Here is a 72,089-nt window from a genome sequence, read left to right on the forward strand (position 1 = left end):
TGAATTTGAAATTTATACCAATATGCATGTATCTATCTATTAGGTAATTTTTACATCAACCTGTTTGTTAAAGATTCTCTAATTTTAAAGATTTCTTCGATATGTTGAATATTTATATTAATATGCATGTGTTCTATCTATTAGGTAACAACACATAGTGAAAAAAATATGAAGGTTGAAACCTAGAACAAAAGATTTACCACACGAAAAATATTCATGGTACAATGATACAAAAAGAAAATATTTGAGAAAACACACATATATATATATATAATGGATAACATACGTACCTTATTGATAGATTCAAAAGATTGAAAAAAATGACGAATGATACAAGTACATAACAACCTTTGTGTTCTCTCGTACGATCTATAAAAACTGGAGTATTGTTTGTATTCTGAAACTCTCATATGAGCTATATAAAGAATTTTTTCTCAAAAAAAAATTGAAATCAAATCTTTCAGCAATTTAAAATAGTGAAAAATCAATGATAGGATTGAATTAAACATGTACAATAAATAAATGCTACAATTAAGGAAACTAAAATGATCAAAAGGGAAAACTAGGGTTGTAGAAAAAAAATTTGGGTTTAGATTGAAAAAACATTTAGGTGTGAGTTTAATTTAAAGGAGGTGCTCTAATATTGGGTATATCTTTAATTTTCTCATTTAAAATTCTCACCGTGTGAGAATTTTAAGAGCAATCCAAACCAACATAGATCGACATAAGTACCATATCTCATCTTTTCGGAGGAAAATCTCAGATTTTAAATCTTAAATTCATACAAGTCTCAAATTGGAGCTAGCATCTAGAAGGGGTGGCTAGATAATCATATTTTTGTCCTATTTTAATTAATCTGAGCGTGCAAATCACGCGGTGTAGCCTCGACTCTCAAATTAACGAAACAGTGAAGGGACTAGCTGAAAGCAAAGGGCTAAGTAAGCTAGGGCAGGGATTACTTTTTGGGCGGGAGGATGTTCACTTCCAAGTTCCACCTCAGGTATTTAGAGAGGGAAAGGTCAATTCAAGATCACCACTACCAAAAAAATCCTTTCTATTGATTACAAATCTAGCGCCATATTATAATCGTAATCGTCATCATCATACATCAATTAATTTCTTTAACACACTCTCTTCAATAGATTTAATCCTTTGTTCTTCATTGTCTTTTTAGATATTAAAGAGAGAAAACCCAACCCGATCTCATCATCATCTCCATCTCACCGTCCAATATTTCTCATTCGCTCTCAGAGAGACAAAAGCCTCATTAAGAAGCTGAAGCCTTTTCTTCTAGTCTCCATCAGTAGCTGGTGGGTGGCTGTGGAGGTTATACACTTCTTCTCTCTCCTCCCTTCCTTCCTTCCTTCTCTCTCAGTGAGCCATTTGAGCGCCTCCCTTTTTCTAAGCGCGAAGCTTTTGCAGCAATCAAACCCGCTGAAAAGATAAAGGAGAGAGAAACAAACTAATGGAATCGATCAGTATATATGAGAGGGATGGATTATAATTAGGGCATGTGTTTTGTTTTCTTCTGCTGTCTTCTTGTTGTGCTGTGTTTGCTTGTTATTTAACTCAACCTCCTCTATTTTGCCATTAATTCTTAGCTTTCCTTTTTTCTTTTCCGATTTCACTTTCCTTTCCGGTCCTCGGGATCTGATCTCTATCTCTATGTTGTGACAAGACAGTTCTTAAAACAGAGTGCATCAATTGAAGAGGAGATCAGCTCAATTCCCGAGGTCGATCTTCTGTTGGCCTTATTGTTTGCTTGTTTGTTTCTGTTTCTCTCTTTCTTCCTGTGCTTCTTATTCCTTGTTTGCTTGCCCGATCAGTGGGATTTCAACACCTGAAATTAAGAGTGTCGAAAGCTCAGCACGTACACCTAGCTCCTTCATGTTTTGATCTTATATCTCTAAGCTGATTGGAGGAAACGAGATTTTGGTTCAATCAGATCTGTACTGCAGCAAATTTTGCCAAGCTAAGGTTGTTAACTTGTTATCATATCTTCTTCTGCTTCTTCGTCTTCATTATCATTAATTATCATCATGATCGTCTTCTTCTTCTTCTTTTGTTCTCTCTTTTGGGTTTGCTTTGTTTTCTTTGTTAGTTTCAATTCTCGATCCGTAATGTGGCCTCACAAGATATGGATAGTGCATAAATTGTAAAATTCTATGAAGCTGGGGTCTTTAATTTCTTGTTCTAATATCGTTTTTTTTTTCTTTGTAATTATTTTTTATGATTTCATGTGCTAAACACGCACGTACGGTTGTTCTTATAAATTAATTCATCTTCTGCATTTTTTTCTTTGGATTCAGTTTGATTTTCCATGAAATTTAGTTCTATCAAATTTGGCTTACTCAAGTGATAAGAAAGCATTTTTCCTTCCCCCCCCCCCCCCAACTTGATGAATTTTCTTTTTCATAAATCAAAATTCAGTACTACACTCACCAAACCATTTCCTTTCTTACACACATGGATCTTGATAGTTATACTAGTGCTTTATATATCTCCAACAAGTATATAATGTCATCCTTTTCACACACATCTAATAATGTAATTTAGATGAGTCCTACAAGCATAATCATTTTGTTTTTGGTAATGTTATAACCTCCTGCATTGTCTTTGATTTTTCTTGAGTACTAGCTATGAGCAAATGAAGATGTATGCTTGGTGTTCATTCACATTTAGAAGAATCTGAAATCTGTGAAAATGATACTTGCACAAATTGAATGTCTACAAAAATATTAAGATGTACGTACGTGAGTACATTCATCAAGTCAAAAAATCATTCGTAGGTAAGCAGGTAATATTATATGTTCCTCAATCCTAATTTCTTAAGGAGGTTTCTTTGTCATGGTGCTCATAATCAAATATGAGCATTTATCTTATAGGGCAGTTAAGTTTCCTAATTGTAGTAAAATCTAGTAAATAATCTAAGGAAATATGGCAGGTATAAGAAAATAAGTTTTATAAATTGATTGTGATGTCCCGTTTCACTTTTGTTAACTATATTGTATCATTAGATTTATGTGGATTCCTATTTCTTTTAGATTTCTTCATGCCCTATAGGGTTTCTCCTCACTTACTCATGGAGTAATTGAAAAGCTATAAACTGTCGTAGCTGCTCCATTACTTTTGACATAAGTTTGCAGTACAAAATATTTTATGTTCTCACACAAAGAAAAAAGTATTGCTTAACACACAAGGTATTGTATTAATCGTTCTTGGCATGCATATGTTGTAGTGTCTAGGTATTGAAGTATTTGTGAACTTGTGATTTTCATGCATGCATCTGTTCTTCTCACAACCTTCAGTCTGAATTCTAATCTTTGTACATACAATTTTATTTCATAATCTCCATTCTACTGTTTCTACATATTCTAGCTCAAATTCCCCATCAAACAAGCGTGGCACCTGGTGCAAAGGATATATATATATATATATATATATATATATATATATATATATATATATATATATATATATATATATGGAACGCGAAAACATATTGTTGTTGATTACTATTAGCTGAAAATATATGCAGGTTTGGCGAACATGAATACCTTTTCACATGTACCCCCGGGCTTTAGATTCCACCCAACAGATGAAGAACTTGTTGATTATTATCTTAGAAAGAAGATGGCTTCAAAGAAGATTGACCTTGATGTCATCAGAGATGTTGATCTTTATAAGATTGAGCCATGGGATCTTCAAGGTAAAATTTCATCAAACTTAAGCTTGTTAATGAAGTAATTGATTAAATTGATCAAAAAAAGACTTTGATCGATTGATATCTTCTAAGTGCGCGCTGAAAGTTGTTCAATTTGACAGAATTGTGCAAAATAGGGAGTGAAGATCAGAATGAATGGTATTTTTTCAGCCACAAAGATAAAAAGTACCCTACAGGAACTCGCACAAATAGGGCAACAAAAGCTGGGTTTTGGAAAGCTACTGGAAGAGATAAAGCTATTTACATTAGGCACAACCTAGTTGGCATGAGAAAGACTCTGGTGTTTTACAAAGGACGTGCTCCGAATGGACAGAAGTCAGATTGGATCATGCATGAGTATCGACTTGAAACTAATGAAAATGGACCTCCTCAGGCAAGTAATTTCAAACCTCTCCTCAGTCTACAAAAATTTCTTTACGCTCTAGCTTTTCGATCAGCTGTAGATTTTCTGCTAAATTGGACCAAGTTTCTAAATTAGGCATATACATATGGCGTGATTGAACCTCTCTGCATTTACAGCCTGTTTAGTTCAACGATATATGTACCACATTGAGTTCATCAAAACATAAGATACATACCAGCTGACTACCAGAACCGTGTGAAATACTTCTAAGCATTATTGCGGTTAAACACATTTGGTTAGAAGACTAGTTTTTGAGCCGTTTTGTGAGATTGCAAACCTAGGTCTGGACTCGATGTACATCAAAAGTTATCAAAACTGAGGTTTAAGCCTTCTTCAGGCAGCTTGTTACATTTGAACGTAGTCCTTTCTGTGCATTGCATCATACTTAATAGTTAATATTGAGTTTAACAAACCATTGGTTTGGATTATCGAGTTTGAAGAAATATAAAATACCGTACCACCGGACACCCTAATATACATGTTTTATTCACCTACAGTTATGGCCCTTTGCTAGGACAATAAGTGAAGTTAATTTTAAAGTGAAATGTTGCTGTAAATTATTAATTAACTATATCTGGTCTATATATAAATGCAGGAAGAAGGATGGGTTGTGTGTAGAGTGTTCAAGAAACGATTGGCAACAGTAAGGAGAATGGGTGATTATGAGTCACCATGTTGGTATGACCAAGGCTCCTCATTCATACCGGAACTTGATTCTCCAAGGACTAGTATGAATATTCCTCACTCTGCTTATACAGCGTCCTCATCATCATATCATCACCAGCTTTACTCCAACTGCAAACAAGAACTTGATAATCATTTGCAGTACAATACTATGCCTGCGGTGCCTCCTCATCCTGATTCTTTTCTCCAACTCCCTCAATTAGAAAGCCCCAAGGTTGCGCAATATGGCACTTATGATCATCGTAGGAACAATGGATGCCATGTCATTCCATCTTCCACATTCAGGCCAGAGGGGCAATTGCAGCAGATGAATCAACAGAATCTCATGATCAATTCATCACCATTAATTTATAATGACCAAAGTCTTGATGATCAACTTACAGATTGGCGAGTTCTTGACAAATTTGTTGCATCACAGCTCAGCCATGGCCAGCAAGAAGCTTCCAAAGAAACAACAACAAATTACTCAAATGAAGCAGTATTTGATCCTGTGGGTGATGAAGTACATATGAACATGGGAGACAACGAATCCAAGAGGCCAGAAAATATTTTCAGACAGGACTATACCGCCTCAACATCCACCTCAAGTTGCCAAGTTGATCTGTGGAAATGAAACTAAGCATTAAGAACATATATTACATCACTAAGTAGTCCATACAAGATACTAATTACCTATTATAATCATAGGAGGAGGTACAGTACTTTGAAGAGATCGAATATATTGAGTCGCTGTACATAGGGTAAACAGAATGGTATCACTTTATTACCTATTCGACTTTTGTGCCCTTTTTTATATTAATCATCAATTATCTATATATATATATATATGTACACTACTAGCTAAAGCAGTTTGTTGGTACAAACTTATATGCTTAAGTACAAAATAACGTAATTGATCAAGATCGAGTCATACGTGAACTGACGTAGCCCAGAAATTTTGGTTGTATTATCTTGGAAAACTAGTTGATCAATGAAATTTGCTTTATTTTGGTTGGCTAATTGTATCTGTTTCACTTTCATGCAAAGGTTGATGAAGTATTTTGTAAAATAGACATGTTTATTTATGGTGTGAATCTCTTCCCTACTTTGAGAGATGTGCGTTCTGCATATGAAGTATAATTGCAATTCCAATACGTATGCATGATGATGCATAATACAGTAAATTATCAGTTTCACAACTGATGAGAGTATATGCAGTTGAGGACTCTTCTTATACATTATAATCAGCTTATTCGTGGCATGTTTGAGAATTGGAAGGCCTGAAGTTTGCATCCATATGTATGGAGCTGCCAGTAGTTTGCAAATGTACGAGAATCGATGATACAAGTTCGTAAGAAAAGCAGGCCGGTTGACAAGGCCATTAATTAATTAATTAGCTCTTTTAAGATATGAAATTAATTATATCTCAAATATATGTACCCAAACGTTGTTGGAATCTATTCTTGGGGTTGTATGGAATTATATAGTTACATTTCATTTGCGACACAACAAATGATCTGAGAAGGAAAACATCTGCCGCAATTCGCTCTTACTAGTTTGTGATGCATGCACTACATTATACACAACAACCAATTTGAGCGATTGCAGCTGAATCTTAACTAAAAATCTGTCTGTATATGCACGTCTATCGCTTACCTGTATTAGGTCATCGTTTATACGTTGCCTGGCCAGGTGTACGTAAACATGTGAACGAGAAATTAGATTTCAGGTTAATCGAGAAAAAAAATTCATGTTGAGGATTCCTACACTATATATATGTAGAGCTAGCGCTCGCAAATTTTGTTTATTATGGGTATTAAATATCATATGAGTAGACCAGTCATGATGTGCTACTGTACGTTTCACTAGCTCAAGTATGGTTTCATCTGCTGTGTGGTATAAAATTGGTGTCATAACATGCACGCGGCGTGTGTGTTATAATGTGTGAAGGAAAAAGCGACTACATAGCATGCTGCAGCGTATAGACTAGAATTTTCCCTCAAGTACATGGTGTACCGTATACAACTCTCAATATGTTATCGATCCGGCCAGTCATCTCAGTACACGTCAATTCAGTAACTACACAAACACAAACACACACGGTACTTAGTTAACGAGACTGAGTCCTGTATTGAAAGACTAATTTTTTTAATATTGATCGAAAACAGTGAATTTATCTCTAAATTGGAGACTTCATTTCCGCCAGTATATATGCAATTGCAAAAAGTTTTGTCAGGAGTGTGTGTTTTATATATTCATGGTCCTGGGCAGACAATTCCTAGTTAGGATGCAAATATGAGTAAATCTATCCAAGATAGATAGAATGCATATATCTACAATATATACCAGGGACTGCGTGGTGTGTTGTGGTGTATACTACACATGCAGATAAGATATTTGCGGATTTATAGGAAAAAATGCGAGCTCTTTGTTTTGCAGCAATTGATAACTTTCTGAATATGCATATTCTAATAAATTAAAGCTCTTTGTTTTGCAGCAATTGATAACTTTCTGAATATGCATATTCTAATAAATTAAAGATTTCCAAGTTCATACTTGACATACCTGTGCAAGAAGCAGATGATACCTGTACTGATCGATCAACAAGTTTCATTGTTATCTTCACAATATTGTTGTACTCGTTATAGTATTGTTAATTGCTTGTATGTCCCATGGGAAAGTGGGAAACCAGATTTATAGATGGAACTGGCTGGGAAGCTCCAAGCCATGCAACAGGTCTCATATATGATAAATATACAGGAGTATGCAAATGCTTTGCGAAAACTATATGGAATACGGAAAACTTTGCTTTAGATATGTGAATCACCCACCTCGATCAGCTTTCTCAGCATGCCGACCGGTTAAGCTAGGCTTGAAGATATAGAGCAAGCAAGACGGTAGTTTTGCATGTTTGGATTTCACGGACCCGCTTGAAGTACTTCGTTGAAAATTTAGTGGCAGCTGGGTTCAACTTCTTGTCGACAGAACCAAGTTTTAGAGTCTTATAATGAGTAGCTAGAGGAATAAATAATACAAGTTCGGTCGTTATCGAAAATTGACCTAAGAGCGAGCATCTTCGTACTTGAGTTGAAGTCAAGCATGAGAATCCCTTTTAAGCAATGAGACTTTCTGAATGGAGATCATCATTGAGCGTGCCCTCATCGACTCATAGTTCTGCATCAACTGGTCGATGGACCATCTAAGTGTAGAGAGAGAGAGAGAGAGAGAGAGAGAGAGAGAGAGGGTTGCTTGGGAAATGAACTAGTTATGGAAGAGAAAGAGAAGCCGAGAAAGCAGATGAAAGTGAGTGCGGTTCTTTCTGACCTAAGGGTTCACGTGCTAGATCGCTTTTAGGGTTTAGTTGTTTGGTAAATTCGTAAATATGTTTTGCGTTTCCCTTGCGTCACTTGGGATAAAAGAAACAAAGAGCGGCACATATATATTCTCTTTCGATCAGGTGGCATACTTAATACATATGAGAGAAAGGACGGCCTGCATGCATCTGCAAAATTCAGAAGAATCATAAGCTCGCAGAGTAGCAGGCAATGTTCATCATCGATGGGCCTTGTGGCCATATAATTAGGGTTTATTAAATAACACTGCATCTGCTTAAGTTTGCAGACTAAGACATATAGATATACATAAATGAACATCATTTACATATTAGAATAATTAGGAAACAATACCATGTGAAGCATCATCATTAATAAGTTTGATTTAGTCTCCTAAATCACAGAACTCCACAGTTCCCGGAGTCCGGACTTGCCTCTAGTGCCATTCTCATCTGTCCTCTCTTTACCCTAATTCTAATTTAATCAAACACTAATCTCATTCCGGTCGGTGCTGGGAGCTAGCTGACATGTTTACTTAATTAATCTCCTGCTTTATATATGGAAAAGGCTAGGGTATGGGGGCTTGACTTTGATCTTTGAAATATTAGCCGTATAAATCTATTATAATTTAATGAGCGATGATGATGAGAATTTGACAAATTGTTCCGCTCCTTACATCCATTTATGTATATATAGGTTTTCTGGCATGGTATACCTATTTCAGCTTTTATATATATATATATATATATATATATATATATATATATATATATATATATATATATATACACACACACACGTACCAGAATGATTGTACATTTGTACCCTGGGTGGAGATTCAGCTAGGTCTCTGCGCGATTCACTATACAGGCTGAAACAAGAATTTGAACTGGTGATGATCCAATTTAACAGATTCAGCTAGGAGCTAGGTCTCTGCACGCTTCACTTTACAGGCTGAAACAAGTGGAGTTTGAAACTGTGTTTGCTCACTATATAGCAGATCGAGTATTGGGTTCACAATTGATCTCTTAGGTAAAAATAAAAAGTTAGATGAACATTAGGGTTGCAAGCTACACTGTGATCGAGCAACCTAGGGTTGAGATCACACGCACATACGTGAGCTTCATGTATATAATCATATTATTTGTTTAAATGTACCAGATCGGTGGCCAGATATCTAGACATATATATAGGCAATTGATATGTTTGTGTGCGACAATAATATACCTAAAAGATGCACGCTAAATTAGTGAATCATTTGGGTATCATAGGATCTATGGTAGAAACACTAGTATGAGTGAAATTTACCTCTACAATATTGGAAACAACGAACATAACAAAAGAGAGTTCAATTATATTCATGAGATGGATGGCGTGCAACACACATGGAGAAGAGGATGAGAGCTGACAGGGGAGGAGGGAACATTCCCTGATTGGGTTTACGTCATGATTTTGGTAGTTGTTACAGAACTAGGAAGCAAACCAACAAAGGAAACGACTTAACTCATGATGAATGTTTCACCACCACACCTTTCTTCTTTGGGTGGTCATTTCCTGGATCGATGTTTCTCCACTTTAAGTAAAAGAAAAGTAAAGTCCAAGCAACTAATTAGTCAGTTCTTCTTAAGCATATGGTTTTCAGAGAGCTTATTCCATGCACCTTCGAGCATGACCACCATCACATATTGCTAATATGTTAGTTAGTCAAATTATTAATAAAAAAAATACAAAAATACAGTTGAAAAACATCAATTACTTTTTTACTTTCTCATGCACGCTTCACAGACCACAAGAGAAGTTCCTTTTTATCTTCTTTTTTTCCTTTTAAAAACATATCTAAGTTACTTGCGAGTAATTGCGTCAAAAAAAGATAGTTACTTGCGAGTAATTTATTTAACAATATTGTAAAAAAATGTCAAGCATACTAATGTCAATAGGGAAGATGGACTCATTACATCAACTGAAAAAAATCATAATATATTCACAAAGTCATAGGGTAAACAAAATTGTAATTAAATAATTCTTCAAACTAAATCACAAGAAAATAAATAAATCATATGATGTGATGTTGACTGTATCAAACTGACACCAGCGTGAAAAATGAATTTAGAGAAATTAACCATTGTATATAGGAAGATTATAATTTTTCGAAGTTCTTGTATCAAAGACTATGTTTGTAATGACATCAATCCATGAGGTCAATTATAGTAATCATTCTAACTCTAGTCATACACTACATCATACTGTATTCTCAAAAGATAATCACCGTACAAATAGAAAAAACAAATTGTTGGCTGAAAGGTTAGAATAATTTATGTATATTCTAAAAAAAATAGCCAATATTGTTCTTACTTCATTTACGTACCTGAACAATATCATGAGTTCATGACACTGATACATTGATACAAATTGTAAAAACGTTCGTCATAGTTTCAATTTAGATCACAAATTTTTTACGATTTATAATTTCATAATTTATAAACTAACACTTATAAACCACCAAAATTTATTTTTGTGTTTCCTTTTTTAGGCATATATATATTTTTAATTAAATAAAAAATAAATATGAATTTCAAGTTGGTTGGGTGGTCCGCACTCACATCGCCCAATAGTAATATATATCTTAGCCATTTTCTTTGCATTCGCTCAATTTTATATCAGAATTTGAAATGGTGAGTGGGTATTTTTTTTTCCTCAAACATGCAAATTAGATTGCAAATGTTTCAGTTTTCACCAATTGTATGTGTCACGACCCCAAAATTTCGAGTATGAAACTCAAATTTCGAAGTCATGAAAACTCTAAAACAATCTCAATAAATCGAAATCATTTTAAATGTTACAACGGATCATCACTGAGTTCATTGTTCAACTCAGTCAAAATGATTATCACAAACCAAATTTATAATTCAACATTATATCAAATGGAATTGTAAAAATCCTCACAAATTCTCACCACAAGATAGAAATAAACAACTTCAAGTCTTCAGAAGTATCCGTCGATTTCCGCTAATCCACACCTGCGGAATTATCCCCTACACCATCGAATAGGTGCACCGGGATTGTAAACACAAACCCGGTAAGCTTTGCAGCTCGTATGAGTAAAAACACAATATAACTCGCATAAAAATATATACGAAACTCCACAAAACATCAATCATAAATGCACTCATGACTCATTAGACGGCCCATCTGGTTGTCTAATAAAATGAAAATGTATATGCTCATGAGAAATTGGGCAACCCATCTGTTTGCCCAAATGCATTTATAATACGGGTACTCATGAGCGCTGGTACACCTTTGTTACCCCTCATGTAGTACGCCGCCAAAATTGGACAACCACTTGCTATCCAATATCAAAAATATGGGTACTTATAAGCCGATAACACATCTGTTACCTCTTAATGCAGTACCCCGGCAGACAGACTAGAACTATAACTGTATCGTAACTTTCGCCCAACCAAAGGCTAGGTTCCGACATGCCAACACGTCCGAAGACAAAAATGTTTTAACAAAACTCAATGTTAAAATCACGTACAATAATCATCACATTATATTGTACAAATCGAATCAACATGCTCAATATATAAATCTCAACACCAAAATGAACTTATTCACAACAGAAATCACGACAATATATAATATAACAAACCATATATATGTACCTATTTACCATTTATACACATACACAATCCACCATATCACATACATATCATAGTTCATTATTTAAACTTTAGCATATTCCTGAATCTCCACAAGGATAGGTTCGTCATTGTGAGATTTTACTCACCTTATAATCCTGAGCGAAATTTTCACAATTCCAAATGTGAATCCTTTACTTGAAGTATTTGATCACCTTGAAAAGATAAGATGTGAATTTAGAATCATTATGTAAAATCTTAAATGCCGAAACAGTAATAATATTTTACTGTACAGCAATTTCTGGTTTTTTACGAAATTATTGTTCACGTAGTACTATTCATGTATTTACTATTTACATATTACTGTACAAATACGTATTATTGTACGTGTACATACTGTTTACGTATTTCTGTACGTATGCATACTATTCAATTGTAAATACTATCTCAGTAAATAATAATTACAATTTACCCTTCCGAAATTACTTTTACATTTACTGTACAAAATTTACATTTATAATTACCGTACGTAAAATAAATTCACATTTATCGTACGTAAATCACTTTCACATTTATCGTACGTAATTCACTTTTACATTTACCGTACGTAAAAATAAATTTTTACAAAATTACTTTTTGAATTCACTGTTCACGCGCTGCCGCATGTGGCGGCGCGTGGGGTACACGCGCCACCTACGGTGACCGCGCGTAGCGCTCACGCGCCACTCACTGTGGCAACGCGTGGGGCCCACACGCTGACTCTAACACCGGTGCGTAGCACGCCACCGCCGCCCCAAATCTCTTCATTTCTTCCTCCTCTACCCTCCTACGGTCTCAGGCCGCCTCTAGGCTACCTCACCTCCCCTCACGCGCTGCCTAAGGCGGCGGTATCTTCATCGCCCCCTCCTCCTCTGATTTCCTCTGATCCTCCACAAAACCATACAAATCACACACAATACAACCCATCACACAAACCCTTACCTCGATAGGACTTGAGAACCACCGGAGATCGTTCGAGGTGGAGCTCAACAACGGCGGAGGAAACGCAGAAGCTTGGCGACGTCGTGCGGCTTCACGGCGGCGAGCTCGAGGGTTGCTGAGGAGGTTCGTGCGATGCCCTAGAGCCTAGCGGTGATAGCCACGGCGGCCCAGGGGAGGAGATCGCCGGTGTGAATTTTTCTGAGGGAGAGAGAGAAATCAGGGAGAGAGAGATGGAAGAGGGAGGCGGGTGAGGTGAGAGAGAAAGGGTTTCCGAAAATGGAAACCATACTTTTAAAAATTTCCTTTTATACCCTCTTCCAAAATCAGAAATTAACTTTCGTCGTGAATAACTTTCACGTACGACGTCTGATTAGAACGCGTGACGTCTCCACGAACTCGTATCGAGGAGTTCTACAACTTTTGTGAAGGAAGTTTTCACAAACGAGCGACGGAGTAAAAGTCGATTCTCACGTCGCGGAAATGTAACATTTTTCTAAATAAAAGTTCTGATAACGTTTCCGTTTTCGATTTACAACGTCGCAAGGCAACCAAATGTCGTTTAATGAATTTCACAAATTTTATAAATTTAAAAATAATCCAATAAATTATTCCGAAAAATCGGGTTATTACAGTATGAATCCTTGAAACTAAACTAAACCTAATTACAAGCGATATGCATCATTGTCAGTTTGTCAATTGGACCCAATCACTATCACTACGACTCCTACTTATACTATCTCGGTTTCAACTCAAAATCCAGCTTTACTTGTTCACCTGTTTAACCCGACTAATTCATCATTAACAATAGGACCAATAGAACTCCTCACGGCCGAATTTCGTATCAATTTATAATTATTTAAGTAGCCGATAATTAATAATAAAACTCATTCCCATAAACCCCTCATATATTCGATGTGATTCCGACGCGGTTTAATTTTATATTTCAAATTATGACCTTAGTCACACCCGTCTACTAAATATTACATCCTTAATGACCAATCATATATTTATAATATAGAAAAGTTCTACAAGTGTGTATGTTTGTAAGGAGTTTTTTTATAGTTGAACATGCAAAATGTATTCACTATGCATAAGAAAAAACATAATTAATTTTCATATATGAAAATTATGACAATTCAATTTCAAGGCCTATTTTCAAAATTTATATGATAATCTACTGACTATAGAAATAAAAGTTATTTACTAAAGTAGCCACTCAAGTGGATTAATAATACATGAGGGTTTAGGAAATTGGAGTGGGTTCACAACATGTAATAAAATTAAACATCAAACTTTTTCACTTCAGTATGTTAGAATTTAGAGGCTAACAGCTCCGTCACTGCCGTTAGAATCATGAGTGACTTCGATAACTTAACCTAGTTCTTAGACATTCATAGTGTGCTTTTGTAATAAAATAATTGCTGGTGGAGGAACTCCTTGGAGTATTGAATCCGTGCCGTGGTTTTCAATCTTGACTTGGAATGCGAAGCAATAGCCTAACCTCCACCGATCTTTCTGTAGCTTCCATAACACTAGGCAACTAGCAACACCTCCGGACGTTTTATAGTGGTGCCTCTATGATCGGACAATGGAGTATGAGTAATGAATCATATCACTTTATTAACTGTCAATTGGTTTTAGACATGAACTCCAGATCACTTTATCAATTATGAACTAAATCAACAATTGCATTGAGTTCACTTCTCTATAAACATGATGAAAAAAGATACACACTCAAAAGAAAGAAGTTAAAGCTCTAAAGCCTTCGATCAAAGCATTAGGGCTTGTTGACATCTTCGATCAATTTCTCGATAAGGCGTCCATTATAATAATGAACAACGATACGTCCTCTTCATGCTGAACTCCTAGCTCTCATGGAAGGTATCAAAGTAGCACGTCAATACGCATTCCCTCCTATGGTGGTGGAATCTGATTGTTGGGTACTTGTTAATGCTGTTCTCAAAGGTATCTTAGATAATTTTGAATTCAGTTCTATAGATTGTTGATTTTAAATGGAGTTTAAATCTTCATCTCCGAGCAAGATGTCTCTTTTAGACGTATGGCTATACCGCTACGCATGTTTTAGCTTAGTTAGCTAATCAGAGTAGAGATTGAGTCTTTTCAGTTTACTTCTGCAATCTCTCCGTATGTGGATCAAAGGTTCTCATAGCTTCATATCGTAGTTATCCTTGATTAATGAATCCGATCCATTCTCCTCAAGAAAAAAGAACAAAAACAATGAACAACCACATTAGCTCTTTATCAAAGTTTCTTTTATATAATTGAAAATCATGTCCGGACCTGACGAGCTTGATTGGCTTATTGGCTATGCTCATCTTTCAGACCTCGTGAAGAGAAACATTTTTGTTGTCTTTGTTGTTGTTGTTGTTGTGGTGTGTCGAGCCCAATTGGCAAAAGAATGCCTCTTTTCCTTCACCAAGCGAGTCCGGCCACCCTTGCTTATATAGTCAGGTTTACTATGAAGAGAAGATTCAAAAGGATTGAACTAGCTATACCTACTCATCACTCATAATTGGTGAACGAGCATTGGCATTTTATGGACCTTATAACATAGGTCACATCCCTCACGACGTAAGATTGAGAGATCTGAACTTTCCTCTTCATATCAGAAACTGACACAGCCAAAACATATAAATATCGGCTTACTCGCAATAATGTGTCCGGACAGATATATCTAGTCTTGATTGATTCATACATAGATTTCTTTCCTCTTGAGTCTTGATTGACACATATCTATTCATAAAAGACCGCAAATTAAAGGTCACAGAGGTGTACATGCAAAGGTTTCCTAGGGTTGGAGGGAGATGTGCAAACTGGTTACTAATGGGTGGAGTGAAGAAGTAAAATTGAGAAGAGTCAACAAAAGTTCCCTGTCCACTTGACTGTGGATCAAGCATCCAACGGTGGAGAAGAAACATCCACCATAACGGACCATGCACCCTCACCACACCACACCCACACCATAAACCTCATCTCTCCCCTCTCCCAGCTTACAGAGCCTCCAGAAAAATGGCCGTATCTCTGAGACTACCTTCTCTGAGCTCACTCTTCTCCCCCTCTGTCCTCCGCCGCCGCCACCACCTCCGTCCGCGGCCATTCTCCGCAAGCTTCTCAGCTCCGGCGACCGACGTCGTCGACAGCCCGAAGAGCAGCCAGAAACTCCAGGAAGGTGGCGTCACTCCTCGGTCACAGGACTTCAATGCTTGGTACCTCGATGTCATCGCGAATGCGGAGCTCGCCGATTACGGTCCGGTCCGCGGCACCATGGTGATTCGTCCCTACGGCTACGCTATCTGGGAAGCCATTCAGGTACTGATGATGTCACCAGCTCTGTTGGCCTCAGTTTGCAGTTGAATTCTAGGGTTTTGATTGTGATTTTACTTATCTTGTAGGATTATCTGAATGTGAAATTCAAGGAGACTGGTCACAGTAACATGTATTTCCCTCAGGTAATTAGTCAAGTTTTTGCTGAAATGTGGAATTTGAGATTGAAAATGTGTGGTTTATAAATTATACAGATGTTGAGATTTTTCGAAACTGCGAAATGTATGTGCAGCTTATACCGTACTCGTTTATAGAGAAAGAAGCTAGTCATGTTGAAGGTTTCAGTCCTGAATTAGCTGTCGTGACGATCGGAGGAGGGAAGGAGCTTGAGGAGAAGCTTGTGGTACGTAATGCGGATTCGGTTGTGAAGTACATTGTGTATTTTTGATTATTTAGGGTTTTAGTTATTATGACCTAAGACATGGCTTTGATTGTTGCACTTCTTGAGGCTCTGGCAGGTTCGACCGACGAGTGAAACAATAGTGAATCATATGTTCACTCAGTGGATTCATAGTTATCGTGATCTTCCGCTTATGGTTAACCAGGTATGATGCTTTGTTGCGTTCGTTAACTTGATGTAGAGGAATTTCGCTTTGAACTTTGGTCTTTATCGTGTCTAATTTGATTCAGTGGGCAAATGTCACAAGATGGGAGATGCGGACGAAACCTTTTGTGAGGACTCTTGAGTTTCTTTGGCAGGAAGGACATACTGCTCATGCCACTCCAGAGGAAGCAGAAAAAGAGGTTTGTATGTGGTTTAATGACTGTCCTTAAACTGGTTGTAAAATGAGTGTCTTTCTTGTTTAATGCATTCAGTGCGCTACTAAACTGCAGGCTATACAGATGATTGACGTATATACAAAATTTGCTTATGAGGAAGCTGCAATACCTGTTATTGCAGGACGAAAATCAAAAGTGGAAACATTTGCCGGTGCTGTTAGGACCTACACAATAGAGGCTATGATGGGTGATCGGAAGGCATTGCAGGCTGGAACCAGCCACAATCTCGGGCAGAATTTCTCTCGTGCCTTTGGAACTCTGGTACGTTGGTGTACTATTCTCTCATGCATGCCTTTACTTTGTATGAGCCATCAGCTAGACTGACCAACATATGTACTTTTGTACAGTTTACTGATGAAAGCGGACAGAGGCAACATGTATGGCAGACGTCCTGGGCTGTGAGTACCCGTTTTGTTGGTGGTATTATAATGGCACATGGAGACGACACCGGTTTAATGCTTCCCCCAAAGATTGCTCCAATACAGGTAAAGGCTAAAATTGGAGACCTTAAATCTTTATATTCTGAGGTATTTTCCTATGTCTGACAGAAGCCTGCCCATAGATGGACGACCCCTAATTTCAAACAGAAATTCCCTTTCATACTGTGTGAAATGCATCACTTCAAATTTACAATGTTTTACTCCATTATTTTGGCTAAGTCTATAAAATGGAAAATATGCATTTTTTTAGTTGGATTAATGATGTATATACTTCACATGATCATTATTTAGTTTTCTTAAATTCTTTGTTTTCATATAATGGATACCTTGTTATGCTTAATATTCAAATGGACTGTGTCTGTTTAAATTTGCTGCATGAGCCCAAATGTGAGTGCTATTATTCCTTGTCTGTTTTTAAATAAAAAATAACCATTGGCTGCTTAGGTGGTGATCATACCCATCTGGAAGAAGGAAGATGATAAAGCTGGAGTTCTCAGTGCTGCATCATCCGTAAAGGATGCTCTTCACACTGCCGGTATTAAAGTTAAACTTGATGACACTGATCAAAGAACCCCAGGATGGAAATTCAATTTCTGGGAGATGAAGGTTTGTCTTCTTCATTGTTAAAGATAAATACAGAAATTGATTTATTTGGTGTGCTGCTCGTGGAGATTCAATACACTATTTTCTATGAAAATATTATCTTGTTTTCAGTCACCTCAATAGCCAATTGATTTGTAGGGAGTCCCTTTAAGGATTGAAATTGGTCCTCGTGATGTATCAAGCCAGAGTGTGGTTGTCTGTAGAAGAGATGTACCTGGAAAGAAAGGGAAGGTTTTTGGTATATCCATGGAGCCTTCGATTTTGGAAGCTTACATTAAAGACAAGTTGGATGAGATCCAGTCATCTCTTTTGGGACAAGCAAAATCATTTCGTGATAGGTGCATTTTCAGGCTCTTACGTTAAATACTCTGTATGATTTGAACTCTCAAGATCGACTCTCCTCCATTGTTTTTCATCAATATCATTAGTAAAAAAAATTGATAGTGCGCGATGAATTCCCTGAAGTTAAAAAAACCACACATATTTTCTGTTTCAATTTGAGTTATGGTGATAGTCCATTATGTATGCAATGAATTCATTGTCATTTTCTAAAATGCAGGGTTTATGCCTTGTCTATTCACTATGATGAGATGCCATTCTTTCAACTGTTGCACTCTGCAGGAAAAAATTTAGAGGCCATTGACAGTTAGAATTTTTTTTGTCTTGCAGCAATATTGTGGATGTGAGCTCATATGATGAACTCAAAGTTGCGATTTCCCAGGGCAAATGGGCCCGAGGTCCTTGGTCAGCTAGGTTTGAGTCTTAACTTGAGTTCTTTCAATGGTGGCTTGTTGATTTGATTAATATGAATTGCATTATGTGACTAGTGTAAATTGCTCTTCTGACGCTAATATGAAGCCTTTATTATGTCTTTATTGGTACAGTGACAAAGATGAGCTGAAGGTGAAGGAAGAAACAGGGGCAACCATAAGGTGTTTTCCTTTTGACCAGCCGCATGGGATTAAAACATGTTTGATGACTGGCAATCCTGCAGAAGAAGTGGCCATTTTCGCAAAGTCATACTAAGTTTCCTGGTTTCACTTGGAACGACCAAATGATGTTTACTGCACAGAAACTATATGTGGTATGTTTTGTCAAAACTATATTCTTAGACTTAAGAGTGGATTACAGCAAAAGATGTAACATAACAATTTATATGAAATGTCAAGTGGTTCTTCTGCTAATTTATTTCCTGGATTGTCCGCATACACGATGATTATTTTGGTCTGAGCCTTGGATGATGAAGCCGTTAAGGACTAATAGAACTTATTTCTTGGCATTTTGGAGTTGAATACTTCCACGGAATGTGTTTTTCTGCTAAGCAGGTAAAAATGTGATTGAGCTTTTCCTTGGAGGAAATACAAACTATTTCTCCTCAGAATATGTCCAAAATACATGGAGATTTATAATAATAAAAATTGATGCCTAGCTGTTTCAAATGTGCACGTTTCATATATATGGGTCTGCTTCTGGGTTCACAGGGGTGTTTTTGTTCATTCTGCATTTTCTTTACTGCTGCACACATATGTCGTATGCGATCCGTTCAATGTTGGTAAACCTAATTACCGCGCTTAGCATTGATATCATTTTACATCACAAAGACCAGTTTCCGGATCACAGAATCCGTCCCTGTTGAGTAGTTTCTGTGGTGGAGCACTTAACAAAGGGGATGACGGAGAACCATAAGCATTTCGTCTACTGTTCCCACAACCTAGGCTTGTTCTTGTGCTCACCCCTGTAGTCGGGTTCGTGCCATTCGCATACTTGCAGAGAGCCTATATGATTAAGAACAAACCGCAGAGTTTAACGATAATATGACGTATAAAAGGCTAGGATCTGATCTTGAAGGAACACATATCTGTAACTAACACAAGCAGTAAAAGGCACCTGCTTTTGAGAGAGGTCCAAGACGGCGTCACTGAAATCAGCGCCTTCGATAAGGGCACCACCAAGATCACTTCGAGTGAGGACTGATCTAACAAGCACAGCGTCCTTGAGATTGGCTTCATTGAGGACCTGTGATCATTATAATCGTTGAGTAATGGAATGAACCAAGGCAGTTTTGCAACAAACTCCTTTAGTTATAATGTAAGTATGCCTAAATCAATTCCAAAGACAAATAGTTGCCGAGTTTTTGCTTTGCTTTTTGAGTTATACCATACGATCCATCAATGTGTCGCTCAAATCTGCACCTGTGAATATTAAGATATTAACAATTTAAGAATTGTATGAACATTAACATGTATAAAGTTGTGAAAGATTGTTTATGTTGTGACAATACGCAACAAGAATCCTAATCAAAGATACGGATATAATGGATAAGAAAAGATTCAGCATTTAGGTTATGAGACTTCATGCAGGAACAAATTAACACCAAATAAGTGCAAGTAAGGTAGAATTATTATGAAACCAAGAAAAATGTATTAGCTTATGCTCTGACTCAAATTAGATTTTATATAGATTCAGCTGGTTTCCTCTGGTTAAAGCATAGTAACTCCACTTACAGTACACTGTTCTATATCCTCCAAAACATAATGTGGTAACAAACTCTTTTTGACATGAAGGTGTCTAATGTCTGTAAAAAACACGGATGACTGGATGATGACCTTTTTTCAACAGAGGCAATTTAATGGACTAAATATACAGATCTAGACGATGCCCTTTTTTCTGTAAAATGAGTGATAGGCTGCTGCTAGTTTGTTGAGTATGATTCATCTTACTAGTCCTTTCTATGTTTCTCAGTTTCTTTAATGAGTATGAAAATGAAGTTTCCGAAGTGCAGACAATGCTCCAGATTGGAACCAGTCTGAGCCTTGAATAGCTTTGTATCAAATGGAGGCTGGACACAATAACTATGAATATAGTTCCACTGGCAAGTGCCAAACAAGTTCAAAAGAGACTTCAAAAATGCTTCCAACGTACTAAAATATTTTACAGATTTTAGAACTGAAAGTCCGGCAACTTCACTCTTATAATCAGTTGTTAAGGCAGGTGATTTTTGCTCATACACTACGTTTCACCTGGTTCATATTTGGTTTCTACTGGCAAACTTAGGTGTTCAACAAAAACAAGCTTACCAGAAAAATTAGCCTTATATGCTACAGCTTTCTCAAGGTATGCACCATTGAATGTTGAACCACTGAAATCAGATTCCCTCATATCAGCAGATGTGAAATTGGATCTCCTGATAAAAGTCAAATGGTTTGATTATAAATGTAAGACTACGCAATTAAACAAGTTCCAATAGTAGTAAAGCGCAGTAACACTGAAATCAAACAAACATAAAACGAAACAGAACACTATCCTAACTACAAAATACAAATAGCAGCCATATATACCAATTACAGTGCAGATATTATCAAACGTTCATTTTCTCATCTCTTTGCTACAAACATTGGTCTAAATTTAGAACCGAAATGCGGAAATTACCTGAAATTCTCATTCACATGTACTGCTTTCCTGTAAATAATTGGAATTAAACTTCAAACATTCTACATACATCAGAGAAAAGCTTAAAGTTTTAAAGTAAATAAAAGAATTTAAAAAAAAAGGACAAGTGACCTGAGGTCTGCAGAACCATATTGAGCAGCTGATCCTATTCCAAATTCACCAGGTGTTTCGGCTTCGAACTTATTAAGGTCTGCAATGGCAGGAATGCCAGAGCTGAAGCTAATAACTGCAGCAGTCGCCAATGCTGTTGAAACAATGTTTTTCCAACTCTTGGACACTTCACTAATGGTGATACATTGCTTGTGGGAACCATCTTCCTTTTCATGGAAATTCAATAAGCTACTAACTATAACAGTAACAACTCAAATTTTATTACTTGTACTTAAACTGATCATAGAACCATAGAAGTGATTACCTTGAAGATTGTGTCTTTTAGGGTCTATCTGGCACACCATGGAAAAGGGTCTAGAGAGGGAATGCAGACGGGTTGGATGAGTCTTTGAATTAGAGGAACATGAGGTTAAGGACTGAATAGATAGTGAGGATATAAAAGGGAGTGCCATCAAAAACATTCAGAGTGATTTTGATTTCGGTTTTAAGAATGCAAGAAGTAGAGAAACTAGGATTTGAGGCAGGTATTGAGAGGAAAATGGATTGAGAAGGTTGAATGTGCACCTTTGATGAGGCACGAACTTTCTGGTTGAGATGAATACACATGTCTGTTTGCTCTTTGGTTGGTGGTTTGCCACTTGTTGCCAAGTGAGATATCAACATCAAGGGGGATCCAAGAGTGGATAAACTAGACTGGCCTTTTGGTATGGATAATAATGTTCAGATTTTATTTTAGGCCTTTTAATTAGGTGTTGAATTTGTATCATTTCCAGAATAATCCAAGATCGACTGGAAATTCAATAAGCTACTAACTATAACAGTAACAACTCAAATTTTATTACTTGTACTTAAACTGATCATAGAACCATAGAAGTGATTACCTTGAAGATTGTGTCTTTTAGGGTCTATCTGGCACACCATGGAAAAGGGTCTAGAGAGGGAATGCAGACGGGTTGGATGAGTCTTTGAATTAGAGGAACATGAGGTTAAGGACTGAATAGATAGTGAGGATATAAAAGGGAGTGCCATCAAAAACATTCAGAGTGATTTTGATTTCGGTTTTAAGAATGCAAGAAGTAGAGAAACTAGGATTTGAGGCAGGTATTGAGAGGAAAATGGATTGAGAAGGTTGAATGTGCACCTTTGATGAGGCACGAACTTTCTGGTTGAGATGAATACACATGTCTGTTTGCTCTTTGGTTGGTGGTTTGCCACTTGTTGCCAAGTGAGATATCAACATCAAGGGGGATCCAAGAGTGGATAAACTAGACTGGCCTTTTGGTATGGATAATAATGTTCAGATTTTATTTTAGGCCTTTTAATTAGGTGTTGAATTTGCATCATTTCCAGAATAATCCAAGATCGACTGGAATTGGGTTATGAAAAGTGTAGCCAATGGTATATGAGCAAATTTTGCATATTTCCATGCAAAAACTATATTAGGAAATTCTTGAATTACAATGACTAGTTATGATTGATCAAATATGTTCCGTCCAAAATTCTGTTCATCATAGACAATTTTCTAGCAATAATTGAGGAACGAAATAGGCTACAGATCATACTCCAAATTTCAACTATGAAGTTCTTAACATTACACGAAGATCTCAACTGCTTAAGCATCCACAATCAGAAACCTTAATTGATATAGCTGCAGTTCATCACATTTTGATCATCTGATGTAATGAAAGAGGTAAGAACAACTATTGTATCATGTTTGATTTCTGCCATGAAATTTCAATTTGGAGCACATGAAGAGATCGAGTAGAGGGAGAGAGAGTCGAGCAGGTCGTGTCCAGAGAGAGAGGTTCCCGCCTAGCCCTACTAAGCAGAGTAAGTCCGTCCAGCCATATGAAATTGGTTCTGTCCAACCCGCCTAAACGTACAGACTTGTTCCGCCTAGCCTGTCTAGGCGTACAAACTAACCCGCTTAGGTGCCCGCCTAGCCAGACAAATTGATCCTACATCAATTTTTTTTAAGCATGACATATCTAATAAATTGATATGAGATTCATATTCAAAACCATTTGGCGATTGATGGAGTGATCCAAATCCTTTTAAATCTATAGGTTAGGTCTAAATTTTCAATGTGAGATATATATTCTCAACAAGATTTAAAAAAAAAACATAGTTTAGTTTTACCTTTAGTTCACTGCTTCAGCCGATTGTAAAATTTGTGCCTTTATGTTTTTAAAAAAGCGATCTCCATGGCCCATTTGAAGCATCTTTTTTTTCTTCAATAATTTCTTAAGCATCTTACTATTTACTATCGTTCACTTTTTTGTGTGAGACTGTGAGTCAGTGAGTCATGAGCAATATTAGCCACCTAGGTCGATACTTTCATCCTCAATTATCATTCATTCTTTCTTTTTTTTGACTAAGCAATTGCCTTTCTTTCTTTTCCATATAGTTTCAATGAAAGTTCATGTTTTCTTTGTTATATGAATGATGTAAATGACAACATCTTAACATCTTAAACAATGCTCAATTCCACAAACAATGCACCCTGAATAAGAAATGAAATAGAATAAGATCTTGCTATAGTAATAACTCACTAGTTGAAGAACTTCCAAATGCTCCAGCCATTGCTTCAGTCTACACAACATCTGCTCCAAAGATATTCTTATGAAGCACGACACCAGAACTCAAATATGGGACTAAACTTAATGTTATCTCTCGTGTGTGATCAGGGAATATCTCTTTGTATTTATATCGGCCTAAACTCCACTTTGTGCTCACCCATAGAGAGTCCCAAGTTGATTGAAGTGTTATATGTTAAGAGACATAATTGATATCATAGACTTCATATTAAATAGGTTGTCAATTTGATAAGACTTCTAGATTTACCAAGAGATATACATCTCGATAACAAACTTAATAGGATTACTAATTATATAATTCTTTTATTGAACTTGATTTAATTCAATTGCATTATCTCAAGTGTTTGAGATAATGTCAAGTCCATTTTATTTCCAACAATCTCTCACTTGGACTGACATTGTCTCTACTATATAGACTCATGTCTGAAACAAATAGCAAATGTAATGTGCACTTGAATTATATAAAATCTTGTACTTATCCGTCTGGGTCAAGTTAAAGTAACTAATGCAGGACTCAAAATCAAGTATGTCATGAGCAACAAGTTGATTAAGAACCACTAACAAAAATTACAGTACTCACATAAGCTATTGTGATAGTGAAATATGATGGTTGGTATATCTCCCTGTAAATGCCGGTCTTTCACATCCCTATGTATGACTTTGTCAAAATAAAATCTCCAACAATATAATGAACTTCAATGAACTTGAAATTACTAGACTGAACTAAAGTGCTTAAAAGTATGAATGTTCACATGTAAACACACAATATTTATAAAATGGAATAAATCATATAAAATTTAAGAACTAGAATTAAAAGAATACCTCAATTTTATTGATCACTTGCAAAAGCAAAGTACAAAAATGCTGTAGTAGAGTAAAGAAACGGAAACTAAATGGTTACAGTGAGATAAAAATTCAAAAATTGCTCTGAACTCCCACTGAACTCAAGCATCATCCAACTTGGACAAAACTTCCATATTCTTTACATGTTTCTTGAATATTTCAAAATGTAAGGCCTTAGTAAAAAGATATGCAAGCTGTGACTACGTATTAATATCTAAAACTATAACCTCTCCACTTTTCACTCTTTGTCTAGTATTGTAGTATTTTAGATCAATGTGTTTAGAGTTGTAGAACCTCTTATTGTTCTTGGTGAAGAACACTGCAGCTTCATTATCACAGAATATCTTAAGTGCATCAGAAATTAAAGAATTTAATATTTCAATTTGAACTATAAAATTCCTCATCCATAATCCCGAACACATTCCTTCATAAACTGTTATATATTCTGCTTGCATGGTAGAGGTGGTAATCAATTTTTGTTTCATTGTTTTCCAAGACACGGCCCCTCTAGCAAGCATGAATACATATCCACATGTTGATTTATTTGATTCTGGAAAACGACATGCAAAGTCTGAATTTGTATATCCTACCAACTCTAACTCTTTCTCTTGCTTATACACTAGCATATGAGACTTGGTCCTATGTAAATATTCAATGTTCATGAGTAGGGTTAGATTGAAATCTAGAGAGAATGCCAATTGCAAATGTAATAACCCTAGATTTTGAAACGTGATTTGGAAATTGAATTGAATTCTATAAAGTAATGAAATTCAATTAAAAGGAAATTGATTGTTTGCTAACGTTACGAAATGGAAACGGAAACGTTCCGAGAACGTTTATTAAGAAAACGTTACGTTTCCGTACGAATTTATCGACTTTTATTTAGTCGATCGGTCGCGAAAACTTCCTTCACGAAAGTTGTAGAGCTCGTCGATACGAGTTCGTGAGTATGTGACGCGTTCGAAACGGACATCGTACGTAAAGGTTATTCTCGTCGGAAGTTAGTTTCCGATTTGGAAACTAGTATAAATAGAGCATTTAAGAGATTAGGGTTTCCTTAATTGGAAACCCCTCATTCGGCCGCCTCCCTTCTCTCTCTCTCTCTCTCTTCCCCCTCGTTTTCTCTCCCTCTCACCCGAACTCTCCTCCCTCTCTCGGATTCCACCTTCGATCTCTCTCTCCCCCGAGGGAGGTGTTCCTCACCGCCGGCTCCAAGGTGCTTAGCAGCCCGAGGCGACGTCCCACCGAGCATGGCACGAGCTACAGCGGCATCGTGAAGTACCGTCGAACATCACCGAGCCCAGCAGCGACGGGTTCCAACCCTCCGCCGGTGCGAGCACACGACCCACACCCCTATCCACCCTCTGACGCCACCACGAGTATCTGCAGCCCTAATCAAGCCATCACACGCCTCCCACAAGAAATCGACACGATCGGCGATTCGTTCCTCTCCGACGATTCTCGAAGCCTCCACCGTTCGATCTAGGTATGAGATGATGATTTGATGCTTATGTGTGTTTGTGTGGTGATTTGAATTGATTTGGGGAAGATTGGATGAGGATCGGAGGTAGAGGTGGAGTGTGGAACACCGCCGCCTTAGGCGGCGCGTGTGAGCACGTGCAGTAGCCTAGGGGCGGCGTGAGGCCGCGGGAAGGGCGGAGGAGGGAAGGGGGAGAGTTTTGGGGCGGCGGTGGCGTGATACGCGCCGTGGTTAGCCTCGGCGCGTGGGCCCCACGCGCGGCCGGCCGGAGGTGGCGCGTGTGCCACACGCGCCGCCGTGTGAGGCGGTGTAATTAGTTTTGACTGAAGGGGTATTTTGGTAATTTACTGTGTACGATAAATGTAAATGTACTTTTTATTTACTACGGTAAATGTAATTAAATTTTACCTTCGGTAAATATAAATATAAATTACTTTCAGTAAATGTAAAAAGTAATTTTGTAAAAGGGTAATTTAGTAAATTTTATTTACTGAATTTGTATTTACATTTAAATCGTACGTATACGTACAGAAATACGTATTAATATTTATACGTACAGAAATACGTATTAAATATTTATACGTACAGAAATACATATTAATATTTATACGTACAGAAATACGTATTAAATATTTATACGTACAGAAATACGTATTAATATTTATACGTACAGAAATACGTATTAATATTTATACGTACAGAATTACGTATTATTATTTATACGTACAGAAATATGTATTTAATATTTATACGTACAGAAATACGTACATAATAATTATACGTACAGAAATACGTATATATATTATTTATACGTATAGAAATACGTATATAGTACTTATACGTACAGAAATACGTATATAGTACTTATACGTACAGAAATACGTATATAGTACTTATACGTACAGAAATACGTATATAGTACTTATACGTACAGAAATACGTATTAATTGAGTATTGTACAGTAACCGTGAATAGTGAACAGTGAACAGTAACTTCGTAAAACTGAAAATTGCTGAACAGTAATCGATTATTACTGTTTCGGCATTTAAAGGTTTACGAAACGATCCTAAATTCCTTTCTTATCTTTTCAAGGTGATCTATAAAGCGAGGGAAGGAAATTATCTTCAGAAATTGAGGGATTCACGCTCAAGTCAATAAGGTGAGTAAAATCTCACTGAATTACGAATCTACCCTCGTGGTGATTCAACATTTTTGCAAGTGTGTTTATTAAATGAATTATAACATGTATATAATTTAGTGGACTACATATATACAGTATAATGGTAATAAGTACATATATATATATAGTTCGTTAAATTACATACTGTTATTAATTCATTGAAAATAGTCAATTCGGTGACAGAAAATATGACATGTATAGGATATAGAGAACGATGTATATAGTATAAATGGTAAATAAATACGAATACATATAGTTCGCTATATACTATACTGTTATGATTTTATTGTGAAAGTTTTAAAACGTGCAATATGATGTGTGATTATTGTACGTGATTCTATCACGGAAAATGTGAAATATTGTGATTTGTCTTCGGACGTGATGTGTGGTACAATATGATGTGAGATTATTGTACATGTGAGGCAAGTCGGAACCTAGCCTTTGGCCGGGCGAAAGTTACGATACAGTTAGAGCTCTAGTCTGTCTGCCATAGTACTGCATGAAGGTAACGGGTGGTTATCTGCTCATGGGTACTCAGCTTGTTGTGGATGTTGGGTGGCGGGTGGTTACCCAACATCAGCGGTATACTAAGTGAGGGGTAACAGATGTGTACCAGCGCTCATTAGTTACCATTTTGTGAAAGTATTAGAGTAACCAGATGGGTTGCTAGTTTTCTCATGATTTTCATTATACTGTGTTGATGTGGAGTTGTGTCTTTTATGAGACGAGAGTTATTGTAATATTTTACTCATACGAGCTGTAAAGCTTACCGGGTTTGTGTTGCAATCCCGGTGCACCAATTTCAATGGTGTAGGGGATACTTCCGCAGGTGCTGAGTAGTGGTGATTGAGTGACGACTCCGAAGACTCGAAGTCGATCGCATCCAGTCGTGGTGAGGTTCCAGCGTGGATTGTGTGTGAGATTTGGTGTGATTTTATTTGAGAGGTTGTTGTGAGGATTATACAATTCCATTTGTTATATGTTGAATTATCATTTGGGTTTGTAATAATCGGCTTGACTGAGTTATATTTTAAACTCAGATGTGATCCGCTGCAACATTAAAATGATTTCGATTTCATTGAGATTATTTTGTGTTTAACGATTTTAAGATTTTGAGTTTTTAAGCTCGAAATTTTAGGGTCGTTACAGCAAAAGCCAAGTCAAGTCTTGTGATAGACCTGAGAATGCATGAGACTTCTAATAAGTTTAGCATACAGTGTGCTATCCATATCAGAACCCCCCCCCCCCCCCCCATTTTAGAATTTTATTCTTTGATAATTTATCTCCCTTAGACATAGGAACTTCACCAAATGCACATTTTTCTATCTTAAATCTTTTTAGGACTTTTCGAATGTAGTTGTGTTGAGAAAGTCCTAACAAGCTCTGTGCTCTATCCCTATGAATTTCAATCCCTAAAACATAAGAGGTTTCACCTAAATTCTTCATATCAAACTGATTTGATAAGAATGATTAAGTTTCCATAAGTAACTTTACATTGTTGCTTGCTAAAAGAATGTCATCAACATTAAGTATGAGAAAAGAAAGATATTCCCAACTATTTTCATATAAACACACTCATCAACAATGTTTTCTATAAATCCAAATGAAGAGATTACTAAATCAATCTTTTTATACCATTGTCTAGAAGCTTGTTTCAACCCATAAATGGATTTCTCAAGCTTACAGACAAAATTCTCTTTCCCAGGTTCCACAAAACCTTCAGGTTGTTGCACATATATGACTTCTTCTAATTCTCCATTTAAGAATATTGTTTTAACATCCATTTGATGCAGTTCCATACTATAATGAGCAAGAAGTGTCATTATAATTCTGAATGAATCCTTGGTGGACACATTTTTTGATGCAGTCTCCTCATAGCCTATGCCCATTTTTTTGTGTGAACCCTTTTGCTACTAACCTAGCCTTATACCTCTCTATGTTTCCATTAACATCCCTCTTGGTCTTAAAAACCCATTTTGAACCTATAGCTTTCTGATTTGGGTTAGGTCTTACAAGTTTCCACACTTTGTTTTGACTCATATAAGTAATTTCTGAGATCTCCTAAGCTGAGATTGTTCTACAATTTGTTGTTCAGCCTGAACATGGTCAGGTTCATTTAAATGCTCATTTTGAGCATGGTTAGGAGCATCTTGATCTAAGGCTATTGGTTCCTCTAAGTTTTAATTTTGGACCACTGTAGTTTTGTAGCATTAGTTTCTATTTCATTTTCTGAATTGAATGGTAATTTTTTTTCCACAAGAACATTTTATGTATTTTATGTAATTTCCTCAAAATCTGCAATCAAGTCCTCAAAAATTGTATTACAAATATCTTCATCCATGATCTTAGCTTGATGGGTTTCAAAAGTTCTGGTTGTTCTATTAGGTGTGTAAAATTTATAACCTTTTGATTTTTCACAATATCCAATGAAATGACAACTCATGGTTTCTAATCTAACTTTTGTGCTAATTCTTTAGGTACTTTTGCTTCAACCTTGCATCCCCAAATATGGAAATGATACAGGCTTGGTTGTTTTCCTGACCAAAGTTCAAATAGAGTCTTCTCTACAAATTTACTAGGTGCTCGGTTGCAAATATAATTTGCAGTCTTAAGAGCCTCACCTCATAAAACTTAGACAACGATGTAGTGCACATCATGCTTATCACCATGTTTTTCAAGGTTCTATTTTTCCTTTATGCTACCCCGTTTTGTTGAGAGTTGTAGGGAGTTGTATACTGAGCCTTAATGTCATGCTCTTGCAAGTAAAGTGCAAAAGGTCCTTCTTGTTGGCCTACTTCAGTATGTCTACCATAGTACTCCCCTCCTCTATCAGACCTAACAATTTTAGTTTTCTTCTTTAGCTGCATTTCAACTTCAATTTTGTATATTATGAATGCATGTAAAGCTTGAGATTTTTCTGATAAAAGATAGATGTAGCAGTACCTAGAAAAATCGTCTATAAAAGTAATAAAGTAAACATTTCCACATATGGTTTTGTGTTTAAAAGGGCCACAAATGTCTGTATGGATTAATTCCAATAGTAAATGACTTCTAGATGCATTTAAATTTCTGTCATGTGTCATTTTCCCTTTGCAACACACTATGCAATCAATTAAATTAGAATAGTCTAAAGCTGGTAAAATTTTATTCGTTTCCGATGTTTTAAGTCTTTCTTTAGATATATGGCCTAATCTCTTATGCCAAAGGTTAGTAGACTTGTTATTATATATGGTTCTTTTACTTCATGCAACATGGTTATATGAATTTATGCTTTTTGCATTCTCAATAGCTAGAATCTCCTGTTTAATCACAAAACAATCTAATTTAAGATAATTATTGCATAACAAACCACCACCAATGTATTCAGAACGTCGAAATTTTTTTATTCCATCAAAATCAATAACAAGTCTCAATCTATTACCAACCAAAAGACCTACTGAAATAAGATTCTTTTTTAAAGAAGGAATATAACAAACATTGTCCAAGAAAAGAAAATTTCCTAGTCCTAAATCAATCTTCAAGATTCCAATTGCCTTAACAGCTACCCTCGCTCCATTCCCAACACAAACTTGCTGCTCACTGTTCCTTGGTGCTCTCTTCTTTATGATACCCTGCAATGAGGTGGTAATATAGATGGGTGAGCCCGAGTCCAACCAATATGAATGAGTATCTATATTAACAAAATTAACTTCTAGAGAAAAAACTGAATTAAGGAATGAGTCGCCTTTCTTTATCATCCAAGTTTTGAACCTTGGACAATCTTTCGTTTTGTGACCGACCCTGTAACGACCCCAAAATTTCGAGCTTAAAAACTCAAAATTTCAAAGTCGTTAAACACTAAACAATCTCAACGAATCGAAATCATTTAAAATGCCACAGCGGATCATCTCTGAGTTCAAAATACAACTCAGTTAAACCGATTATTACAACTCAAATTATAATTCAATATTATAACAAATGGAATTGCGTAATCCTCACAACAAACTCACAAGATAGTCATACAAAATCCTCACACCAACTGGAGATAAATAACTTCAAGTCTACCGAGCGGTACGTCAATTCCCACTAATCCACACCTGCGGAGTTATCCACTACACCATCGAATTGGTGCACCGGGATTGTAAACACAAACCCGGTAAGCTTTACAGCTCGTATGAGTAAAATGAAAATATAACTCGCATAACAATATATTCGAAAATCCACAAATCAAACAAATATAAATGCACTCATGAGTCAATGGACGGCCCATCTGGTTGTCCCAAAGAAATATGAAAAGAAGCGCTCATGAGAAATTAAGTAACCCTTCTGGTTACCCAAATGCATTTATAATACGGGTACCAAGAACGCTGGTACACATCTGTTACCCCTCTCGTAATACACCGCCGATATTGGGTAACCACCCGCTACCCAATATCCAATAATATGAGTACTCATGAGCAGATAACCACCCGTTACCTCACATGCAGGACTCTGGCAGACAGACTAGAGCTCTAACTGTATCGTAACTTTCGCCCGGCCAAAGGCTAGGTTCCGACTTGCCAAACACGTACAATAATCTCAGATCATATTGTACAAAATCACGTCCGAAGACAAATCAACATTTTAACAATCTCCATGTTAAAATCACGTACAATAATCTCACATCATATTGTACAAAAATCAAGTCCGAAGACAAATCAATATTTTAACAATCACCATGTTAAAATCACGTACAATAATCTCACATCATATTGTACCAAAAATCAAGTCCGAAGACAAATCAACATTTTAACAATCTCCATGTTAAAATCACGTACAATAATCTCACATCATATTGTACAAATCAAAATCGTCATCAAAATGACATAATCACGATAAAATCATAACAGTATATTATATAGCAAACTATATATATATATATGTACATATTTACCATTTATACAATATATATATAATCCATTATATCATATACATGTCATATTTCATAAACACGTCCGAAGACAAAAACTCGTCCGAAGACAAAACATTTTAACAAACTCATGTTAAAACCACGTACAATAATCACACCTCATATTGTACAAAAATCAAATCACATGCTCAATATTTAATTCTCGTCATTCGAAATGACCAATTCCAATGAATTTATAACAGTATATAATATAGCAAACTATATATATATGTACTTATTACCATTTATACAATATATATGTAATCCACTATATTGTATACATGTCGTAATTTAATATTAAAAACTCTTGTAAAATCTTGAATCACCGCAAAGGTAGATTCGTAAATAAGTGAGATTTTACTCACCTTCTTTCCTGCGTGCAACTTCCACGACCCTGAAAGTAATTTCCTCACTCGTTTCGTCAGTCACCTAATAGCACGATAAATGCTTAGAAAATGATACTTAAAATATCAGGTGACGAGTTCAGCACAGCTAAGTGTTGTTCATAAAACATTGTTCACGGAACACTGTTCATGTTTACTAATCACTGTTTTTACTAAACCACTGTTTCACTGTTACTGTTTTACCAAAACACTGTTCACAGTTACTGTTTTACCATGCCATTTTTCACATTTACTGTTACAGATCACTATTCACAGTTACGGTTACAGATCACTATTCACAGTTACTATTCATGCAACTGCACTATTCAAAGGTACTATTCATGCGACGGTACTATTCACAGTTACTATTTATGCGGCGTTACTGTACACCGACCGCCACCAATCATCACCAAATTTCACCACCACAACCTAAAGAACATTTCCAACAACTTCCTAGTTGACACCAAGGTCTAAATCCGAGCCTAAACAGTCCAAACAACGAATAACATAAATTCGGCACCATTCACAAACCCTAGAAATTGAAATTTTGATTCGTGTACTTACACTTCGATTTGGCTCGATTCCTTTTGTGGGAATGTTGCTGGGACTGAGACAAGCAAAACCCCCCAAGAATCTCGAGCTATGGTGGCCGGAGAAGGCGGCGCCGCCACAACAGTAACTTCCGGCGGTTGCTACGTCGTGTGTGGTTGTCGCCGGAGTGCAAGGCATAGCCCAAAAGATGGAGATCGTCGAGCCCGTCAGTTTGATAGGTGGCACGACACGAGGCGACGTCGGATGGTAGAGAAATCGGCCGGGGAAGGTTTTTGGGTCGGGTGAACAGTACCCGAGCTCGGGTGAACAGTACCCCGAGCTGATTTTTAGAAAAAAATCTTATTTTCTGATTTTTAATCTCCTCTCCTTCCTTTTATACTATTTCCAAAATCGGAAACGAACTTCCGACGTTAATAACTTTCGCGTCTGACGTCCGATTTGAATGCATGACGTGTCCACGAATTCGTATCGATGAGCTCTACGACTTTCGTGAAGTAAGTTTTCACAACCGAGCGACGGAATAAAAGTCGATCTATACGTTGCGGTAACGTTACGTTTTCTAATTAAACGATCCGAGAACGTTTCCGTTTTCGTTTCGAAATGTCGCAAACCTCCAATTGTCGTCTTCAATTAATTTCACAAGTTTAACACTTTAAAAATACTCGACATTTAGTTTCTAAAAATTCGGGTTATTACAGACCCTCTTACAAAAGAAACACTTGAACCTTGGTCTATTGCCTCAGCCTCTCCATTGCCGCCCTTAACATAGCATTTTTTCTCACAAGTCTTCCCATGATCCCCATAAACTTTAGTTGGAATAATTTTCTTAACTTTCAGTTTGTTCTTACGCTTCCATTTTGACTTCTCAACTAGGTTAATGGTAGTGGTTGGCTTGAACTCTTTCTTAATCCTCTCCTCCTCATTGACACAGACTAAAATGAGTTTGTTGAGGCTCCAATTGGCTTCAGACGCATTATAGGAGGTTTTCAGGTTACTGAAGGTGGTAGGCAAAGAATCTAGCACTTGAGCCACAACCTGGTCATCTTTAACTCCCATATTCAAGTCTCTAAGCCTAGCATTAATGTCCATCATGCCCATAATGTGCTCCCTCACATAGCCAACACTAGAAAAAGTCATGTCACTAAATTGCCTAGACAACTTAGAAATCTTAGCTTTATCATTTCCATGTAATACTCAGAAATAGCCTCCAGATAATATTAAACAGTTTCAAGTTCCTTAATCGATCCTCTAACAAAATCTATCATGGTGGTTCTATTGAAGCTCTTAGTCTTTTCTATTGTTAGTGTGTCACTCCTTGTATGCCTTTTTGGTCTCAGCATCATCTCCATCAGTAGGCTCAGCACAGACATCCTCCATCATGCATACATCCAATTGGTTGGTCATGGTAATATGATAATCTATATGCCTTCACCAGTTCTTATAGTTAGTTCCATTAAGCAACACCACTTGGCCAAGGTTAACAAAAGTGGATCCTGAACAAACAAGAAAAACATACATAAGTTACTGCAAAAATCCATTTTGTGTTTATATATATATTATATATTATAAGCTTCAGACTTATAATATCAATCAAAAATAGTCGAGCATACTATCAAAAAATTCAATTGCTCAACCATTCTTTCAATCAAAAGCATAAAACTTAAATTTTCCCCATATAGTTGTAGTTGATAATGATAACATCTTTGGATATAAAATTCATCATCCTAAATTTTCTTAATCATCAAACCATGGTTGTTATATACCAGTTATTAATGAAACAGTCAAAACATTGGTTAAGAAAAGTTCCAAAATCAGAAAAGATACATAAGCCATATAAGATGATGCACTAAACAAAACAACATGGCGAACATCTTCTTTAGAAGAACAAAATATAAGTGTTATGTTGAATTAGCTACACAAGTTTAGTTTGTTAAATGAAAATTTTGAGAAAATAATAATGAAAAATTGCTTTGTGCAATATAGTCTATAAAGCTTTCTTTAAATCACAAACTAAATCATTAGTCTTATTTCCAGTTCAGATCCTCAGTAAAACCATTGATTTTCAACTGTGATAATTCTACAGATTCATATATACAATTTGGGAGATTACTGTAACGTATATATTACTTCCTCCTTTTAAATTTTTCCAGCAAAATCATAGTCATTTAATAGCATAATTCAACTACAGTAAGCAAGACAATTGAATCCAAACAGTGCCAAAGATTACTAAAATTCAACACATACAAGCCTCCATCTCCAGTTCATGTCAAAATCAATCAATTCAAGCATCAAATATCATCTAAATGACTAGCACACGTCAACCACAACGAATTCTTAATCTATATGGCAACACTTCTTCATATGACCATCCACAAATGCAGAAGTTTTGACAAGATTCAGATTGAAGACTTACCTTTGCCTCGGCTACTGTAACGACCCCAAAATTTCGAGCCTAAAAACTCAAAATTCTAAAGTCGTTAAACACAAATAATCTCAAATAAATCGAAATCATTAAAGTGTAACAGCGGATCAATTCTGAGTTCTCAATACAACTCAGACAACCAATTATTACAACCCAAATTATAATCCATATACAAAATGGAAATGTAATAATCCTCACAAGTCACTCACAAATCTCACAAATGAAAATACACAAACCCTCACACACGAATCCATGCTAAAATCTCACCACAAGTAGGATCCGAACGACTTCGAGTCTCTGTAGTCGTCACTCAACCTCCACTAATCAGCACCTGCGGAATTATCCCCTACACCATCGAATTGGTGCACCGGGATTGTAAACACAAACCCGGTAAGCTTATAGCTCGTATGAGTAAAATCAAAAATATAATTCGCATATCAAAATATACGAAAGATCACAAAACAACAAATATAAATGCCCTCATGAGTCAATGGTCAGCCCATCTGGTTGACCCAAAGAAATGTGAAACAAAACGCTCATGAGGAAATTAAGTAACCCTTCTGGTTACCCAATGCATTTATAATACGGGTACCAAGAACGCTGGTACACATCCGTTACCCCTCTCGTAATACACCGTTGATATTGGATAGCCACCCGCTACCCAACATCCAAAATACTGAGTACCCATGAGCAGATAACCACCCGTTACCTCACATGCAGTACTAAGGCAGACAGACTGGAGCTCTAACTGTATCGTAACTTTCGCCCGGCCAAAGGCTAGGTTTCGACTTGCCAAACACGTACAATAATCTCACATCATATTGTACCAAACATCAGGTCCGAAGACAATTCACATTTTAACAATCTCAATGTTAAAAATCACGTACAATAATCACACATCATATTGTACCACACATCACGTCCGAAGACAAATCACAATTTTTAACATCCTCCGTGATAAAATCATGTACAATAATCACTCCTCATATTGTACGTTTTAAAACTTTCACGATATCACCACAATAAAAATCATAACAGTATATTATATAGCAAACTATATATATTCGTATTTATTACCATTTATACAATATATACATAGTCCACTATATCCTATACATGTCATATTTCATAAACACCTGAAGAATTACGTACAATATTCTCACATCATATTGTACCATCTAAATCACATACTCATGCACAATTTTCCATCACTGAAATGACTATTGTTAATGAATTAATAACAGTACGTAATTTAATGAACTATATATATATATGTACTTATTACCATTATACTGTACATATGTAGTCCACTAAATTATATACATGTTGTAATTCATTTGATAAACACACTTACAAAAATGTTGAATCACCACGAGGGTAGATTCGTAATTCAGTGAGATTTTACTCACCTTATTGACTTGAGCGTAATTCCACAATTCCCGATGCTAATTCATTTCCTCGATTTAACGATCACCTTAAAAGAATAAGAAAAGAATTTAGAATCGTTTCGTAAACCTTTAAATGCCAAAACAGTAATAAACGGTTACTGTTCAGCAATTTTGGTTTATACGAAGTTACTGTTCACTGTTCACTATTCACGGTTACTGTACAATACTCAATTAATACGTATTTCTGTACGTATAAATATTATATACGTATAAATATTATATACGTATTTCTGTACGTATAAATATTATATACGTATTTCTGTACGTATAAATAGTAATACATATTTTTGTACGTATAAATATTAATACGTATTTCTGTACGTATAAATATTAATACGTATTTCTGTACGTATACGTACGATTTAAATGTAAATACAAACTCAGTAAATAAAATTTACTAAATTACCCTTTTACAAATTACTTTTTACATTTACTGAAAGTAATTTATAATTACATTTACCGTAGGTAAAACTTAATTACATTTACCATACGTAAATAAAATTTACATTTACATTTACCATACACAATAAATTACCAAAATATCCCTATCGGATAACAATGTCACACCACCGCACGTGGCAGCGCGTGGGGCACACGCGCCACCCGCCGGCAGGCGGCGCGTGGGGCTCACTCGCCGAAGCCACCCACGGCGCGTGTGACGCCACCGCCGGCCCAAAATCATCCTCCTTCTACCTCCGCCCTTCTCACGGGCTCACGCCGCCCCTAGGCTACTCCACACTCTAACACGCGCCGCCTCTAGGCGGCGGTGATCCTCCCCTTCTTCCTCCTCCGATCCCACTCCAAACACACCAACAAATCACCACAACAATCACATAATCATTCCTAGCATCTATCTCACCTCAATCGATGGTGGGAAGCTCGTCTCGAGCTCGGTGGTGGCGAGGTGGATCGTCGCTGCGGCTTGCAGCGACTGTGGCGACGTCGGGGGTCCTCACGGGGTCGAAGCAAGTGCTGGCAGGCTGGAGGGTGACTGCCTAGGTCCTTGCGACGTCGATAGGCGGGGTGGTGCAGGCCACGGGGAGCTGGAGGCCGGAGATCGGGGAGAGAGAGTGAAGGTCGGGGAGAGAGAGAGAGAGAGAGAGAGAGAGAGAGAGAGAGAGAAAAGGGAAGAGGGAGGCGGGCTGAAGAGGGGGTTTCCAATTATGGGAACCCTAGCTCTAAATCATTCCTTATATACCCCCTCCCAAAATCGGAAACTAACTTCCGTCGTTAATAACTTTTACGTACGTCGTCCGATTCGAACGCGTCACATATCCACGAACTCGTATCGACGAGCTCTACAACTTTCGTGAAGAAAATTTTCGCAACCGAGCGACGGAATAAAAGTCGATAATTTCGTTCGGAAACGTAACGTTTTTCTTAATAAACGTTCCGAAAACGTTTCCGTTTTTCGTTTCAAAGCATCGTAAACAATAAGTTTCATTTTATTTGAAATTCCAAAACTTAATAGAATTCAAATCAATTCACATATTGTTTTAAAAATCTAGGGTTATTACAGCTACAACATTGCAATTAGTTAGCAAACCACAAACCAAAAATCCAATTTTGCCATTTCTGAAGAGGTGCGCCTAAATGGGTTTGAATCCCTTCACTAAGATTTAAATTCTCAGTTGCGCATCAATTCTCCGGAAAACCCAGTACCATGATCATGTGGGAGGCTAAAATAGATCTGAATTGGGTGCCTAGATGGGTCTTGAATCCCTACTGAGATGTTTAGTCTCATTGCACCCAAAAACCAAAAACAAGAGAAGACTCAGATGAAGAGTATACGCACAAAATGAAAAGAAAAGACACAGCACCATTCTCATCCCTTTTTCTTTATGTTTTGGTTTATAATATGAAACGGGTTTGGGCCAATTTAGGGTTATTAAGTGAGCTTAAGATTAATGAATGCGCATTAAATATTTATGCATACTTATTTTCTTAAATGGAGTTTTATTTATTTTGTAGTTTTACTGAATCGAAAACAAAAACCAAAAATTCTTTTTACGCAGTTTGTGGTATCCTTGCCTGCTCTGATACCATATGTTATATGAATGATGTAAATGACTACATCTTAAACAAGGACTAATTCCACAAACAATGCACACTGAATAAGAAATTATGAAATAGAATAAGATCTTACTACAGTAATAACTCACAAGTTGAAGAACTTCCAAATACTACAACCATTGCTTTAGTCTACACAGCAGCTGCTTCAAAGATATTCTTCTGAAGCACGACACCAGAACTCTGATATGGGATTGAACTTAATTTTATATCTCGTGTGTGATCAGGGAATATCTCTTTGTATTTATACCGGCCTAAACTCCATTTTGTGCTTACTCATAGAGTCCAAAGTTGACTAAAGTGTTATTTGTTAAGAGACCTAATTGATATCACAAACTTCATATTGAACAAGTTGTCAATTTGATAAGACTTCTAGATTTACCAAGAGATGTACATCTCGATAACAACCGTAATAGGATTACTAATTATATAATTCTACTATTTAACTTGATTTAGTTCAACTGCATTATCTCAAGTGTATGAGATAATGTCAAGTCCATTTTATTTCCAACATTCTTCTCTTCCATAGTTGAAATGATAGTAGGATCGTTACTGGGCGGAGATAGCAAAATCATTCAATCTAATTTTAGTAGTTAGCAATGTGTGTAAACCCATGTGTGTTTTTTAAGTGAACCCAAATGTCTTTCGCTCGAACCTTGATAGCTAAGTGAAAATATTTTCAATATTGGCGCATGTTGAAAATATTGGCACTTTGGCATCATGTTCAAAATATTGGCGCAAGCGTCTCCTCGTAGCTAGCTCTGCAACTTAAGATCATAAGATGTAACGGACTAACGGGTCACTGAAGAGGATTCTAGCCAAAGTGAGATGATGCCAGCATATATAGTATGTTCATAAGATCTCAGGATTAATGTTGATTTCATTTGTCATCGATCTCTTAGCCGAGACCACTAGCGGATATATAGGTTTTACATACAAGATCATATCTGTTACGTACTAAGGTGATATCATATTTCCTCATCTCTTCACAAATTAAGAGTAGATGGGTTTAACAAGTGACTTAAGGCAAGTTTGCAATTTAATGTACACATTTGTAATAACCCGATTTTTTGGGACGATGTTTGGTTCGAATTAATTTCTATAAGTTGTGAAATTCATTTAAAAGGAAATTTGGTTGTTTACGACATTACGAAACAAGAACGGAAACGTTCTCGGAACGTTTATTTAAAAGAAAAACGTTACGTTTCCGCGACGTGAACATCGACTTTTATTCCGTCGCTCGGTTGTAAAAACTTCATTCACGAAAGTTGTAGAGCTCGTCGATACGAGTTCGTGGACACGTCATGTGTTCGAATCGGAAGTCGGACGTGAAAATTATTAACGACGGAGTTAGTTTCCGATTTTAGAGGGGGGTATAAAAGGAAACTTTGTGAAGTATAGTTTCCATTTTCGGAAACCCACTTCTTCACTCACCCCCGCGCCTCCCTCCTTCTCTCTCACCCTCCTGAGCCTCTCTCCCTCCAAAAAACCCATCGCCGGCGATCTCCATCTCCAGGCCGTCGTGTTCCTCACCGCCACTCCCTACGGCCTCGGAAGGTCCTCCGCAAGCGACCCCGAGCTCGCCGCACCGCGCCTCGCCACCGTTAGCATCCTCAAGACAACCCGATGCTCGGAGGCAACCTCACGCCGCCGTCGCGAGCGCTCACCCCTCATTCCCCTCCACCATCCGACGCCACCACGAGTAATAGCAACTCGAATCGAACCACGACACGCCCTCCACGGGAAATCGACACGATCGGCGATTCGTTCCTCTCTAACGACTTTCGAAGCCTCCACCGTCTGATCTAGGTATGAAATGATGAATTTGATGTTGTGTGTGATTGTGTGGTGATTTTGAATTGATTTGGGAAAGTTTGGAGGAGGATCGGAGGTGGACTGGATGTGTTGAACACCGCCACCTTAGGCGGCGCGTGTGAGAGCGTGAGGTAGTGTAGGGGTGGCCTTGGACCGTGCAAGGTGGAGGAGGAAGAAAAAGGAGAGAAATAGAGCGGCGGTGGTGTGCTACGCGCCGGCTTAAGGCTCGGCGCGTGGGCCCCACGCGCAGCCACAGCGAGTGGCGCGTGAGCGCCACACGCGGCCTGCCGGAGGTGGCGCGTGTACCCCACGCGGCCTGCCGGAGGTGGCGCGTGTACTCCACGCGCCGCCACGTGCGGCGGCGCGTGAACAGTGAATCGACACGGTGAATTGTAAAATTTTATTTTACGACGGTGAATGTAAAAATGTGATTTACGAACGGTAACTGTAAATTTTTTTTACGTACAGTAAATGTAAATGTAAATTACATACAATAAATATAAAAAGTAATTTCGGAAGGGTAACTCAGTAATTAATATTTACTGAGAAAGTATTTACATTTGAATAGTATTCATACGTACAGGAATACGTAAACAGTATGTATACGTGCAGGGATACGTAATTGATGTGTATTTGTACATAAATAAGTGAATAGTCAATACGTGAATAGTAACTCCGTGAACAGTAATTTTGTAAAACCAGAAATTGCTGAACAATAACTTATTATTACTGTTTCGGCATTTAAGGTTTACAAAACGTTTCTAAATTCTTTTCTTATCTTTTCAAGGTAATCGATAAATCAAAAAAATGAATTACCTTCGAAAATTGTGGAATTACGCTCGAGTTGATAAAGTGAGTAAAATCTCACATATTTACGAATCTACCATTTCGGAGATTCAAGATTTTGCAGAATTTTTAAGAATGAAATATGACATGTATATGATATAGTGGATTATATATATATTGTATAAATGGTAAATATATACATATATATATATATATAGTTTGCTATATAATATACGGTTATGAGTTTATCGTGATTATGTCATTTTGATGACGAGATTTATATATCGAGCGTGTGATTTGATTTGTACAATATGAGGTGATGATTATTGTATGTGGTTTTAACATGGAGTTTGTTAAAACGTTTTGTCTTCGGACGTGTTTATGAAATATGACATGTATATGATATAGTGGATTATATATATTGTATAAATGGTAAATAGGTACATATATATATAGTTTGCTATATAATATACTGTTATGATTTTATCGTGATTATGTCATTTTGATGACGAGATGTATATATCGAGCATGTGATTTGATTTGTACAATATGAGGTGATGATTATTGTATGTGATTTTAACATGGAGATTGTTAAAATGTCGATTTGTCTTCGGACGTGTTTATGAAATATGACATGTATATGATATAGTGGATTATATATATGTTGTATAAATGGTAAATAGGTACATATATATATAGTTTGTTATATAATATATTGTTATGATTTTATCGTGATTATGTCATTTTGATGACGAGATGTATATATCGAGCATGTGATTTGATTTGTACAATATGAGGTGATGATTATTGTACGTGATTTTAACATGGAGATTGTTAAAATGTTGATTTGTTTTCGGACGTGATTTTGTCTTCAGACGTGATTGATGTCTTCGGACGATTTTTGTCTTCAGACTTGATTTTTGTACAATATGAGGTGATGATTATTATACGTGATTTTAACATGGAGATTGTTAAAATGTTGATATGTCTTCGGACCAATCTTCGGACGTGTTTGGCATGTCGGAACCTAGCCTTTGGTCGGGCGAAAATTACGATACAGTTAGAGCTTTAGTCTGTCTGTCGGAGTACTGCATGAGAGGTATCAGATGGGTTATCAGCTCATGAGTACTCATATTTTGGATGTTGGGTAGCATAATGTTGCTCAGTATCGGCAGTGTACTACGTGAGGGGTAACAGATGTGTACCAGCGTTCATTAGTACCCGTATTATAAATGCATTTGGGTAACCAGAAGGGTTGCCCGATTTCTCATGAGCACTTTCATTTTCATATTTTGGACAACCAGACGGGTCGTCCATCGACTCATGAGTGCATTTATATTTGATGTTTTTGTGGATTTCTGTATATATTGATATGCGAGTTTTATTGTTGTTTTTACTCATACGAGCTGTAAAGCTTACCGGGTTTGTGTTTACAATCCTGGTGCACCATTTCGATGGTGTAGTGGGTAACTCCGCATGTGTGGATTAGCGGGAATTGACGGACCGCTCAAAGGACTTGAAGATATTTAGTTTCCAGCTTGTGTGAGGATTTTATGTGATTTTCTTGTGAGGTTTTTTTTTTGTGAGGATTATACAATTCCATTTGTTATAATTTCAAATTATAATTTGGTTTGTAATAATCGATTTGACTGAGTTGTATTTTTAAACTCAGAGATGATCCGCTGTGGCATTTAAAATGATTTCGATTCATTGAGATTGTTTTAGTGTTTCACGACTTTGAAATTTTGAGTTTTTATGCTCGAAATTTTGAGGTCGTTACAACATTCACGTACGATGATCCAGAAACTTGTACACCGCCCCAATTAAGTGAGATAATTTTTCTGTCTTGTCATGCGTGTTGTTAGTGACAAACGTGAGACATGTCAGTTCCCATATCGCATTGACATTTTACTTTAACTATTAAAGTTTTGACAAATGTAGCTGGTACATTTTACTTTACAAACGTGATACAGAGTTTAACAGTTAAAGTAAAATGTTTTGCATTAGGCCGTTAGCTAGGTTTACGTACTTTTAAACAGTTCGTCCCCGATGAAAGACTAAACTGATTACTAAGCTTTGAAGAATAGTAAGATGAAACAGAGCCTCATATTTTAATAGTTAAGAGGAAGCAACAGGTTATTGAAGGTACGTACATCCGGTTCAAATCTACAAGAAGATGAGAAATATCAAATATCTAGTTAGCTGATCGAAACAAGACCTCGTTGGATCTTATGTTGAAATCAGAGGCTATATCTAGCTATGTAGCTAGGGTCCAAAGTTAATCGACCGAGTCAATGCAAGTAGCAGCTCCTTGTTTGTTTTCTTCTTAGTTGAATCAAATCAGAGCGAGACGTACTGATTAAAAGGAAAGGGCAAGGGCAGGTCTTTGGTTCCTCTCTAACCCCATCCCTTTTGTAGGACATTTGCCATTATATGCGTGTCCTTTGTGTGCTTCGATTAGAAACAACAAGAAATTCCTAATGCCCATGCAACAACATGGCCTCAAGGATTGCCTGTGGGGTTTTGTTGTTGGAAAATCTAAATGCCTGAGAGCTAGCTTAGCTGCTAGATTCATCGATCACCAGTAGAACAGAGCTAAAGGCTGATATCAAACAAGGGCTACAGGTGTGTGTGTGTGTGTGTGTGTACCTGTGTACTACCTTTCACCACCGCCCGCGCTTTGAAACTAATTAAGTTGCTGTTGCACTCATCCAAAGCAAAGATCTGGAGGAGCCAAAGCCGAAGGGGGTTTAGTTGGATCGAGATGCCATATCGTATATATATCAGACACCGGAGCAACACTGGATTTCAACTTTATCGGTTCTTACCCAACCCTACCATGTACGTATAGTTGTATACCAAAAATAACCCCATCCCGAACGATCTCCTTCTTCCATCAGATCCACATATTGTTGAAAACCTGAGAGACTGTGTGAGAAAGATTCAAAGATCCACATATCCCCACAAACAGCAACAAATAGCTCCTAAGCAGGCTTTATACGGTGATAGCTTTTTCCTCGTTCGTACATTCATACAGTGGTCGATATTAGTGTTTATGTGATTGTGCATATGCATGAGTCCACGCATGCAGCATCGTGCAAATAATGCAAGTTGAATTAGATTAGCGTGAACTCAAACTAAGAGGTCAAGAGTACGTTCTCGCACAGAACTACCGTTGTTGAGTGGAGTTTTATAACAATATATATGTTTAATTTTCTTCAATCAAGGATAATGGTCATCTATATAAACGAATGGTACTTGCTTCCCCGGAGTGCCTTATTGGTTTGAAGCCGACTGACTTGTATGCACATTATGCGTACACTGATACAAGTCATAATGCATGCGTAAAACTTGACGAATTTTCTTTCGTACTACGTACTTAAATAAATTGTCCATCAAATTTATTTAAAAAAAATAACTGTTTTTTGTTTATAAAGCACTATAGAGCAAACTTGTCAGCTTCATAGTACGAGGCTAACCATGTTTTCGTTTTTGGTCACATATTATCATCATTACCGTTTAGTTTTTTAGTTTATCTAGATAATACAAGCCATGTATCTCATTAGACTAATGCATAATAGTGGCAATGAAGAAAATTATTACAATCCATGTTCAACATTAAAATAGCATGCACATGTACAACTGTTGTGTTTGAACAAATTGCCTTAAAAGCCTAGCCAACTGAAAATGAGCTAATAAAAAATAAGATGGTATAGAGGTCTCGATACATACTGCCTCGACGAAAATCTGCTAAACCTCCGCAGCTTTGTCATACGTACACCATTTCTCTTAAACCAGTTGGTAACAATGCCAAGATGAAACTACATATTATCGTTCTTCCATGATATCAAAGCCGAATTAATCAATAACAGATACATGGACAGTGATATTATTAATAGTAGATAGGCTCGACCAGCAGCTGGAGGCAGTAGATAGAGTTCACTGTCAAAAATTATGATAAAGAGTAGAATCTAAATTTATCCTGCGGATTGAAAACGCTTTTCTTATATGTTCATCGTGAGAGACCTTTAATTTGTGAATGCATGCTTATTCCATGCGCGATGTAGCTTTGTTGTTTCTTTGTCCTTTTAAGTTAGCTTTTCTTTGGCCGTCAAATAAATATTTCAAACTTCATCTTTAGGAAAATCGAGGAGTAGTAGCACTCATTCAAGTGTGTGTCTCAGATTCTCAGGCTCATTTCCCTTTCAACCTGTTTGTTAATGGTCATGTACAGTTTGAAAAACTGTGAAGTAAGTTTGAATAAGTCGTTTGTGATGAGTCTGTAAAAGGCCGACGAAAACTTTACATCTTCCCCCCCCCCCCCCCATTACTACACCATTAATGTTCTAGCTTCTTGCATACGAGTTATATATTTACAGAACCCATTCTCAATTGTGAACGAAGTGAATGCTGCATTCATATGAACCATCATGAATGGATAATAACAACAACGTACACTATAAATTTTTCTGGGGAAGAGGAAATCCAGTTAGGGCATTTATAGGTAAGATGGCGATGGTTCTGGAAATATGATCTTCATGATCTTTAACCCCTGATTAAAACGAAGCATTGGTAAACATATACGGGAACTCGGGGACTATCTTTTTTCAAAGATAGTTTACAGGATAGCTCTCTATAGCCAGCTAGGTTGCTTTGCAAAGTATGTAACAAAAACCCTAGAGATATGTAGAGGATCAGAGAAAGATTCTAACCAAAATAGCTAAAAGAGAAGCCAGAAAAGAAAAAAAGAAATAAATATAGGAAAGGACAAAGGCGGTAAGGAGGTGCCTGGCAATATAGCTACTGAGATATATGTTTCTTACTGACTACTTAAATACGTATCTGTCTGCGCTGTGCGTAAGACGAGGGAGATCGAGTGGTCAAATCACTGAACGTTTTACAGAATTCCAGTACTAGCAAGCTTTTATGTATATTAGATAAATAATCATTTTACAGAATTAGAAAAACTTTGGCATTATTACGAGACTTGTATGCATGATTGTGTTATGATGGAGTTTTTGGTGGGGTTGATCATCACGGGGTGAGGAACTGAGGATAGGGAAGGAAGATAGAGATGGAGGACAGCCCTGTGGAGGCGGAGAAGGAGGCGAGGGTAAAATAGAAAGGGGGCAGGAGAAGGGCTTATTGTCCGAGAGGTATAGAAGAGAAGCGTGGAGTTATTTTGGGAGGTGGGTTCGGAAATTCAGACAGAGGGAAAATTTGAAAAATAAGAGTGAAGACAATTTTCCGAAGACAACACCCTCTTTAAGTTCTGAAAACAACAGATGAGTGTTGTGTGTGTATGTGAAAGCAATATCACCGCCATGCACACGTCTCTTTCTAGCTCCTCCCCCCCACATCTGCCGCCTCTCTCTCTCTCTCTCTCTGAGCGAGCTAGCTAAGAAGCTTAACTATGGCATCGGGAATGCCAACATTTTATTATCCCATAATTAACACCATGCGCATGTTATACTTATCTTTGGTACTCATCTATGCTTATAGTAATTAACAAAGAATGTGATATAATCATGGACATGGATGAGGACCAGTGGCGGACATGTTTGGAGGGCACTGGTTTTCCAATAGATATCTATTTTTACACAGGTAGTAATAAATTCACGTGGAGTTCAGTTGGTTAGTGTCTCTATAAGTAATTGACGTACGGTCTACAACCATGTCCTGGAATCGAACCATAACATCATATTTTTATCTTACTTTTTACATTTTCTTCCTTCTTTTCTTTTCTTTTCTTCCTCCTTTTTTCATGAAATATTTCTTATTTTCTAGTTTTTCTTGTGATATAACCTCTTTTCTACTAGTAGTATTACTTCTCTTTTTATTTTCTTTCCCAATTTTTTCCTCTAAAATTGGATATAATAAGGTGATTGTATTAAAATATCATTTTAACTAAAGAAAAAAAAACTTAAATTATATTGACGAAACCAATTGCATATAAGGGAATAAACTAGCTTAGACCAAATTTAGTTCCTGGATCCTCCTTTGATGAGGACTTTTGTGTAGATTATTAGATAGATACGTACATGGTGATGTTACATTACCTGGTCATAGACTCAAAGACATCGGAGGAGTTCATAACAAATGGCCGGTGATAATACTTCGTTGTTTTTCTTGACATGCACGTTCTTAGCTCTAGTAAATAGTACACGGTATAAAAAAAACGTGTACAAATCATGAGTTAAACTAAGATAATAGTGTCTCAATCTTCTGATTCCGATTGTATTCCAAATTAACTCATGTTTAATTGTATTAAAGTACGCGACACACATCCATGCATAAGTATTGATTGGCAAGACGAACTGTCACGTGAGGGTTTAGAAGTTTTTTCACGTCGAAAAAACAAGTCAGGTAAGCATTCGTTGCAATGGTATAGCCCCAAAGGACGTTCTTACGGTTGTGGTTTATCTATACACAAATCTTCTGTCTGGCTATGTTTGGTAATTTGCACACCCCATTTTAATGAAATTAATAGCTATATGTTGAAGAGAATGATGAACAAAGTTTCACAATGTTGTAGAGAATGATTAACAATGTAAGTGTAACAACTTAACTAACATCCTAATTCTTTGTATTTAGTATTAGTTTACATACCAGGGGGTAAGTATATATGTAATCATGATTCAGATACAACTAGAAGCCGGTATGAATGTTTGATAGCCAACACTTGGCCAAGAATAAGAACTTAAATTCACGGGTTCCTGACGTTTTCAAATCTAGAAGGTGACGTCAAATTAGACAATCACTCTACATAGAAATTTTGAAGTTTGAACTTTGAAAAAACAAAAATAACTGGCCGGGTGTACAGTTTAAGTCAACCGAACGATTACAGTAAAAATTCCATCACACACCACCAATAAATAGAGGGAAGAGAATGGAAGGGTCTCTGGTTCTCACCACAGCTCTCTCTTATATCTAGTAGACCAAATAGATCTCCCTTGATCCCTATCAGTCTTTCTCTCTCTTTGTTTCACACACACACACACCTTTCTTTCACAACTCATAATCAAAGAGAGAAAGAATTGTAAAAAAGCAGATCCAAGGTGGTGGTTAAGCTGTCATCCGTCAATCAATCAATCAAACCCCAAAGAGAGACCAATCATCAATCACCAATCAAATTTATAAAAGAAAAGAGAAGAAAAGGAATCATCATGTCATCCTCCAATTCTGCTTCTTCGACCTTGTCCCTCGACCACCTTGCTCCTTCCGAGCAGCTCTGCTATGTCCATTGCAACATTTGCGACACTGTCCTTGCGGTAAACCCCACCTGCATATATACTCTTTCATCCTTGGTTTCTTCTGTTAATCTCTCCCATTATGCTGTTTAAGCTGAGTTTTGGGGGCTGCTTTTCTCTTTAATTTGGTGTTATATAATGTTTGGCTTATGCTTTCTGGCTTGATGTATGCAGGTGAGTGTTCCTTGCACAAGTTTGTTCAAGACTGTGACGGTCCGATGTGGCCACTGCACCAACCTGCTTCCAGTGAACATGCGTGCTCAGCTTCTGGCCCCTTTCCCCAATCAGTTTCATCATCTCGGTCACTCCTTCTTCTCCCAAGCAAATTCTCATAACCTTCTGGTATACATATATATGAAGTTATGAACCTTTTGATATAGTTGATTCTATATATCAACCTATCTGGAAGATTCACCATGAGTGTTGTGCTTCAGGACCAGGAGATTCCAATGAATTCAGCCCCAAACTTTCTGATGAACAATCAAACTAGCAGCCTGAATGACTTTGCTGTAAGACCAAGAGTAGTAGCTGATGAGCTCCCAAGGCCCCCAGTTATCAACAGACGTGAGTAGCTTGCATCCTTAATTAGTTAATTACACGCATCCTTTCATTTTTTATCTTATTATCTGTCTTAATTACCTAGCCCAAGAGTTTAGTCAAGATGGGTAGCTGTAACTCCTGTAAGTAGTACCCTGTATTATACTGTATTGCTTTCTTCAAAATCCTTTGGTCAAGCAGCCAGGATAGTTCCCCTCATTTCTAGCCGGTTTCATTGAAAAGTGTATCCCAGTTCACCTTTATTAATTTTGGGCACTTAATCCCCGAAGTTACAAGGGTGTTTTTAACTGGTAGCTAGAGGAGGATGAAATCAAGATCGCATGGTATAACTAAACCGTTTTATGCCAGCTTCCGTTTGAGGGAAGATTTCAGTAGCTAGACAGTAACTTTGCTTTCCCCAACCTTTGCGGACCCTCATTTCTTCATCCATGTTTTTTGACATTCAAGAAATTATGCTTAGTTACATACTTGACAAGACGGTTCCAGTATTTCATCTTTCTATTTTGCACGTTTAAAGTGGAATAGGATTGACACTATTCTGATGAAGGATGCTTAAAGCTCTTTTCTAGTTTTTGAAGACTATCAAGCCCCATAAACCATGTTTTTAGGTCTTTTTTTTTATTGAATTCGAATGGTACCATGTTTTAGGTTTTTTTTTTCTGGTATTAACCCTTCGGAAATGTAGAAGGCCAGCATTACTTCAACCATTCTTCCCCGCAAATTGTACGTAGTTACTTGAGAACGCCGCGAATTGGTCGATCATAAGTTTCTACGAAGTAGCTAGGTTATGACGATGAACTTTAATGTTTGTGTCTTTGACTGGCATGTTCAGCTCCGGAGAAGAGACAGAGAGTCCCCTCAGCCTACAACCGCTTCATCAAGTGAGTAATCATATTCATCAATTAATACTATGCTACATCTCTCTCTCTCTCTCTCTCTCTCACGCATTTTAGTACATGTAAATGATGTAATGGAATATAGTATTGAAATTAAATAGGAATTTATGCCAGAAATATAATACTTAGGAATGGTTCATCACATCTGATGATATATCTGAAAATTTGTATGTATGATCGATTCTGCAGGGACGAAATCCAACGCATCAAGTCTGTGAATCCTGATATATCCCATAGAGAAGCCTTCAGCGCAGCTGCTAAGAATGTAATATATTTATTTTCTGTAAATTAAATTAATTTACCTGGCAAGGCTTTTGTTTCTTTCCCTTCGTCTTTACCAAATTAGCTAATAGCTTACCAGCTAGGGTTTCTGAAATTTTGTGATTCCAATATTACTTGCTTCTCTTTGACGTCTGTGCGCTCCCTTGATACGTGAACGTCTTGATAGTTTTGTTTCTTTTTACTGCATGTTTGACAGTGGGCCCACTTTCCACACATTCACTTTGGTCTCATGCCTGACCAGAACACTGTGAAGAAGACAAATGTGCGCCAGCAGGTAATTACTTGCTTAACAAAGCCTTAAACCCCATCCCCAGGATCTACCAATGATCATAGAGATCTCTCTGTTTCGTATCTTTCAGTGTTAGAATTATAAGTTTATAACACATTACGACTGAGATTGAGGGCCACTAGTACAACCCTTGATATCATCTTCCTCTCATTGACAATACGATCTGAATTAGTTAATTTGATGGATGATGTGCAGGAATCTGCAGAAGATGTTCTGATGAAAGATCACAATGGGTTTTTCGCTGCTGCTAATAACAATGTGCGAGTCTCTCCTTACTGAGTAAGTTAGCGAATATCTTGCTAACTGCAGCCCCTTTCGCCTCAGCCTTCATCATCTGTTTGATACGTAAACAACGTGGTGGGAGAAAGATTCTAGTGATTAATTATGTTTGTTGTTAATTATGCTTAAGAACTACTACCTCCAAATCTCTAATTAGTTAATTTCTTCGCAATCTATATGATAATTAAGGCTAGTGGTCGGTCTTCAATGTGGATGTTCATAACTGTTTTAGCTGTAGTTAATATCCAAAAAAACCTTGATCGATGTATTTTGATATGATGAGTACGTACTCTATCCTTGATTAATATATTATGTTAATTTCCTATGATATAGTTAACGTACTACTATAATTAATAATCCATGCATTTCATCTCGATCATAATCATTTCACATCTCCATAGTAATATTGGACTTTTAGTAGGACCAATCATATATAGTTAATTAATACCGGGCTAAAACCATTTTACACGGGTCTTTTCAGAATTAGTCACATGTCGGAGATATTACATTCGGTTGTGGGGATAACTTGCAACTCCAGTTTTGGATTGCCTTCCGCTCGCGCACATGAGTGTCTATGAACATTTAGGGCCCCAAAAAAGACATGTCCTTGCCCTGAATAAAAAATTATATATATATATAGTTAGTCTCCAATAAATTTACCTGAAAATAAAATATATATGGAGGATTCATGCACGTACTAATCTCGATTGTTGCCACTCTCCTCTATTAATTAAACTTAACGTCGTTAGGCGATGCCCGCGCGCCGGCTTGCTCTTCAAATTTCAGAGGTATATAAGTATATAACTACTATTTTAAGTTATCCGATGAACTGATTGATCGGTCATATTCATATATTTCAGTCGAATTATTGTGGATACCAGTCATTTAAACAATCATATATACTAAAAAAATTTATTTAGGAAGAATTTGCCCTAGTCAAAGTAATTTCAAATGCTCGTTTCAATTGAACAGAACATGAAAATAATATTTGACAGCTAGCTATCTTACTGAACATGTTTTCTTCGCCGTTTTGATCAATCGGCAACACGAATTAATCACATTATCTTTGAGCTTAATTATTTCGATTCCCTATTTATCTCCATTAACACTTGAACTAGCTAACTTAGCAGCGCGCTAACAGCTTTTGAACTTAACAAACCATTAGGGTTTTGAAACTTCTTTCTTTGGAGGAAGAGCAACATGTTTTCTACATAATATCCGTGGGAAAAGTAAAATTAACGTGGGCCGTACGTGTAGCTATGTTTTGAAATAGTTGCTTAATTTCTCTTTGCATATATATGAAGAACCGACCAGAAATGCAGGGATTCTGCGTTGGTTTGTCTGCTAGGGTTAATAAGAAATAAATAACTATATATGTCTTTTCGAAGTGCATCTGGTTCCTTAGGTCTTCAATCAATACGTGCTGGGGAAGGCCAAACACTTGGTAGATGCTACTTGATCAAAGTTAAAATTTACACCCAAATTGCCTAGTGAGGACATGTATGTCCCAGCAGATTCAAAGAAGCATGTACGTACCCTAACTGACAGGTCGACCCTTCCCTCCAAAAAGTACATATCTAATTTCGATCTGTATTCCAATATTTACAGTTTACAACGGCAAGTTCCAGCGAATAAGGAAGACGCCGAAAACACGTACAAGTCATTTTTGACGTCGGCCTTCACATTACGGAACTACGGAGGCAGAGGCGACGAAAACACTGGGTTCACGTACCCTACTGTACGTACGTGCTGCATTCACATTAATCACGCGTCCATAGTATTTCTCACTTGAATTAATCATTTTCCTTCTTTCATCGATCTTAGATCATTTACCTTGAGATCAAGTCTATATATGTCGACTCAGCTCTTGGTAGATATTTGTTCCATGTTCCTATATAATATTCAATTAATTACGTACACACACATAGGCGGATCAAAGGCTAAGCTTGGTAGGGCTCAAGCCGTACCAAGAATTTTGGGCAAAAAAAAAAATTAGGTATATACTTTTTTTTGATAATAGACAATTAAACACCGAAGTTTTCTCTTGTTCTAAAACTCTCGGCCTCTCAATCTTTCTATCAACTTGTCACGACTCCGAAATTTCGAGCATGAAATTTAAATTTCGAAGTCATGAAAAACACTAAAACAATCTCAATGAATCGAAATTATTTTAAATGCCACAGCAGATCATCTCTGAGTTCAAAATACAACTCAGTCAAACCGTTTATTACAAACCAAATTATAATTCAACATTATAACAAATGGAAATGTATAATTCTCACAACAACCTCACAAGATAGTCACAAAAAAATCCTCACACAAAGCTGGAAATAAATAACTTCAAGTCCTCTGAGCGGTCCGTCAATTCCCGCTAATCCACACCTGCGGAGTTATCTACTACACCATCGAATTGGTGCACCGGGATTGTAAACACAAACCCGGTAAGTTTTACAACTCGTATGAGTAAAAACAACAATAAAACTTGCATATCAATATATACGGAAATCCACAAAAACATCAAATATAAATGCACTCATGAGTCAATGGACTGCCCGTCTGGTTGTCCAAAATATGAAAATGAAAGTGCTCATCAGAAATTGGGCAAGCCCTCTGTTTACCCAAATGCATTTATAATACGGGTACTAATGAACGCTGGTACACATCTGTTACCCCTCACGTAGTACACCGCCGATATTGGGCAACCTTCTGCTACCCAACATCTAAAAATATGAGTACTCATGAGCTGATAACCCATCTGATACCTCACATGCAGTACTCCGGCAGACAGACTAGAGCTCTAACTGTATCGTAACTTTCGCCCGGCCAAAGGCTAGGTTCCGACATGCCAACACGTCTGAAGACCTTCCGAAGACATAAAACTCGTCCGAAGACATAAAACTCGTCCGAAGACAAACACTCGTCCGAAGAGAAAACACGTACGAAGACATAAAACTCGTCCGAAGACAAACACTCGTCCAAAGACAAAACACGTCTGAAGACCGTCCGTAGAAAAACACGTACGAAGACATAAAACTTGTCCGAAGACAAACACTCGTCCGAAGACAAAACACGTACGAAGACATAAAACTCGTCCGAAGACATAAAACTCGTCCGAAGACAAACACTCGTCCAAAGACAAAACACGTCCGAAGACCGTCCGTAGACAAAACACGTCCGAAGACATAAGACTCGTCCGAAGACATAAAACTCGTCTGAAGACAAAACGTTTTAACAAACTCCATGTTAAAACCACATACAATAATCATGATCTCATATTGTACAAATTAACTCGACATGCTCAATATATAATTCTCGTCATCAAAATACAACTCAGTCAAACCGTTTATTACAAACCAAATTATAATTCAACATTATAACAAATGGAAATGTATAATTCTCACAACAACCTCACAAGATAGTCACAAAAAAATCCTCACACAAAGCTGGAAATAAATAACTTCAAGTCCTCTGAGCGGTCCGTCAATTCCCGCTAATCCACACCTGCGGAGTTATCTACTACACCATCGAATTGGTGCACCGGGATTGTAAACACAAACCCGGTAAGTTTTACAACTCGTATGAGTAAAAACAACAATAAAACTTGCATATCAATATATACGGAAATCCACAAAAACATCAAATATAAATGCACTCATGAGTCAATGGACTGCCCGTCTGGTTGTCCAAAATATGAAAATGAAAGTGCTCATCAGAAATTGGGCAAGCCCTCTGTTTACCCAAATGCATTTATAATACGGGTACTAATGAACGCTGGTACACATCTGTTACCCCTCACGTAGTACACCGCCGATATTGGGCAACCTTCTGCTACCCAACATCTAAAAATATGAGTACTCATGAGCTGATAACCCATCTGATACCTCACATGCAGTACTCCGGCAGACAGACTAGAGCTCTAACTGTATCGTAACTTTCGCCCGGCCAAAGGCTAGGTTCCGACATGCCAACACGTCTGAAGACCTTCCGAAGACATAAAACTCGTCCGAAGACATAAAACTCGTCCGAAGACAAACACTCGTCCGAAGAGAAAACACGTACGAAGACATAAAACTCGTCCGAAGACAAACACTCGTCCAAAGACAAAACACGTCTGAAGACCGTCCGTAGAAAAACACGTACGAAGACATAAAACTTGTCCGAAGACAAACACTCGTCCGAAGACAAAACACGTACGAAGACATAAAACTCGTCCGAAGACATAAAACTCGTCCGAAGACAAACACTCGTCCAAAGACAAAACACGTCCGAAGACCGTCCGTAGACAAAACACGTCCGAAGACATAAGACTCGTCCGAAGACATAAAACTCGTCTGAAGACAAAACGTTTTAACAAACTCCATGTTAAAACCACATACAATAATCATGATCTCATATTGTACAAATTAACTCGACATGCTCAATATATAATTCTCGTCATCAAAATACAACTCAGTCAAACCGTTTATTACAAACCAAATTATAATTCAACATTATAACAAATGGAAATGTATAATTCTCACAACAACCTCACAAGATAGTCACAAAAAAATCCTCACACAAAGCTGGAAATAAATAACTTCAAGTCCTCTGAGCGGTCCGTCAATTCCCGCTAATCCACACCTGCGGAGTTATCTACTACACCATCGAATTGGTGCACCGGGATTGTAAACACAAACCCGGTAAGTTTTACAACTCGTATGAGTAAAAACAACAATAAAACTTGCATATCAATATATACGGAAATCCACAAAAACATCAAATATAAATGCACTCATGAGTCAATGGACTGCCCGTCTGGTTGTCCAAAATATGAAAATGAAAGTGCTCATCAGAAATTGGGCAAGCCCTCTGTTTACCCAAATGCATTTATAATACGGGTACTAATGAACGCTGGTACACATCTGTTACCCCTCACGTAGTACACCGCCGATATTGGGCAACCTTCTGCTACCCAACATCTAAAAATATGAGTACTCATGAGCTGATAACCCATCTGATACCTCACATGCAGTACTCCGGCAGACAGACTAGAGCTCTAACTGTATCGTAACTTTCGCCCGGCCAAAGGCTAGGTTCCGACATGCCAACACGTCTGAAGACCTTCCGAAGACATAAAACTCGTCCGAAGACATAAAACTCGTCCGAAGACAAACACTCGTCCGAAGAGAAAACACGTACGAAGACATAAAACTCGTCCGAAGACAAACACTCGTCCAAAGACAAAACACGTCTGAAGACCGTCCGTAGAAAAACACGTACGAAGACATAAAACTTGTCCGAAGACAAACACTCGTCCGAAGACAAAACACGTACGAAGACATAAAACTCGTCCGAAGACATAAAACTCGTCCGAAGACAAACACTCGTCCAAAGACAAAACACGTCCGAAGACCGTCCGTAGACAAAACACGTCCGAAGACATAAGACTTGTCCGAAGACATAAAACTCGTCTGAAGACAAAACGTTTTAACAAACTCCATGTTAAAACCACATACAATAATCATCATCTCATATTGTACAAATTAACTCGACATGCTCAATATATAATTCTCGTCATCAAAATGACATATTCACAATGAAATCATAACAGTATATAATATAGCAAACTATATATATATGTACCTATTTACCATTTATACAAATATATATATATATATATATATTCCACTATATCATATACATGTCGTATTTTAATATTTAAAACTCTGTAAAATCTTGAATCTCTGCAATGGTAGATTCGTAAATATGTGAGATTTTACTCACCTTATCAACTCGAGCATAATTCCACAATTTCCGAAGGTAATTCATTTCCTTGATTTATCGATCACCTTGAAAAAATAAGAAAAGAATTTAGAATCGTTTCGTAAACCTTAAATGCCGAAACAGTAATAATAAGTTACTATTCAGCAATTTCTGGTTTTACGAAATTACTGTTCACGTATTTATTATTCACATATTTCTGTACAAATACACATCAATTAAGTATTCATGTCCGTGAACATACTGTTTACGTATTTTCTGTACGTATGAATACTATTCGAATCTAAATATTGTCTCAGTAAATAATAATTACTGATTTACCCTTCCGAAATTACTTTTTACATTTACTAAATGTAATTTATATTTATATTTACTGTACGTAAAATAAATTTACATTTACCGTACGTAAATCACATTTTTACATTCATCGTCGTAAAATAAATTTTTACAATTTACTGTGTCGAACCACTGTTCACGCGCCGCCGCACGTGGCGGCGCGTGGGGTACACGTGCCACCTCCGGCAGACCGCGCGTGGGGCCCACGCGCCGAGCCTAAAGCCGGCGCATAGCACGCCGCCGCCGCCCCAAAACCCCTTCTTTCTTTCCCCTCTTCCTCTCAACGGCCTCACGCCGCCCCTAACCATCTCCACGCGTCCACACGCGCCGCCTAAGGGGGCGGTAACCGCTTTCCTTCAATCCTCCTCCGATCTCCACAAATCCAACCCAAAATCATCCAAAAATCATCAACAATTCATCACAACAATCACACAAACATCAATCACATCAATTCATACCTACATCGGACGGTGGAGGCTTCGGAAAGTCGTCGAGGAGAAATGAATCGCTGATCGTGTCGATTTCTCATGGAGGGCGTGTCGTGGTTCGATTCGAGTTGCAATTACTCGCGGTGGCGTCGGAGGGTGGAGGGGGATGAGGGACAAGCGCTTGCGACAGCGGCGTGAGGTTGTTTCCGAGCTTCGGGTTGTCTCGAGGAAGCTCATGGCGGCGAGACGCGGAGTGGCGAGCTCGGGGTCGCATGCGGAGGACCTTGCGAGGCCGTAGGGAGTGGCGGTGAAGACCACGTCGCTCCGGCTGGTGAGATCGCCGAAGGCGATTTGAGGGCGAGACGGAGAATCGGGGAAAGGTGAGAGAGAAGAGAGAGAAAGAGGGAAAAAAAGGCGGGGTGAAGGGTGTCCGAAAATGGAAACCCTAATCCCTTAATTTTTCCTTTTATACCCTTTTCTTAATCGGAAACTAACTTCCGTCGTTAATAACTATCACGTCCGACGTCCAATTCCAATTCGTGACGTGTCGACGAACTCGTATTGACGAGCTCTGCAACTTCCGTGAATGAAGTTTTCACAAACGAGCGACGGAGCAAAAGTCGATATTCACGTCAAGGAAACGTAACGTTTTTCTAACGATAATGTTTCCGTTTTTGATATACCACTTCGTGAAGCATACAAAATTCGTTTAAATAAATTTCACAAATGTATAAACTTAAAACAATCCAATACTTGTTCTGAAAAATCGGGTTATTACATTCTACCCCCCTTAAAGGAATTTCGTCCCGAAATTCAAGTTCACTCAACAAACAACTGTGGGTATCTCGTCTTCATATCCGACTCTAGCTCCCAGGATGCATCATCTTCATCATGATGGCTCTACAATACCTTGACTAGCTCCACTTTCTTCCTCCAAAGCTTCTTTGTGGATCTATCCAAAATACAAACCGGCTCAATAACAAAAGTGGCATTTTCCTTCACCTCAATGGTGCTATGATCGATCACATGCGACTCATCTGGTACATACTCCCTCAACATGGAAATGTGGAAGACGTTATGGACGCTCGACATGCTAGTAGGCAAGGCTAGTCGATATGCTAGTCCTCCTACCTTCTCGAGAATTTCCATAGAGAATCTCATAAGGTGCCATGCCGATGCTAGAATGGTACATGTTGTTGTAAGCAACTCAATCGATCCTCAAATGATCTTCCCAGCTACCTTTAATATCCAGCATATAAGTCTCAACATATCCTCCATTACCTCAAGTTTCTTCCAAACAGACAATCTGTCACGTGTTCTAACATTAACAGCCACATGTGAGTCACCAAACTATAATGATGTTCTCGGTATAGAGACGTCAACATACCCCTTTGTCTAATTCACCACTCCCTTGCGATTATCAAACAATACTCGCGTCATGAGCTAGCCCCCACCACTAAGCATGGTCAAAAACTCTCGACATCTAACACGAGTCAAATCAATGATTAACACATGCCTACTACTTGCGTCACACACATTGGTTTTCAAGGAAATCGTACTTTTATCCACAACAGTACCTTCATGACTTCACCTCAATACATCGCTAGAACCATGAACCTACCATTCCTTTAAACCAACAAAACAATCTTCTTTCATAATCATCTTATTATAAACCATAGAAAGTTGTTGCATGATACCCACTCAAGTACCATATTTGTATCGGCAACACAATAAAGAAATCTTAACTCATTGAGTTCACAACCACCACAGAACATCACCTTGGACTAAGAATTACGCTCGAACAGTTCACCAACGAATCGACTAAAATACACACAAGGTAGTAGAGAACTTCTACCGCCACCACCTGAGTGACGCATCATGCATCCTACCACCCTCACCAAAACTTACCGTCGAAAATTAATTACAGCTTCCTGTTTCCATGAGTGGTATCCTACAATTTGCAGATCAGACAAAGCAGATATTTATCTCCCGATAGTGGAACATGAAAATTTGGTGGATTTACAGCACAAAAATCAACACGACCACAACTGAGATATACCATATCCCTTGGTTTATGCATACTTCAAATGCATGACACCCGACCCCACTCAAACGCCTAAGTGGCTTCATCTAACTTTTTGGTTTCCCACAGTTGTAGTACTAATAAGTTAAGTAATCAATTCAACAACAGAATCCTGATATTGGGTCCACCATTTCCTCCAGACTAACCCAAAATTGTTGCCGCACTACCACTCTAAACAGTTGTTTCTTTACTTTTATCTAGAACCCTCATGGCCAATGCATTCGGCCAAAATAACTTCTCTGCAAGCAGCAATTTAAATGATCACTCTCTTATCGTAAAATTTATCCCTTGTTGAATACTTGAGTCAACATCTCCTTATCCAACAATAAACAATCTGATGCATATAGGGAAAAGAGCCTCTAAGTCTCCAACACTAACACCTCTTACACTTGAAAGGAAAATTTGGTCCTTAACCATATCTTTACCAGTTGGAAGGTGCTTGTCACGGAAAAATTTGTTAAAACACCACTAAGCTAAGGTCATCTCATTCCTTACCTTCAATAGAGTTACTTCGCCGCCATTGCTTCTCATTTGGACCTGTGGCATAGCTAAGCTCCAATCCCCAATACCAAAATGATTAAATCATGAAAGATCAGCGTTCTCAATTAAATGCTGATCTAGCAAATAATTAATTCATGACGCCATAAATGCCATTTCTCTAACACCTTAGATTTCTTGCTCAACCAAGAACAATGAGTAACATCGATTGTCTACGGCCCAACCAAAACAAGTTGAAACGCAACGAAGACTTAATGTGAATCTCATTTCAACAATTGCATCATCACTTTAAGGACGTATCACACAAGTCATCAATCCTAGGCAAATGATACATAGTCTTGATGGTCACCTTAATCATTCCCCTATAATCTACACACAACCGCATAAGACCACTTTCTTATTCACGAATAACACCGGCACCACTTTCTTTAAACTCGTTCTGTCCCAATCCCATAAGGCGCATTCGATACAGGTGCTATAACAGGTACATCGTAAATAAAGAAATCGACAACTCTCCAAGATGGTAAACTCAGTATCTCCTGAAACACCTCACTATACTCGGATATGACAACATTATCTGTGATAGCGACTTCCAGATCCACAGACTCAACATGTGCCAAGACTCAAGCTCTCATGGCATTATCCGACTTGAGGCAAAGATAACGAAACACTGATTTCCTGGGTCTATGAATGAACCCACCATGTCACAACAATCATTCACCGCGTACTGCGGCCTCAACCAACCAATTCCTAAGATCACGTCATATGTGTGGTCCGAAATCACTATCAAATAAGCAGAGAACTCTCTATTTCCAATTACAATAGGACAAGCCTTTCATTGTCTCCAATTCGAGGAACACTCCAAGCGCGAAGTGACATATAAAGAGTTTCTCAAAGATGTAGGAATCAATCCTAACATCTACTCTACCGAACTATCAATAAATGAGTGTCGATATCATCTTCTTCTCTTTCTCAGAGTACTCAATCATTTCAAAGTAGATTCCGATGCTCTCGATCCAGTGGTCCGCTACCATATGATCCAGGCCTCCATGAAATAACGGCGCTGACAGACCATTAAATTCCTTGATCAACTTAGCACACGACTATCGTCTCTAACGACAGCACAGAAATAAACATGTTATTCCCGTGGCGCGGCCTCCTCATAAAGGTTCACCATATTGCAGACTCGGCCTGCAACCCTACCTCGGCCTTGATTTATCAATCACCTTGAAAAGATAAGAAAAGAATTTAGAATCGTTTCGTAAACCTTAAATGCCGAAACAGTAATAATAAGTTACTGTTCAGCAATTTCTAGTTTTACGAAATTACTGTTCACGTATTTACTATTCACGTATTTCTGTACATATACACATCAATTAAGTATTCATGTCCGTGTACATACTGTTTACGTATTTCTGTACGTATGAATACTATTCGAATGTAAATATTGTCTCAGTAAATAATAATTACTGATTTATCCTTCCGAAATTACTTTTTATATTTACTGAATGTAATTTACATTTACATTTACTGTACGTAAAATAAATTTACATTTACCGTACGTAAATCACATTTTTACATTCACCGTCGTAAAATAAATTTTTACAATTTACTGTGTCGAACCACTGTTCATGCGCCGCCGGCGCGTAGCACGCCATCGCCGCCCCAAAACCCCTCCTTCCTTCCCCCTCTTCCTCTCCACGGCCCCACGCCGCCCCTAAGGCGGCGGTAACCGCTTTCCTTCAATCCTCCTCCGATCTCCACAAATCCAACCCAAAATCATCCAAAAATCATCAACAATCCATCACAATAATCACACAAACATCAATCACATCAATTCATACCTAGATCGGACAGTGGAGGCTTCGGAAAGTCGTCGAGGAGAAATGAATCGCCGATCGTGTCGATTTCTCATGGAGGGCGTGTCGTGGTTCGATTCGAGTTGCAATTACTCGCGGTGGCGTCAGAGGGTGGAGGGGGATGAGGGACGAGCGCTTGCGACGGCGGAATGAGGTTGTCTCCGAGCTTCGGGTTGTCTCGAGGAAGCTCATGGCGGCGAGACGCGGAGCGGCGAGCTCGGGGTCGCATGCGGAGGACCTTGCGAGGCCGTAGGGAGTGGCGGTGAAGACCACGTCACTCCGGCTGGTGAGATCGCCGAAGGCGATTTGAGGGCGAGACGGAGAATCGGGGAAAGGTGAGAGAGAAGAGAGAGAAAGAGGGAAAGAGAGGCGGGGTGAAGGGTTTCCGAAAATGGAAACCCTAATCCCTTAATTTTTCCTTTTATACCCTTTTTTAAATCGAAAACTAACTTCCGTCATTAATAACTTTCACGTCCGACGTCCAATTCTAACTCGTGACCTCTCTACGAACTCGTATCGACGAGTTCTACAACTTCCGTGAAGGAAATTTTCACAAACGAGCGACGGAGCAAAAGTCGATATTCACGTCACGAAAACGTAACGTTTTTCTAAATAAACGTTACGATAATGTTTCTGTTTTCGATATACCACTTCGCGAAGCATACAAAATTCGTTTAAATAAAATTCACAAATTTATAAACTTAAAACAATCCAATACTTGTTCCGAAAAATCGGGTTATTACACAACTGGTGCGCAATCTTCATTAATTTCAAAGTCTCTCTCAGTTTCTCAGCATCATCAATTATACTTCTCCGACTCCTCCATTTTCTTCTAGTAAAACATATTGTAAGTATAATTAATAAATTATTTTCAAATTGGGGAGAACTATTAATTGGGTTTTTTTATTTGATCTGATTTTGTTCTAGTTTGTCTCTAATTTTGTTGGGTTTTTTCCTAGAGTCCCTGAGACAGAAACATCCATAGAGTGAGATGAATCAAACACTGATGTATTAGTTTTTAGGTTGTCGGCATTCAAATACTGAATTGAGAATTTGATTATGCTTTTTTCTGGTATGAACTATAAGCTTTGTTTGATGATTATTGCTAAATTTTGTTCATAATCTTAGTGATTTACGGTAGTCTAATTTTAGTCTTTTAGGTTCTATCACAATTAATTTGCTACTGTGTTTTCCTAGCTACTGTGTTCGCCTACATTTTCTCTAATATATTTCTATTGTGTTTGCCTATTGGTATGATTATGCTTTTTTCAATGATGAACTCTATTTTTTTTTAACTTGATAGAAACTCAAGCCCACTCTAACTCCTGTTCTTGGATCCACCACTACACACACAATATTGATAGTATATAATGCCAAGTGGGTTTTGCAAATATATACTTCACATTCCTCTAAAAATATATAGACGAGACAACATCAAAGTTAATAGGGTTAAATACTTGTGACACCCTATACTTTAGGTGTAAAATCAGTTTTGTCCTTTTACTTTCAAATTTAATCTGTATATCTTTTAACTTTTATTTTTTTACATTTTGTCCATTCCGTTAGTTGACCGTTAAAAAATTCCGTTAAGCCGTTAAAATGTCTAGAATATCCCAAATTCAAATCATATATTTTTTCTTTTTTTCTTATGCCTTTTTTATTTTCTCTTTTGGTCTTTCTTTTTGTTTTTCTTGTTTTTAAATTTCATTCATTATATGTGCTATCAAATATATATAATTGTAATCAACACAAATTATCAAATTAATTGTAAACATCTTATAATCAATTGGATAATGCATAAAATGACATATGAGTGCCAGTACTCAAATCCAGTTATAAACTTCCTTTTTAGTATGATGCTCTACAAACATATTTTGATTAATTTCTATAATGCTAAGACAAAAAAGACTTCTACTATCATATCCATACTTTGATGCAAAAATAGTTTCAAATTATTTATTTCCAACTTGATGTTAAGCAATTGTCATTAATTCTCCTCTTGTTTACAATTAATTTGATAATTTGTGTTGATTACAATTATATATATTGGATAGCACATATGATGAATTAAATTTAAAACCAAGAAAAACCAAAAGAGAAAATAAAAAAGGCATGAGAAAAGAAAGAAAAAAATCGTATTTGAATTGGGGGTATTCTAGGCATTTTAACGGCTTAACGGAATTTTTTGACGGCCAACTAACGGAATTGACTAAACTGTTAAAAAAAGAAGGACAAAACTGTTAAAAAATAAGAGTTAAAATATATACATATTAAATTTGAAAGTAGAAGAAAAAACTGTTTTTACACTTAAAATATATAATGTCACAAGTATTTAATCCAAGTTAATATATATCTTTGATGATCTGTAATAACCCGAATTTTTAGAAACTAAATGTCGAGTATTTTCAAAGTGTTAAACTTGTGAAATTAATTCAAGACGACAATTGGAGGTTTGCGACATTTCGAAACGAAAACGGAAACGTTCTCGGATCGTTTAATTAGAAAACGTAACGTTACCGCAACGTATAGATCGACTTCTATTCCGTCGCTCGCTTGCAAAAACTTCCTTCACGAAAGTCGTAGAGCTCATCGATACGAATTCGTGGACACGTCATGCGTTCGAATCGGACGTCGGATGCAAAAGTTATTAACGTCGGAAGTTCGTTTCCGATTTTGGAAATAGTATAAAAGGAAGGAGAGGAGATTAAAAATCAGAAAATCAGATTTTTTCTAAAAATCAGATCGGGGTACTGTTCACCCGAGCTCGGGTACTGTTCACCCGACCCAAAAACCTTCTCCGGCCGATTTCTCCACCATCCGACGTCGCCTCGTGTCGTGCCACCTATCAAACTGACGGGCTGGACGAGCTCCATCTTTTGGGCTACGCCTTGCACTCCGGCGACAACCACACACGGTGTAGCAACCGCCGGAAGTTACTGCTGTGGCGGCGCCGCCTCCTCCGGCCACCATGGCTCAAGATTCTTGGGGGGTTTTGCTTGTCTCAGTCTCAGCAACATTCCCACAAAAGGAATCGAGCCAAATCGAAGTGTAAGTACCCGAATCAAAATTTCAATTTCTAGGGTTTGTGAATAGTGCCGATTTCATGTTCTTCGTTGTTTGGACTGTTTAGACTCGGATTTAGACCTTGGTGTCAACTAGGAAGTTGTTGGAAATGTTGTTTAGGTTGTGGTGGTGAAATTTGGTGATGATTGGTGGCAGTCGGTGAACAGTAACGCCGAAATGAATACTAACTGTGAATAGTAACTCCGCATGAATAGTGATCTGTAACAGTAAATGTGAACAGTGTCATGGTAAAACAGTATCTTTGAACAGTGTTTTGGTAAAAACAGTGACTGTGAACAGTGTTTTGGTACAACAGTAACTGTGAACAGTGGTTTAGTACAAACAGTGATTAGTAAACATGAACAGTGTTCCGTGAACAATGTTTTATGAACAACATTTAGCTGTGCTGAACTCGTCACCTGATATTTTAAGTATCATTTTCTAAGCATTTATCGTGCTATTAGGTGACTGACGAAACGAGTGAGGAAATTACTTTCAAGGTCGTGGAAGTTGCACGCAGGAAAGAAGGTGAGTAAAATCTCACTTATTTACGAATCTACCCTTGCGGTGATTCAAGATTTTGCAAGAGTTTTTAATATTGAATTACGACACGTATACAATATAGTGGATTACATATATATCGTATAAATGGTAATAAGTACATATATATATAATTTGCTATATTATATACTGTTATGAATTCATTAGAATTGGTCATTTCGAATGACGAGAATTAAATATTGAGCATGTGATTTGATTTTTGTACAATATGAGGTGTGATTATTGTACGTGGTTTTAACATGAGTTTGTTAAAATGTTTTGTCTTCGGACGAGTTTTTGTCTTCGGACGTGTTTATGAAATATGACATGTATATGATATAATGGATTATATATATATTGTATAAATGGTAAATATGTACATATATATATAGTTTGCTATATAATATACTGTTATGATTTTATCGTGATTTATGTCATTTCGATGACGAGATTTAAATATCGAGCATGTGATTTTGATTTGTACAATATGATGTGAGATTATTGTACGTGATTTTAACATTGAGTTTGTTAAAATGTTGATTTGTCTTCGGACATGATTTTTGGTACAATATGATGTGAGATTATTGTACGTGATTTTAACATTGAGATTGTTAAAATGTTGATTTGTCTTCGGACATGATTTTTGGTACAATATGATGTGAGATTATTGTACGTGATTTTAACATTGAGATTGTTAAAATGTTGATTTGTCTTCGGACGTGATTTTGTACAATATGATGTGAGATTATTGTACGTGTTTGGCAAGTCGGAACCTAGCCTTTGGCCGGGCGAAAGTTACGATACAATTAGAGCTCTAGTCTGTCTGCCTTAGTACTGCATGTGAGGTAACGGGTGGTTATCTGCTCATGGGTACTCAGATTGTTTTGGATGTTGGGTAGTGGGTGGCTATCCAATATCGGCGGTGTATTACGAGAGGGGTAACAGATGTGTACCAGCGTTCTTGGTACCCGTATTATAAATGCATTTGGGTAACCAGAAGGGTTACTTAATTTCTCATGAGCGCTTCTTTTTATTTGGGACAACCAGATGGGCCGTCCATTGACTCATGAGTGCATTTATATTTGTTTGATTTGTGGATTTTCGTATATATTGATATGCGAGTTATATATTTTCATTTTACTCATACGAGCTGTAAAGCTTACCGGGTTTGTGTTTACAATCCCGGTGCACCAATTCGATGGTGTAGTGGATAACTCCGCAGGTGTGGATTAGCGGGAATTGACGGACCGCTCAGAGGACTTGAAGTTATTTATCTCCAGCTTGTGTGTGGATTTTGTGTGAGTATCTTGTGAGTTTGTTGTGAGGATTACGCAATCCATTTGTTATAATATTGAGTTATAATTTGGGTTGTAATAATCGGTTTAACTGAGTTGCATTTTGAACTCAGAGATGATCCGCTGTGGCATTTTAAATGATTTCGATTTGTTGAAATTGTTTGGTGTTTAACGACTTTGAAATTTTGAGTTTTTAAGCTTGAAATTTTGGGGTCGTTACATGATCGACCGTAAGATCCTACATAAACCTATAAAAGAGCAATCCCTCATTCTAGATTGAACTACAAGCAAGAACCATGATTTAGTACAGCTAGCTCGCATACGTCTTGTTATATATAATTACAATGATCTGTATGTGCTAAATAGATCAGTGCTAAATCGAAATATATTTTGATTTACAAGGACTTCAAATTGAATCCGAAGGAACAAACAACACTTGTATGCTTACGTACAGTATAATGATATGTCAAGCAACAATTTAGAGAAATTCTTAGGTGGGGTGCACGCACCACGTGTACCGTGCGACCATCCACTCAAATGAGAACACCTGTTTAAATTAACCTAGCTGGCAGTTGAAAGAGAACTGATGAACTTTCCGACCGATCTTCGTTGAACTTCCCGGCCACCTGCATGTCATCCACCTCAATCCGACCTCGAAATTTTTAATTGAATTGTAGAAAAATGAAAAATCCAAACATCTATCCATCTCCATCTCCCTCAAAACCTATATTATATTTCTAGCAAAATAAAAAACCCAGAAGTTAATGAAAATCTTCATTGCCATGAATTCACAAAACTACCAGCAACCCATTAAGGCATCAAACGTCAAATTGAAATCATTTGTACAACTCCTACATCCTAATCCTCAAAGTGGCATCTAATTCACCCAAACCAATCTTCTGAGACTAATACTTCAAGTACACATTCTCATTCAATCCCACCTTGTTTTAGAGATTTTGTAGGTTTATTCACCGTCCAAAAAACCATAAAATTCCAAGAATCTGAACCCAGAAGATTTGAGTGATTCCTTTGCTGTTGGGTGGTGGTGGTGGTTGTGGATATCTCTTCTTCTGTTGGGTGGGTGGCTGCAGCTTAGAGGATTTGGGTATTCCCCAATTTTTTTTTGGGTTTTTGATTCCTGTAATCCCTTCCGACTTTTATAGAAGATCAAAGATATTTAAGGGGTTTTCGAATTTTGAGGGAGGATGGAGGTGGATGAGCCATAGATGAGATGGAGGTGATCGGGAAGTTCAACGAAAAAGCGATCGGCGAGAGTTGGTTCTCTTTCAACTGCCAGCGAGGATAAATTTAGACGGGTGTTCTCATTTGAGTGGATGGTCGCACGGTACACGTGGTGCGTGCGCCCCACCTAAGAATTTCTCAACAATTTAAGTACACTCCTAGATACCTCCCACGTACTTGTGTATATGCAATTATTCATGGTCAATATCGAATACTAGCTTCTTCCAAAACCAGATGTATATCTTTGTAGAGGAAGTGGATAGATCCAAGTGCGCACTTTATTTTGGTCCACGATCGTAATAGGGTCAACATAAGAAGGAAGCTTTATCTAACAGGTATAAGCGTGACTAGCTAGCAAAGTGAAACAATCGAGGACTTAGTATATGCGCATATGATGCGATGCGACCACTACGAAAAGGAGAGATTTGATATAAGTTTCCAAGTAACATCAAATTAAAGCGGCTGATAACACATGAAGACGTGGAGCAAAAAAAACCCTACAAGTCTCTCTGTTCAAATAAAAAAGCCGGAGTTCACCATCTAAATCTGTTCCTCCATTTTACCTCAAAAAGGTCCATCTCACCTGCACAGTGCAATCTTCGACCCCAACATTGCAACACACCCCAAGCAGCAGCAGCACTCCGATCCCCAGCAAGCTTTTACTTTCAAGAAAGCATATAATTATGCTTACATTTAGCATATTAAAAGAAGCGTTCATAATCACCAAGTGTCCGCGTTATCTTTGTGCCAAGAACATTGAAGACTTATTGACCAAAAAAAAAAGAACATTGAAGACTCCACAGTGCTCAAGGCCTCAAAGAAATTGATCGAGCAAACTGTCAAAAAGAAGATATTAAAGAGGGGGAGAAAGAGCTCATACTGTTGCCTTTTCATATATATGTTCCCATCCACAAGAAGCTAAGGAATAGTGTGTGAACGTTGATAAAACTATACATATATTCATAATTTGTCGCTTAAACAGCGAACTTTGCCGTGAATTAATCATATAATAACAGGTGGATCCAAAAGTAGTTTTTCTATTATTAGAGCGATGTTTCAATGTTTGAGTACTGTTGTGTTGCGAGTTGTGACCACTAGCTATGCGGCTATGCCATATATATGTGTGAATTGAAGTGAAGTATATATGTTTATCTATCACATTGCTAAACTGTTAAGTGTAAGATGAATGTCAATGGTGCTTTCATTCATGCTACCATGCATTTATAGAAGCAGCGACATGTGTTCTAATTATCTTTAGTGACATGATTGTTGCTTCTATATATCTTTTCATTTATTGATTTGCACCTTAAATTTGTTATTGCAAATATTAATTTTATTTTATTGTGCGGAAGCGGCCAACAATTTCACGCACACTGGTTCGATAATATCAATACTCCTCTCAATTTACCCACCCAGCCAATAGAGTTTGGGTATGAGATTTTACATAAAATGCCTCGATATTAGTGTGTGTGGTATCAATTCTTATAACTCAATGATGACTCTTTTTTACTATTCCAATGTGAGATTTTAAATGACTAATCTAAGCTAACATTTTCCACCATATTTCATATTTTTCATTATACTTACATTAGCATCGATCATTAATGTCATTACCGGCAATTTATTGAAGTATACTAGAATCAGAATCTAGCTAAGGTTTGTATCTTTATTTCTTCAGTAATTGTCTCTAATTTCTTTCGTGTGCATGTCCCCGATATCTCGTACATGCAGTTAAGTCAAAAGTAATTACGTGGATGTCCTGATTACACAAGTAATACAGAAAAAAAATTACTCAATTGTTGATTTGTGTATAGATACTATTATTAAAGAGCTATAATTTACGCTCTCAAATTTGTAATCCACACTCTATCTTTCTTTATTTGGTTAAAATTCTTATTAAGAGACAAAACTTGAGTGAGTAAGGAGGACAAAATTTAAGTTACTTAAAAAAGAAACATAGAGTGTGAATTGTAAAAATAAGAGTGCAAATTTTAGCTCCCGATTATCAATACTTCATTATAATAGACTTTGTAATCAGAAATAAGTGTCAAAGAATAGGACAACAAGACACGCTCAATTGTGTTTGGAGTCGAGCAGACCGAATCTAACCCTAGGATTTCAGGTAATCGAGATGGCGCACGCCTTCGATCTGGTGTTTGCTTGTCTCTGAGTTTTTTTTGTGTAGTCCGCGTCGAGGTTTTTTTTTATACCACGTCGAGGTTTTTTTGGTGTGTAGTGAGTTTGCAGACGAATTGGATTGAGACTTCAATTTCGTAAGAGCAGTGTCACCGTCTCTCTGCTTTGAGGTGTTTTTCTACCGGTTGTAGACCAAAGAGGCGACAACTTGGGTTTTGCCAAAGCCTTTTGAGGACAAGTGCGGCGACGGATCTAGCTTTTGTTGGAGAGAGTATGTTGATTCATATTGGTTGGCTTAGTACGTAGGGAACGCTCTCGACCTACGGCCAACGTGGTTTTTCTCGGCTAGGCCTTGTGACTAGTTTCAGTGGGACTGTTGGTCTAGGGTAGGACTCGTCAACGAGCCAGGATGGGCCCGGCTCGCCCATGAGTGGTTGACCCGGACCGGGTCTTAGTACATTTAGATAAGTAACGGTCCGGATATTTTAACAAATATGAATATCTAAGCTCGCCCATCTAATGCGGGCCTTGCAAGCTTTTGCGGGCCGGGCCTTGCGAGCTTTTACAGGTCGGGCCTTGCGGCCTTATATTAGAAAAAAATATATAATACTCTTATTTAAGGGTTTGGAACAATAAAAGAATTCTTGGAAAATATTCCAAAAAAAAAAAGTTACAAATAAATTATAGTTTCGAAATATTGTCGATCGACACTAGTAAATGTGATCGATATAAATATTTTAGGGACCCTGTAAAAAATTCAATCCATCTTGGACATGATTTGACTGTCAGTACATACGGTCAACTAAAAAATAGGCGTTTTGACATATTAAAACCCTATTTACCGGGGTTTTGCCAAATATTTTTCCTTGGTGCGACCGCGTACGATCAGTGACAAAAATTAGGTGATTTCAAATATATAAACGGCTTTTGGCATTCGCATATTGGTAATGGGTCCTCTGTTAGGGCATATTTTGGTGTTTTAAGTTTACCAGAAATTTCGACGGTCAAACGAGGCCCAAATTTGATGAAATTTTTACATGATCACTAAATATATATACCGATCACACCGGCTAGTGTCGATTCCCGAGAAGTTTACTTCATATATTCGCTTCATAATGCAATAGTTTTATTCTAAACTTAATGTAAAGATTATGATACATTAGTGGACACTTCGGCGATCAACAACTCTAGTTCGAAATATGGTCAATCGACACCAGTACATGTGATCAGTATATATATTTAAGGATCCTGTAAAAATTTCGTCATTTTTAGACATTGTTTGACTGTTCATACATACGGTCAACCAAAAAATTTAGATATGC

At 37.4% G+C, this 72,089-nt stretch overlaps 4 protein-coding genes across 4 annotated transcripts; 3 read left to right on the forward strand and 1 right to left on the reverse strand.

The window, feature by feature from the left end:
* Positions 1 to 1,482: 1,482 nt before the first annotated feature.
* On the forward strand, positions 1,483 to 5,594 carry LOC126794243 (NAC domain-containing protein 7-like). The gene is made up of 4 exons (XM_050520910.1): positions 1,483 to 1,977; positions 3,539 to 3,709; positions 3,826 to 4,101; positions 4,727 to 5,594. The coding sequence occupies exons 2-4, from the start codon at positions 3,550 to 3,552 to the stop codon at positions 5,422 to 5,424; spliced, it is 1,134 nt and encodes a 377-aa protein (XP_050376867.1). The 5' UTR covers positions 1,483 to 1,977; positions 3,539 to 3,549; the 3' UTR covers positions 5,425 to 5,594.
* Positions 5,595 to 15,771: 10,177 nt separating this feature from the next.
* LOC126793468 (proline--tRNA ligase, chloroplastic/mitochondrial) lies at positions 15,772 to 19,095 on the forward strand. Its single transcript, XM_050520003.1, has 11 exons — positions 15,772 to 16,071; positions 16,155 to 16,211; positions 16,319 to 16,429; positions 16,545 to 16,631; positions 16,717 to 16,830; positions 16,921 to 17,127; positions 17,214 to 17,351; positions 17,751 to 17,912; positions 18,048 to 18,247; positions 18,579 to 18,662; positions 18,794 to 19,095. Exons 1-11 carry the CDS (start codon positions 15,772 to 15,774, stop codon positions 18,933 to 18,935), a joined length of 1,602 nt encoding a protein of 533 aa, XP_050375960.1. The 3' UTR covers positions 18,936 to 19,095.
* Positions 19,096 to 19,271: 176 nt separating this feature from the next.
* LOC126793469 (thylakoid lumenal protein TL20.3, chloroplastic) lies at positions 19,272 to 22,076 on the reverse strand. The gene is given in 8 exon segments (XM_050520004.1): positions 19,272 to 19,684; positions 19,797 to 19,925; positions 20,067 to 20,101; positions 20,987 to 21,093; positions 21,339 to 21,368; positions 21,471 to 21,672; positions 21,775 to 21,925; positions 21,927 to 22,076. Coding segments are annotated over 8 exon segments (996 nt in total). The 3' UTR covers positions 19,272 to 19,492.
* Positions 22,077 to 48,980: 26,904 nt separating this feature from the next.
* On the forward strand, positions 48,981 to 51,722 carry LOC126794518 (axial regulator YABBY 1-like). The gene is made up of 7 exons (XM_050521261.1): positions 48,981 to 49,244; positions 49,398 to 49,565; positions 49,658 to 49,787; positions 50,614 to 50,662; positions 50,867 to 50,942; positions 51,156 to 51,233; positions 51,444 to 51,722. Exons 1-7 carry the CDS (start codon positions 49,140 to 49,142, stop codon positions 51,525 to 51,527), a joined length of 690 nt encoding a protein of 229 aa, XP_050377218.1. The 5' UTR covers positions 48,981 to 49,139; the 3' UTR covers positions 51,528 to 51,722.
* Positions 51,723 to 72,089: the final 20,367 nt, after the last annotated feature.

This window comes from Argentina anserina, chromosome 5 (assembly GCF_933775445.1).
Source record: "Argentina anserina chromosome 5, drPotAnse1.1, whole genome shotgun sequence".
NCBI classification, from domain to species: Eukaryota; Viridiplantae; Streptophyta; class Magnoliopsida; order Rosales; family Rosaceae; genus Argentina; species Argentina anserina.

What these genes read in the sequence shown, in the direction of transcription:
- LOC126794243 (XM_050520910.1), top strand. Translation starts at nt 3,550, where the DNA reads ATGAATACCTTTTCACATGTACCCCCGGGCTTTAGATTCCACCCAACA. An exon ending in TGAGCCATGGGATCTTCAAG is followed by an intron (nt 3,710 to 3,825) that starts GTAAAATTTCAT and finishes TCAATTTGACAG; the next exon opens with AATTGTGCAAAATAGGGAGT. An exon ending in AAATGGACCTCCTCAGGCAA is followed by an intron (nt 4,102 to 4,726) that starts GTAATTTCAAAC and finishes AAATGCAGGAAG; the next exon opens with AAGGATGGGTTGTGTGTAGA.
- LOC126793468 (XM_050520003.1), top strand. Translation starts at nt 15,772, where the DNA reads ATGGCCGTATCTCTGAGACTACCTTCTCTGAGCTCACTCTTCTCCCCC. An exon ending in GTAACATGTATTTCCCTCAG is followed by an intron (nt 16,212 to 16,318) that starts GTAATTAGTCAA and finishes ATGTATGTGCAG; the next exon opens with CTTATACCGTACTCGTTTAT. An exon ending in GCAAAATCATTTCGTGATAG is followed by an intron (nt 18,248 to 18,578) that starts GTGCATTTTCAG and finishes TTTGTCTTGCAG; the next exon opens with CAATATTGTGGATGTGAGCT.
- LOC126794518 (XM_050521261.1), top strand. Translation starts at nt 49,140, where the DNA reads ATGTCATCCTCCAATTCTGCTTCTTCGACCTTGTCCCTCGACCACCTT. An exon ending in GCCTACAACCGCTTCATCAA is followed by an intron (nt 50,663 to 50,866) that starts GTGAGTAATCAT and finishes TCGATTCTGCAG; the next exon opens with GGACGAAATCCAACGCATCA. An exon ending in TCAGCGCAGCTGCTAAGAAT is followed by an intron (nt 50,943 to 51,155) that starts GTAATATATTTA and finishes CATGTTTGACAG; the next exon opens with TGGGCCCACTTTCCACACAT.